The sequence below is a fragment of the Saccostrea cucullata genome, unplaced genomic scaffold, assembly GCF_032062105.1.
Source record: "Saccostrea cucullata isolate Sc308-1 unplaced genomic scaffold, CSIRO_AGI_Scuc_v1 ctg2085, whole genome shotgun sequence".
Lineage (NCBI taxonomy): Eukaryota > Metazoa > Mollusca > Bivalvia > Ostreida > Ostreidae > Saccostrea > Saccostrea cuccullata.
Genome location: NW_026918250.1, coordinates 495 through 72583, shown reverse-complemented (window position 1 = coordinate 72583; position 72089 = coordinate 495). Strand labels below are relative to the sequence as shown.

At 34.9% G+C, this 72089-nt stretch overlaps 6 protein-coding genes, 1 long non-coding RNA gene and 2 pseudogenes across 7 annotated transcripts; 7 read left to right on the top strand and 2 right to left on the bottom strand.

The window, feature by feature from the left end:
* The first annotated feature begins 12421 nt into the window (after positions 1 to 12421).
* On the top strand, positions 12422 to 13490 carry LOC134260464 (uncharacterized; annotated as a pseudogene).
* Positions 13491 to 13502: 12 nt separating this feature from the next.
* LOC134260391 (uncharacterized) lies at positions 13503 to 14465 on the bottom strand (annotated as a pseudogene).
* Positions 14466 to 26620: 12155 nt separating this feature from the next.
* Positions 26621 to 28459, top strand: LOC134260453 (uncharacterized). Its single transcript, XM_062743009.1, has one exon. It carries the CDS (start codon positions 26621 to 26623, stop codon positions 28457 to 28459), a length of 1839 nt encoding a protein of 612 aa, XP_062598993.1.
* A 5020-nt stretch (positions 28460 to 33479) lies between these two features.
* Positions 33480 to 33866, top strand: LOC134260447 (protein unc-13 homolog C-like). Its single transcript, XM_062743005.1, has one exon. It carries the CDS (start codon positions 33480 to 33482, stop codon positions 33864 to 33866), a length of 387 nt encoding a protein of 128 aa, XP_062598989.1.
* Positions 33867 to 36663: 2797 nt separating this feature from the next.
* On the top strand, positions 36664 to 37677 carry LOC134260435 (uncharacterized). The gene has a single exon (XM_062742995.1). The coding sequence runs from the start codon at positions 36664 to 36666 to the stop codon at positions 37675 to 37677; it is 1014 nt and encodes a 337-aa protein (XP_062598979.1).
* Positions 37678 to 47381: 9704 nt separating this feature from the next.
* On the top strand, positions 47382 to 49607 carry LOC134260382 (uncharacterized). The gene is made up of 3 exons (XR_009990536.1): positions 47382 to 47523; positions 49139 to 49245; positions 49407 to 49607. It is a non-coding gene; the product is annotated as an uncharacterized LOC134260382 (long non-coding RNA).
* Positions 49608 to 52500: 2893 nt separating this feature from the next.
* LOC134260373 (uncharacterized) lies at positions 52501 to 54630 on the top strand. The gene is made up of 3 exons (XM_062742947.1): positions 52501 to 52762; positions 53168 to 53239; positions 53361 to 54630. The coding sequence occupies exon 3, from the start codon at positions 53504 to 53506 to the stop codon at positions 54476 to 54478; it is 975 nt and encodes a 324-aa protein (XP_062598931.1). The 5' UTR covers positions 52501 to 52762; positions 53168 to 53239; positions 53361 to 53503; the 3' UTR covers positions 54479 to 54630.
* A 1328-nt stretch (positions 54631 to 55958) lies between these two features.
* On the bottom strand, positions 55959 to 59254 carry LOC134260414 (uncharacterized). The gene is made up of 6 exons (XM_062742981.1): positions 59092 to 59254; positions 58498 to 58637; positions 58096 to 58276; positions 57568 to 57787; positions 56386 to 56648; positions 55959 to 56069 (listed from the first exon to the last, which is right to left on the bottom strand). Exons 3-6 carry the CDS (start codon positions 58186 to 58188, stop codon positions 55959 to 55961), a joined length of 687 nt encoding a protein of 228 aa, XP_062598965.1. The 5' UTR covers positions 58189 to 58276; positions 58498 to 58637; positions 59092 to 59254.
* A 6557-nt stretch (positions 59255 to 65811) lies between these two features.
* LOC134260407 (uncharacterized) lies at positions 65812 to 66210 on the top strand. Its single transcript, XM_062742969.1, has one exon. It carries the CDS (start codon positions 65812 to 65814, stop codon positions 66208 to 66210), a length of 399 nt encoding a protein of 132 aa, XP_062598953.1.
* The last annotated feature ends 5879 nt before the right edge of the window (positions 66211 to 72089 follow it).

Sequence of the window (72089 nt, the reverse complement as noted above, 5' to 3'; positions counted from 1 at the left end):
TAAACATCTGCCTAACATCATTTTCGCTCCCTTGTAGATGTTGTCAGCCATCTTTGTTCTTGTTCACTCTTGTAAAATTGGAGAGTATGTTCGTGACCTAATTCTACTACACGCGCGTCGTGTCCGCGGTGTTTGATTTAGAAATCCGAGAGTTGCAGCTCGTGTTTAAATCAAATACGCCCTAAGTTATTCCCATTCTAATGCAATCCAAGCATTTTGTTTGTTGTTTACGTCTTATTTTGATGAATTTTGTTACATGAAATACGTCACAGAGCATTGTGTTTTTGTGTCGCTCTATTTTGACGTCACAATGAAAAAGCTTTCAGGCTCGTTAATGCTCGTTATACTGCTTCAAACATCAGTGCATTAGCCAATCAAAGAGTGTTTTACAAAACAATTGCATTAGAATTTGTTGTTTTTTTTTAGATACAATAGTTGAATTTATCAAAAAAAAAATTCAAATTAAGAATAAGCTTTTTGGATGTTTTAAACATGAGTGAGGGTCCGCCACTCAATTTTTTCGCTTACTCTGCATTTGCCGCAGATACACAGGTTTCCATAGTTTTTTCAAAATATTTTTTATCTATGGTTTTTTCTGGGCGGCAGAGGAGGCTCTAAGGCTTAGTTTCTATTGCATCAATATAAAAGTCGATGTGTGTATGTTTTATGCTGTTTATTTTTGTAAAGTCTTGTGATTTCAAATTGTCCAAAAGTTCTTTTTTTTAGTACAGTAAAACTCATTTAGTACGAACATTGATATTGCGAATACAGGGATATAGCGAAGTCATTTTGAATCCCCAGCTATGTTAACTTAATGAATTTCATATACGGTTATAACGAATTATGGATATAGCGAAGTGATTTCATAGGTCCCAGCGACTTCGTTATAACCAAGTTTTACTGTATCTACATCTGATTTACGCCACTTCTTGAATATATAATTGTACAGTACTCTTTAAGTTTTTCCTTCATTACTGTCAATATTTTAGTGAGAAGTAACGAAAGAGGCTTGGTTGAACATTTACTGGAACCTGCAATGTATCTTTATTTGTAAGGATTCTTATAAAGTTTCGGAATCCAATATATATACAGGTGACTCTCGATCTCTCGAAGTTCAAGGGACCGCAAGAAAAGTTCGAGAGATCGAGGGGTTCGAGAAATGGAAAGTAAATAAAATCCGGAATTTTCAGTTCCGATCGTCGAAGTTCTTCTTTTACAGATACCGGAAGTATATGTAAATAATGTCATTGCACGTTTTCAATCGTATTTTACAAGGTAATTTACTTGATATCAACAACAATGATTGTATTTCGAATAAATAAAACGAATTACTGAAGATTCAATATTTATTTGCTCCTATTTCATGATTACATGAAACCCGAATAGCAATTAAAGATTTGGCTATTCCGTGGCTTGATCGGGTCCTTCACAAGTATTTACCAAATTTTTCTTAATCGGTATTCTGTCCTGGAGAAAAGAATTTCTTGTGTTAAATTTCCCATACTGGGATTATGTAGACTCTATATAATCATAATGAAAGTTCATAGGCTATGGGAACTTACTGAAACGTACATCTACTGTATAAATTATTTTCAAAAAAGTATCGTCTCGGTTTCAATTCAAAAAAAGTTGTGAATTTGTTTCTAATTTACCCTGTGAATAATAGCCAATTAATTATAACAACACACGGACGACCCACAGGTGTAGTGTCATCTATGTAAACACCCAATTAACACCTCCTTGCCAGCCCATGGTCTTCACGGTTTCCAGGTAAGTTCAGACTGCATCAAGTTTACGCTTGATTGGCGTGTATACACGCGCAATCAAAACTTCGAGAGATAGAGAGTAAAATTCAATGAAATATGTGTAACGGGACCCAGGTTTTGGTTCGAGAGATAGAGAACTTCGAGAGATGGAAGTTCGAGAGATCAGGAGTAAATTTGTTTAGTTATATAGAGGAAAAAAACGGGACCAGAGGTTCACTTCGAGAGATAGAGAACTTCGAGAGATCGGAGTTCGAGCCATCGAGAGTCACCTGTATAAGGTAGTTCAAATTCATTTAGGCTCTGTGGAATAATAAAAGTATTCAAAACTGACAGGTGATTTTAAAGAATTTCTTCCTTAGAAAGAGAAGTATATGTATAAGTAGGATTGCCACTTGTAGAATTAAATCCAAGTTCTTCTAGAATGCAATTTATATAATGAGCCTTACAAACGAAGACAATGTTGTTATCTGCTTTGTCGGCAGGAACCAGTACGTACTGATCGTGTAATCTATCTAATTCTTTTTTCACTTCTGGTTTATTTAACACAAAAGGATAGATGGTTTTCATTTTGCCCCTCAATCTTTTATTAAGCGACTTTAACATGGATCTGATACATTTAATCCATTCTGACAAGGTGTCAATGTCTTCTTTTTCATATCTAGCCCATCCGTTGGCGTAATTTTCAACAGAATCCATAATATTTGTGAAATTCCGACGCCAGTTCAAGGATTGGGGTTCCCTATATTTAGGACCTTTTAAAATAAGCGATCTAAGGTCCTCATTACGAACTATTTTAACGTCACCTGTAATAACGTGTCCAGCAGGACATTTTTTTCATCAGAGGAAATTCAGGGAATTTTTTTTTATGCAAACGAATGACAATGTAATGTACTGATCTGTAGCTGTAACCGCGGTTAAGATCTAGTTTACCGAATTAACATGATTATAGATGCACACTTCCGTGTGTTTTTTTACTATGTTTACTGAAAAACGACTAGAAATAACGAAAATCTGTTACAAAATTACATAGTTTAAAGAAAAAAATACCTCATTTTCTAAAAACATCGAAAGATGTGCTACTTTTAGGACATGGAAAAACCCAAGCATGTATTTGACTTTGAAAAAATTGTTTATGCAGCAATTTGTCTAACAAAACTATTACATCATGGTTTTCTATCAATCTAACATTTGTTCTTTCCTGTGTTAAGTATATTTCTCTTATCTGATGGCATGAATAATGCCAGCGTCTATCAAGCCGTGTTGACGAAGAGCCATGCTTGTTTACGATGGTCGATAACTCTTAGACAGAAACAGTGTTATGACATCGGCAACCTGCCGTCATTTTTACCAGAAGTGCCCTGTTATACATCTAAATCCTTAAATAAAGGTCGGCCATTTAAAATAGTAATGTCAACTGGAAAGTTGGCGTTCATGACAAGAGGATAGATAACCAAGACAAGTTTTGATTAATTTTGATCACTTGAGTGATATATTCACTCAACAAGAGTAGAAAGCCACGACATTGCAAACGTTCCTGCCATCAATTGATGGCATGGCGAAAACCAAGAAAGACTACGCAATTTTGATTGCAAGGGTTGGCAAAAAAATTTTTGAGTCTGTCATTCCACGAAATATAAGCAAACCGCGTAATTTACACCTATGCTGGTCTATTTTTGCAATGAGCAATACTATCAAGATGTAGTTCATATCTTTACAACAAAACAGCAGAAGCTCTTCAAAAAGATGGGAAAGATGTAGACGAGGAAACAAAAATACATATAGGGGGGAAACCAGCTTACTAGAAAGAGATGTTCAGGGGCCAAGGCCATGCATGCCAATGACGAGAATCCCCTCGACAGATTTCAGCTTTCACAACAATATCATTGGAACATTTCCATATGTATTACCAAATAATGGTTTTTAATTTATTCTTGAATTCTACAAGCATGCAAGAAATTGCAACTCTTAAATCAATCAATCGGTTAACGTCCCCTATAGAACTACTCATAATTAAAGGAAATTGTCCAATAGAGGACTACAAGAGATTCTGCCATGACAGAGCTAAGTCTATCGTCATGTTGGACTCAGACGAGACTTTTACCCGTACATGTAAATAAGTGTTTGGGACCTTTTCTTTTTTAAGTTTTTTAAATGAATGAATCGTTTCAGATATTGAGATACACTCTATCATTTATGTGTAAATAAACATATACATTCGTCTAATATGTATTGTTTTATAACTCGCGTATTTCTTAAAACTGTAATTAACTAACTCCCTTACAATTAATAAGATTAAAAGGGGGACGTATCATAAAAAAGAGAAAAGGCGAATGTGACATAGTTTTCTATCGGCGCCGTTACTTGGGTGAAATAGTGACAAAGAGTAATTTGATACAGCACTGTACCTCATTGAAATTGATGATCGAACAAAATCGGAAACGTGAGAAAACTCGGCGTACTGTCAATTTCATGTAATTGCGCTTTGTCTTCAGTTCATTTTCCGGTATGGTCTGCCACACAATCTTTGAGTACGGACGTCCAAAAAAGAATTGCGAAAGTATGAAGAAAAGAGTAAAATAATTTCAATCTTTACCAAGGTAAAGAAAAAGATAATTAGTGGATTTTTTTCTGTATTTGTATAGAAATCATGACTTCATCGGCGTCGACCACTATCCTGGATCTAGAAGAACGTGAGTTCATAAGTGTTGTGCTCTGATCTGTAGAAATTCTGAAATTGATAAATCAAATGCAACATTTTTTTTTAAAGAAAGTAAACATCCATTATTTAGAGGAGAATTTCTACATATATGTTTAGTTTTGTTTTGTTGCCACTCAGTACCCTTCCCCTTTTATATTTAACTTTAGTTTATTTTTTAATTTGTTGATCTTGAAAAAATAATTTTACTCCTGAAGTTTTTTTTAAATGTGTTACGTTTTGCGTTGAAACTTTGTGACTCAACTATTTATAAGAATTAAGATGATTTGAGATTGTTGTTTTATTAACTTTAGTTCATTCGTGTTGTGCACTGATCTTTAGAAATTCTGAAAAAATGATAAATCAAATGCAATATTCCTTGTTTATGAATTTAACTTGAAAAAAAAAAGTAAAACAAATCCATCATTTAGAGGAGAATTTCTACAGATATATTGAGTTTTGTTTTGTTGCCACTCCGTTATACCCTCCCTCCCCCTAATATTTAACTTGATTTTCTTCTTGTTAATTTTCTTTTTTAATTTATCGAAGAAACACGAATAATGCACTCCCCCTTCCGAATTGGCGGCCATTTTGACAATGTTAAATCCCCGTAGAGTTTGAATTTGCCGCCGTGCGTATACACTGGTTGACCCCGAGGCTTTGGATGAACGGAAAAAAATCTATCGATCGGACTTGGGTTGGAGTCCAAGGTATTTATACATTTTGAGATATGAAGCGAAAAGTGCGGTCCTTGGTACCGTGGGACAGACTATAAATGAAAATTTACCAACTAAGCTTCATATATACTGCTAGCAAGAACATGACAGTACTGAACCTATAATACATGTATACAATTTCAAAAATCCATTTAAGCTTTCCAACAAATGTGGCTACAGTATTGCATAATGTTTTCTTGTGGATGTGAAGAGCATGTATCAGAATAAAGAACTCTTTTCTTGACTGATGAATTGCTTCCTCCATCTTTCTGCAAAATGCCTTTTACAGCGGAAACTGAAAGTTGCATAGCATAGAAATATGATTAAATGAACCAAGCCCTAACATCAGCGAGGTATTACATTCAAACACTTACAGTAGTGATTCAATATTGTTCAAGACTAACATTGGACTAACAAGGAACTTAAAAAAATATTTTATTCAAATCTGTAGCATACATAATGTAAAATACACATTGATCATTGTCATCTACTGTGACCACTTCTTCTTCAATAACTTTGCACTTGTCTGTAAATAAGGAAAAAATCAAATAAATGCACATCAATTTTCAATAGAAGGAAATCATCACTAAATTTTGCAATGACACAAAATACATTCTTGGGATTTAGAATATGAACATACCACTCTCTCTTTCTTCAATAAATCTCTAAAGCCTTTTGAAGAATGTGTCTTTAACCTTTCAGCTGCTAAATCATGTCTACCTGTACCTTATCTTCTTCTCATGGAACGAGAAAATTTCCTGGCTTTTGGAGTGCCTATGTGGGTCAGGTCCTTCTCATTATCAACTAGAAACTCAGCTTTATTACATGAAACGTCTCTGGGAGTCTCTGCCGTATTTTGAAGCTTGTTATAAAACTCTTTTAGGCGAACCTCATCTTGACAACTATAATCATGCATTTTATAACTTCATAAATGCTCAAGATTTTTGACCTCAATTTTGACATTCTTGATTTAGAAGGCAAAGGCAAAGGTTGGCTTCCCTTCAAGGAAGAGTAAGATTTTTGAAAGGGTTCACTGTTTCTGGTACATGTGATCTCTTCTTCAAGTGGAGGACAGAAGTGATTAATAACAGCGTCATCCTTTTCTTTTATTCTCCCGGAAGCTGCTCCCACTTCCACGGAATATGTCTAAAATTGCTCAAAAGTGCTTGTCTTTTTCTGAAATGGTATCTTTTCGATAAAGAAAAAGATTGATTTTAGTGAAAAATATACATCCATACTGAATCGTTTTAAACAAGTCTTCCTCTACATAAGTGTTACAGATCATTGTCAGAGTCTTTCTTTTCATAAGTGTAAGAGATCACTGTTTTAACTCATCTAAAACTGATTTTCGTCTATGTCATAGCACTCTGTAACTGGAGCTTAGGTAATATAACTTGAATTTACTCATTTCTGAAGGTTAGAAGTGGTTCTATATACTGCAGTGATAGTCTCATGCTGTCCTTCACAAAGCAAGAAAATTAAACAGATACCAATTGCACTCTTCGCCTTCTGAAATAGTCCTCCATGAAGTTAATCAATATTTTTGGCAGCACATTAGCATCCATGAGTGATTATCTCTGCATCATTTTACGATTTAGCTTGTGACGTCTTCTACAACACATGAAAAGTTTCTTTTTTAATATTGATGTATGATGATAGTGAAGTTAACATTTAATATAAATAATTAATCTAAATTTACTTGTCACCAAAAAAAACACTAAAATAAAAAAAATTGGTTCAATTTATGAGAAAAAATGATTCTGTCAAAATTGAGTCCTTCATATCCCCGAGTGTTCCCTGGCTTCCTTGTGTTGGGGACCTGATACACGTAGCAGCCACAGTCTCCGTGGCTGAAGAGTCCGTGAAAGCAGCAGCCGTTCTCTTTGGGGTGATATTGGGGAAAATGCTGGGTAGATATCTTTTTAGGGGCACCATCTGGTACTGAGTTCCCCCGTTTTAGAGTGGGAGCTGTTGACGTGCCCTCAGTAACTGTAGGTGTTGAGTATTTCGTCCTCTAAGTCTTGGAAGTCGAGGCTAGGAAAGAGTTGTGGTTGAGAGTTACTAAAAATTTAAACAATTTAAAAAAATTGTATTTATTTTTGTTACTACATGTATTTTATTCAGATGAATTATAGTTTTAAGGTTCTGCAATTTATATCACTAGTGAAGATAGTGTACATCCTGTACTGATTTTGTTTCATTACACTTCTCTTAAGAATACCTACATGATATATACATATATACTTTTATGCTTAATGATATACGCATATTTATTTATGATAAAAATGATTTTATATAGATAACTATTTCTATATTGCTTATAAAATTCAAGATTTTGATACACATACCTAGACTCAAAATTCTTCTCCTCAAGTTCATTTTGTAAGTCGTTCCAAAACATTTGGAATTCCGAAAAGTTCCTTGATGAATCTTTCTGTTTAGATTGTTGTTGTAACTAGGGGTCTGGAAACAATGTTAACCTATATAATGGATACCTTATAAATAAAATCAAAAACGGGGGGAAAATGTTGGGAAGTTGCTTCTCCTGATTGTTATTCGCTACGTTCAATTTCCTCCAGTTTCTCATCGCGCTCTTCTGATTCCTTCCGAATATTCTGATCGATATAAACTTTCCTGAAGTGGGACTAAACACATCGAAGATCGATAGTGCTTTCTTTTTCAGTGGCAAATTTAGATCACAACACACATCATAATAAAAATAAATTTGTCTATATATCAGAGCATTGTCTCCGTCGTCTCTGAGTGAAAAATATCTCATCCCCTTGCAAATTTATATTTTGAGTGACAGTGATCCGATATGCCCTTGTTAATTACCTAAAATACCAAAATTAATCTTTAATTACTAAATTAAATATTGTTGGTATACGTTTAAACAAAAATACCATAAAAATCTTTCAAAAGCAATCATTATGCCGCTTGTCTACACTCAAATTTACTCTAATTGTATTTAACTCTGATGTTTCGGAGGTCCGTGTTTGCTCTGCTCTTATTTTGTATATTTGTTTAATGGACGTTGAGATTGAATACTGTTCGTTATTTCCATATCCTTCATTTAAGGAAAACAACAAAATTGCAACAGATATATTTTATACTGACACTCATCAGTATTTGCATTTTGGATCTTCCCACCCGCAAAACATCAAAAGAGCAATACCTTACAACCTACCCCAAAGAATATGCACAATAGTAAGTGAGGAGGAAACCAGAAATCAACGTCTGGATGAATTGAAAATATATCTCACAGACCAACATTATCCTCTAAGCTTAATCAACGACGGAATTAGAAAAGTAAAGGAATTAGACATAGAAGAATTAAATAATCCAACTCCTAATGATGAGGAAAATATTCAAATATTATCACTGATCACAAGTAACAATCCTAAAAACCCAAATATTACACCTATCGTTCAAAATCTGAACGAAATTCTCAAAACGGATAAAGAAATGTCAAATGTTCTTTCAAAATTCAAATTTATAAACAGCAAAAGGCAGCCCAAAAACCTCAGAAGAATACTCTGTCCTTCCAATATAACGAAATCTATATATACATATATTATTTTAAGGATACATGTAGAGACATATAAAAGGAGCTAGTGACCATACCAGAGCAATATCCATTACCTTTTTTTCTTCTATAACATTTTTTGCTCCTTCCTCAAAAGCATCACATTATCTAACGCCAAAACACACGATTACGACGTCACTTTATCTACCAGTAAGAAAAAGTTATATCAATCAGTCATTTAAATCTTATATAATATTCAAGCCGTATTTTTTTTTTATTTTTGTGAAGTGTTTTGAAGTGAAAAAAAAATGCTTCAAAACAGTACATTATTTCATTTTACTGTGATGCGCAAAATTCTAAGCATGTATTGTGCAACACAATCTACAATCATTTCCCCCTTAAAACAAGATTACTTAACCTTTTATAAGTGGTCCCTTTAAATTGAGTATCATGATTAAAGAGACAAAATTTAAGATTACGAACTTTCTAAACATATTTATTACTTACATCACTGCGACCTGCCCTCTCCCCATAAGTGCACATTTTTTTGGATGAATTTTTGTTTATATTTGTACTCTTCTCGTAGTTTTCTCAACAGTTTTACAAGTTCAACGAATGAAGTGTGTTAAGAGTATTCATGTTTGGCATTGTGGTGAAGCCCAATGAGCATTGCTTCAGTTGGCGTGCTGTTCTTTTAAATATCAATGCACACCTTCTGAATGATTTCATTCCTTTTCATCAAATATTGAAAGGCTTGCCGCGTGTGGTTTCCGCCCAAAACCTCAATGTGGGGGAATCCATCTTCTTGCACTTCATCCAATGAATGAACGTGTCCAATCAGAACGGAAAACACTTGCGGGGTGTCAGTTGTTTTTCCAGTTCTTTGAAGTGGAATGGGTCTTTATCTCTTACTTTTCTAGAAATTTTCGAAATGCAGTACAGCAAACGGTCGTTGTTCCAATTATGAAAATAAACGTCAAGGTATTTGACTCTTCTTTTCATCTACAAGAAATTGAAGTTAAAGCATTTTTTGTTTACTGCATATTACTTTTCAATTTTTCATTAAAATATATAGAAATAAACATTAATTTTATAGCAATAATTGTGATTACTCTGAATGGCTCCAGACATAATTTAGCAGCCTCTGTCGGCACTCTAACGATGTCATAGATCGGTAGAGCTGCCGCTCTGTTATAAAAACGTCAATCAAATTGCAAATTGCAGGAACAAGCAGGTTTCTTCCTATAAAGTGGGATGATAATACAATTTTCCTAGACACCTCATTAGTTTTTTGGAAGAATTATGTAAAGTTTTAAATGTTTAAACAACATGAACAATACGAATTAAATTGAGAAAAAACACAAATATGCAAGAAAATTCTTGTTAGAAAATAATTTAAAATAATAATAATCCTTTTTACGTATTTTAAAATATGCTTTATGAATAGATCATACTTTCTCTAAAAGTTGATCAGGAAGATGTCAGTCGTCGGGAAAATCGACAATTGTTTTGGGAAATTTTGCCATTTTCAAAAAGTCATGTTTGTCTTTTTTATCTTACAATATATTGAATACTGACATTAAAACAAACTCTATTTATATAATTTAAAAGTTGACAAAATTTCCAAAAAGGTGCAGTATAGTTTATTTACCTTTATGCTATCATTAAACAGATTTGCAAACAAAATATGCATCTTGTTTAATACGTTTTTTGAGAGGCAGACACACAGGGACCGGTAACATACTGTATTTGATTTTACGTAATCACTATAAGTATACAAAAAGAGAAAAGAAAACAACGTCAACCCGAATTTAAACAGGGTCAAACTCGGAAATGATTCGTGTTTTCAATAAAATATCTTGCAGTTAGTGAAATAACGCCTGGGATCATTCAGCAATAATCACTCTTTAATAAAAATATCATTGGGGTCATTATACCCCCGCAAACGAAGTTTAGGGGGGTATATTGGAATCACCATGTCCGTCTGTCTGTCTGTCTGTAGACAAGACTTTGTCCGGACCATTTCTCAGAAACTGTTGGATGGATTTGTCTGAAAATTTATACACTTATTATTCAGCATATAAAGGTGTGCACCTGGGATTTTCATCATGATTGGATGATTTTTCCGCATTTTACAGGCATTTTTTCTTTTTTATTTTGTGATTTTGTTTGGCTCATAACTAGAAAACTATTTGACTTACAATCATCAAACTTGGACAATTTATGCATTTTGGGTAGACGATGTGTCCTGACCTATTTCAAGGTCACTGTGACCTTTAATTTAAGTGATTTATAAAAAAAACTAATTCTTAAAAATTTTTAATTTCATTATCCTAAAAAATGTAAAAGTATAGTTGTACCCTTATTAAAAATTGCTAAATTAAGTAAAAACTTAGTTTTTAACATATACTTTACAGCAAATTCTGTAAAAAATGTTAATGATTTGAGAGGAATTCAGTCTGTCCCATGGGCATAATTATCACTTATGCCAATGGGACAAACTGAATTCCTCTCAAAGCATAAACATTTGTTACAGATTGCTGTAAAGTATATGATGAAAAAATAATTTTTTACTTGATTTAACATTTTTAAATAAAGATACAACTATATTTTTACATTTATAAGCATCATGAAATTTAAAATTTCAAAGACTTAGTTTTTTATAAAAAAAATTCACTTAAATTTAAGGTCACAGAGACCTTGAAATAGGCCGCGACACACCTTCTACCTAAGATGTATAATTTTGCCAAGTTTGAAATCTCTAGGTCTAATAGTTTTCTAGTTATGAGCCGGACAGGATTTTTCCATATTTGGCCATAGCATCTTTATTAAAGGTCACAGCGACCTACTTTTCGTGCATGACACACCGTCTACCCAAGAAGTATCAACTGTCAAAGTTTGATAATCCTAGGTCTAATAGTATTCAAAATGAATTAATTTAGAGGAACAAAGATCATTCATTGCTAATTATCATATTAACAAGCAATGAGATATACAAATGCAAAGGGCACACACTAATAATACCATGAAACAATTAATGAAAAACCAGTATAGAATGCACAAGAAAAAATTCAGTTTCACCATCTATAACCAATGTATTTAAAAATAGTTGCTTAATAACAAATAGATATCCATATATAACTCATTTTATAAAGTATAAGTAAAATCGCATTTCATCATATTTATACCTTTCCTATACTTTTAACTTTTTATATTAATTAAACATACCACAGTCTGCTGGCCAAGCTTTACTGTCCCATCCTCCAGCATAGTGTACTTTACGACTAAAAAAGCATTCATCTTCCTCAACATCTTTATGTGCTTTTCGTGGATGATGACCTGCTTAAGTGTCTGATAGTTACTGTCACTAGACACCATCCACGTTGTGCCGTAGGACTGCTCACCATTAGCACATCTTCTGGTTACCACTTCTTCCAAAACAAACATAGTCATGGGTTTGGGACCCTACAAAACAAAACTAATTATTAATTCCAGCAAATAACCAGATTCCACCAAACTATAAAATTATTTATGTTCTGTATACATATTAATCCCAGATACCTGTAAAAAAAAAATGAACAAAAACAGTATTCTCTTATATTTAGGTTTACAAACATCAGAATGAAAAACTCCAGTAAAAGGAAGAAATTAAAAAAAGAAAAAAAAATATTTTTCCTGGATATATTATCGACTTTCCTACATTAATTTTTAATTAATAAAAAAGCGTGGGGCTGGTCAAATCCGTCCTTGGATAAAAAGTATAGTCAACCACACATATTTGGTAGCAGCGTCAAGTGGAAACAATGGGCAAATGAAGGTTGACAAATGGAAATCTATTAGCAGCCATCTTATCAATGTCTTTGAACATGATTCTGAGGTCTTTCCACGGTGTTAACATGGCCAGCTAAATGAACCTAGAGACTGGATGCAGCAAGGTCATTATCCAATTAAATCTATTTTCTTTTATTTTATAACTGTAACACATTCCAAAAATTTCGCATTTTTTTTTCCATTCTAGGCTCTAGATGCCACAAGATGGTAAAAGATGTTGTGGAGAGCCCCTATCTACTTAGAGATCTTCCAAAACTGTCACCTGTTTACCAGACATATGGACTTGAAGTTTTTCACTCTGTGGTGTATCATTTCGCACCAAAGAGTACACACTTCTTTTACATGCCAATGCTTGCAAGGTTTGTAGCCTTTCTTTTTTAACACATTCATAGTTCTATAGATTAAAGTAAAAAAAAAAGTCTTTAGAAATTTTATATTATTCATTTTCAACAGGTTGTGTATTGCTGCATTTCATTACAATGAAAACGGAACTAGACGTCAGTAAATAACAAGAGAGGGTGAACTACAGTGGAGTGTATCCTACCCAAAGACAAAGAAAGGGCAGGAATGTGTAGTAAAACCTCGCAGAGTGCCTGCAACCTTTGGTAAATAATTTAAAAGAAGTGACTAACAAATGCTGTAGCATAATTTCACATATATAAATATCTATTGAATCTATAATGAAATAATAAAACAATCACTAAGTCTTTCATGTATTTGGTTTCCTTATAAGATTTTCATTCTTATACTTGTCTTCTTTTGATTCCACAGAATATGTCGGAAAATTGCTGGAAAAGATTTTTGTTAGAAGAAGAATCTATCCTTCCTTAAAATTTGCCTAAGATGATTTTGTGTTTGGTCATAAAGCTGAAGAACCACGTCCACTGACTCATGAGTATGAAGACTTTGACAAAAATGAACTGATTAACAGAAGAACATCTAGATACAACAGATAAAGGATGGTGGGAATGTGAAAGTTTTAAATGTGTTGTGTTTCAAAATGGAAATGTGTTGTGTTTCAAAAAAGATTGATAGGTGGACATCATATCATTATTTTCATAAACGTGGATATTTGAAACCAGCATACGACTCAGATGGAAATGTCTGTCTTATTTTGGATACCACACAAGCAGGGATACTTTTTCGTCTTTTTTTTCCCTAGGATATGCCAGATCCAACGAGTGAAATCTTCTGTAGGCGAAGTATATATATAATCTTTAATATAAAATTAACCATGAAGAAAATACTATATCATAATTTACTTGACATATTTCAAGGAAAAAATCAAAAACTTTTATAAGAAAAGTTATATGTATACATTATCTTACTCATGTACTGGCTCGTTGTCATCATGGGGGCCCATCAGTGTCTACAAACTCATACATGGAGACTTCCAGGACGTCAACCTTGAGGCAATTTCCCTGAAACCCATCATGTTCTGTGCTACACTTTAACTCCTTTCCTTCTTCTTTTTTCCAAAATGGGTGCAATTTCATGGCAGCATAAACATCCTTCATTTGTTTCCATTACTTGGCACCTTTCACAGACACACCTTGTAATGTAAATCAAATTATATATTTACTGTTCATATATGAAATATATATATTACACATGTAATAATGCTGATAGTGAATGGGTGAACAAAAGTTTCATTTCTGAAATATAAACTTAAACTAGTTAAATATTTGTTTTATTTTCATACCATGCTAAATTCTCTCTGCGGGGTCCAATTACAGCTAGTGCATTATCCTCCTCCAAATCACCTCCCTCTGAATCTTCAGATTCACTTCTATTGCTGCTTTGAGTTTGATTTAGTAAGGGCTCAAAATTATAGGGTCTTATTTCTTCAGGAGCAAGAGAAAATCTATCTGACGAGGCTTCTTTCATTGTTTTGTTTAAGATAAAGCGAGAATTTGCAGGAAGCTCACCTCTGACGTAAAAATCGCCCACGTGACTCTTATCTCATTAATTGTCGGCATTTTTCGGAGAACTGCATCGGTTGGTATTTAAAGATTACTACAACCAGCTGTGCTTTGTTATCTGATGCTTGTTTAACAGATTCAGTGTGAGAATCTGACTCAGGAATGCTATGGACATTGAATGCAGACAAAATATTTTTTTATGTCCTGTGTCCTTTGAGTCAAAATATCAATAATGTTTTATAGAATTGTTTATTTTCCTCTTAAATGAAACTCTTTATTTGCACATGACAGCAGATTGTCATTGATGAGGCAAAATAAGAATGCATTTCATTTTCGACTTCTAAATACCAAGTGTTTGTACCATTTACATTTTGACTTATCCCCAAAATACCGAGTTCACTCAGGTGACCGTTTACTATCTGTTTTTGTGTGATGTGTATTAATATTTAAACATTTTCATTTATCTTCTTGTCTGAACCACTGAACTAATTCAACCAGTTAAGGCACAAAGCATCTATTGATGAAGAGAAATAAGAATTGTGAATTTTATTAGTTTTTAGCTCCTGGGTACGAGGGACTTGACAAAAACCACTGAAATTAATCAAATCTTTTCATTTTTACTCAAAGATGTTCAACATCCCTGTTTAATAAAATGGAACTAGTGCTTGACCAGTGGAAGTGTCCATATCGGTAAAGTTGCCTTAATGTTAAGTAAAATTATTATTTGCAAAGAAATTGACGAAAATTAAATAAACGATTAACAAATGTCATAATTATCCAAATAAATAAATCTTAGTGATACTTATTCGATTCCGTAGAAGCCTAATGTCAGTAATTTTAAGAATTCCATTCCTCTGTCCCCCTACTTAAAGTCGAGTCACGCAGGGGCTAGCGAAGGCCGGCCCCTCGGGTAGTGGACCAGCTGCATGACGAGCGTATCATGTAATGTGTATATGTCTGCAGTAGGACTGATCAAACACGATTCTTACTTAAGACCGATTTTACTGAACATAACGACTTTATTCTCGTATAAGTATTGTTTTCTTTATCCATAAATAGTATATCGTGACTTTTTTTGTGAAAAATTTTCATTTATTTTACTTAAGAAAAGTATTAATATAAATTAGTTTTCTATAAGAAAGATTATTTTACTGTTGGATTATTTTTTATTTAGTACCCGATTGACTGTGGCTGTTATGGAAATGTATTTTTTTTTACCATTAGTACAACGACATTTAATCAATAAATTTAATCAATAAATTCAATTTAATCAATAAATTAATAAACACATATTTACATGATTATGCAGTACGCATTTGACACAGTGGGCCATAGATGGTCCAACCAAAAATGTATAGGTAAAGCAAATTTCTGTGCAATTCATTCAAAATGCTACTCCTCCTACAAATTTGGTCTGATTTCAATACAACTTTGAACACAAGTAGACTACACTAAGATACATAATTCTGTGTATCGGTTTTTTTGATTTCATTGAACGGTGTTGCCGTTGTTACTAAAAATAGAAATTTCTGTGAAATTCTTTCAAAACGCTGCTCCTCCTACAGATTTGGTCTGATTTCAATATAACTTAGCACACAAGTAGACTACACTAAGATACACAATTCTATGTATTGGTTTTTGATTTCGATGAAAGGTGTTGCTGTGGTGATTAAAAATAGAAATTTCTGTTCAATACTTTCAAAATGCTGCTCCAAATTCAGGTGTAGTCTTATTTTAATATAATGTGGCATGCAAGTAGACTACACTTAGAACAAAGGAGACTTATAATCAAGGTTCATTATTCAATTTATTGATGTTGTAAAGTTTCAAATTGCAACTGCTTAAGTAATTTTCTCTTCCTTTGTTATAAGTACAAACTAATTGATTGTATACTGTTTTACGTCCCGCTCCAGAATTTTTCACTGATATGGAGACGTCACCATTGCCGGTGAAGGGCTGCAAAGTTAGGCCTATGCTCGGCACTCAGGGCCTTTGAGCAGGTAGGGATCTTTATCGTGCCACACCTGCTGTGACACGGCGCAACTAGGTTAAGGCCTACCCAAGGTAGATCAGTGTATGCAGAGCCTCGGGAATTCGATTATGACGTCACGATGAAATTATACAAATGAATCTCGGCGAATAAATAATAATGTTCTTTTTCATATACTCTTACATACTTTGATTTCTCATGATAATTGTAAATATTAATCAATGTGTAACTTATCTTGTCATTACAACACTATTAGAATGTAAAATTAAAGCCAACTTGATCTCGCTGTACTAACAGATATGACGTCATAGGCTAGTTTGACACGTAGTTTCTCTGTACTTGAGACGCAGATATAGCTATTATCTGAACTGAAAATATGAAAATTAAATCTAAGTAAGCATGATCTGACTATAATTGATTTATATTTTTGAATGCATTTATCAATAGTTCACAGTCTTATTGAATTGATAACTATTAGGTCTTTTATAAAGCCGCAGTCATGCACTTTTTTACAGAAACGTACTACAATCACATGTACAACCCCTCCAAAATCTCAAAAGTTCAACGATATACGCTTGATTATAAATTATGATATTTTATACACATGTAGCTATTGTCCCTACTATTTTGAAAAGTGCTGGGAGCAAGTTGTGCGCTATTGAGTTTTTCCGTAGTTTTACATTTCCTCAATGCGTATAGTGTATATGCACATAGTTTATCAAAAGCTAGCTAAATTTTATATATTTCTTGGGCATGGAGAAGTTGCTCCCAGCACTTTTCGGGTTAAGAAATTTGTTTTAAAGAAAACACGATCAATTTCATGCTGAAAAATTATCCGTATATCGTTGAACTTTTACGATCTTTATATCCGTACATTTTTTTTCTAATTTTAAACATGTCACGTGACAAACAGCTGATGTACGTTAAGTCGCGTTGTCCGAACTCGGTTGAGACCCCATACATACATATGCATAAGTATAGTTTCCATTAAATTAAAACTCATGCTAATAAAAAAAATATTAACATTATATTGATTTTTTGAGGATGTTTTAAGGCTTCTTTCTTATGGGCGGCCTTAACCTAGCTGCGGGGGCCTCGGTTTATACGGTCTCATCCGAAGAACCGCCCCATTTAGTCGCCTTTTACGACAAGCAAGGGGGTACTGAGGACCTATTCTAACCCGGATCCCCACGGGGTTATAGCTTCAGTCTCGACAGAGACTTCTGGTTTAATATTTGTTTTCAGTCTGTTGTAGGTCCTTCCAAAAAAATTCATATCAGTATAAAACTTCACTTGACAATGGAAAAATACATTCTTTACATTGATCTCTGTAATAATAAATTTAAATAAAGATTTTCTTCTGTACCAGAGCATTTCAAAATAGGAATGCAATGTACCCCTTCCGAAGCGGTTGGTCTCGCAAGTAAACTGGTCAGTCTAAGCTGGTTCGCTGATTTTATTTTATTTTGTCGAGTACTATTTAGGTTTATGTTTAAGATCATATGATGTATCTGCAGCGACACATTGTTTTTTTTGAAATTTAGACGCTTTATAACAAGAAAGGCACCTACAAGAACGAAACATTTTCGTACTTTTTTCATACAATATTTAAAGCAGACGATCTAACCACTGCGCCACACAGCTAAGTAAGGAGTCAATCCTTACGTCGCGGGTTTGAATCCCACTGCGGGACGTGGAGACCGGTCCTTCGGATGAGACTGTATAAACCGAGGCCCCGTGTCGCAGTAGGTGCTGACACGAAAAAAGATCCCTCACTGCTCGAAGGCCCGCAGTGCCAATCATAGGACAAAATTTGTAGCCTTCCACTGGCAAGTGATGGCGTCTCTATATGAGTGAGAAATTCTCGAGAGGGACGTTAAACAACATAAAATCAATCATACAATATATAATGACATCCGAGAGCTATACAACTCCGACCCAGACCAATGAAGATATCAATTTTTGGAATGATGTTAAGACATTTTTCAACAGCATCAAGGTCAGACAGGGGACAAATGGATTAAGATGGAGTCACTTGTCGGCAAGAGCAAACCAAGTTCCTCAACAGTCAAGGTCAGGTTTCTAAAAGCTCAAAAAGATAGAAAATCTGGAATGGCGCAATACAAATCATTACTCATTATTTAGATGTAGTTACACAATGCCAATTTTTTAAATGAAAAAAAATATTTTAGATGCTGCCAACTTAATCCTTTTTGTTAAATAAACAGAATTGAAATGTAGATTAATGTATCACATCAATTTAAAAGAATGGATGACAGTGTTGTGTTCTGTATTCATTAAAAAAATATTGATGAAATACATGTTAAATTTGGTTCCCTAAACAACCTAGCTATAGAGCCCCCCAACCCAAGGGCCATGAATTTCACAATTTTGGTAGAGGACTGATTGACAATAGTTTTTCTGCTTCATGTCCAGGAGTATAGAAGATAAAGAAGAAGATTTTAAAGATTGCCCAAATTTAGTGGTTTTGGCCTCAACCCGAGGGGGGGGGGGGGTGGGCAGGAACCATGAAATTTACAATTTTGGTTCCCGTTCACCTTTTTATGCTATGTGCCAATTTTTGGTTGTAATTGTAATAGTAAGAGAACATCAATTTCAGTGTTGAATTTAGCGATACGAAGCCATTAAATGTCGCAACCTCCAAGTTGCAAACTTCGTTGTTCTTTTTCAAAATTTTATCAGAATTGTTTCGCAACAATTTACACTGGCGGTCCCTTTCGTTGACTCATTTGCGATTTCTTATTGCTATTAGTTTTATATCTATTTTCTATCTAGCTACTTATTTATGCTCCTAAATCTTTTTACTGATGTTGCTGTCGTCTTTCTCAATTGTGTTCCTGAGATCTGCTTCGACGCTTTCTACAAAGGCTTAATAGCTTCATCTATTGTCGAGGAGTTCATTGTATAGTACATTCCTCTGGTATGGGCAGGTCAGGAAGAGGGGTTAGGTTGCAACCTCTAACTGGTCGCTAAAGCCTGGCAAAGCTGGCCGGATTTTGTTGCAGAAGATGTTAAGGAACCTGAATATTTCTTTATTGAAGACCATGGTCACAGGGGCCATGTGACCTGTCTTGTGCACGGAGATCTGGATAAACATTGGAAAAGAAAACATTTTACAGAACTTAATTACCAATTGTAAAAATATTTGTGTTCTGATTTATAGAAATATAAGTCATTCTGTAGACATTTGTTTTAAGTCTGTTTCTCTGACAGCTCCTGCTCTCTGTAATCTAGCTGTCCCATTTTCAACAACTTTTAATGGAAAATTTTTTCGCTCATGTATTTTTTTTGCAATTTTGTAATTTTCTGAGTATCACCCTCTTTGTTTGCTGTTTAAAAGTTTTGGCGCTATTTTCCTCGACATATTTTCATGCTCTTAATGTCATTTTTAGCTCTACTGGTCAGAAACCAGAAGAGCTTATGCGATAGTAATGCGTCCGTCGTCCGTCCGTCTGTCTGTAAACAATTGTGAAATTGTTTCAAAATGCTACTCCTCCTTCAGTTTTGGTCTGATTTCAGTATAACTTGGCATATAAGTAGACTTTACTAAGATACATAATTCTGTGTATCGGTTTTTGATTTCGATGAACGGTGTTACCGTGGTTACTAAAAATAGAAATTTCTGTGAAATTCTTTCAAAATGCTACTCCTCCTACAGTTTTTGTCTGATTTCAGTATAACTTGGAACACAAGTAGACTACACTAAGATACATAATTCTGTTTATCGGTTTTTGATTTCGATGAACGGTGTTACCGTGGTTACTAAAAATAGAAATTTCTGTGAAATTCTTTCAAAATGCTACTTCCCTTACAGTTTTGGTCTGATTTCAGCATAACTTGGAACACAGGTAGACTACACTAAGATACATGATTCTGTATATCGTTTTTTGATTTCGATGAACGGTGTTACCGTGGTTACTAAAAATAAAAAATTTCTTTTAAATTCTTTCAAATATTACTCCTCCTATAGTTTTAATCTGATTTCAGCATAACTTGGCACACAAGTAGACTACACTAAGATACATGATTCTGTATATCGGTTTTTGATTTCGATGAACGGTGTTGCCATGGTTACTAAAAATAGAAATTGTTAAATTATATCAAAATGTTACTCCAAATACAGTTTTAGTCTGATTATAATATAATATGGCATGCAAGTAGACTAGACTAAGAACATAGAGAGACTTAATCAAGGATCATTATTATACCCCACGCAACTAGTTGCGGGAGGTATAATGTTTTTGACTGGTCCGTCAGTCAGTCCTCTTTTTTTTCAGCGCAACTCCTCATAAACCGCTGCACAGAATTTCGTAAAACTTTGCAGGTATTAAGGACCCAATGCGTAGATGTGCATATTACCAGGAAATTCCGATTCCTTTATTTTTTCGGGAATTTCCGCACTTTTTAACTTAGGCATTTGGCCATACCTTGAATATAGAGATGAACAGTTTGTCAGCACAACTCCTCATAAACTGCTGTACAGAATTTCATCAAACTTTGCAGGTATTAAGGACACAATGTGTAGATGTGCATATCACCAGGAAATTCCGATTCCGTTATTTTTCCGGGAATTTCCGCACTAACTTAGGCATTTGGCCATACCTTGAATATAGAGATGAACAATTTGTCAGCGCAACTCCTCATAAACCGCTGCACAGAATTTCGTAAAACTTTGCAGGTATTAAGGACCCAATGCGTAGATGTGCATATTACCAAGAAATTCCGATTCCTTTATTTTTTCCGGGAATTTCCGCACTTTTTAACTTAGGCATTTGGCCATACCTTGAATATAGAGATGAACAGTTTGTCAGCACAACTCCTCATAAACTGCTGCACAAAATTTCATCAAACTTTGCAGGTATTAAGGACACAATGTGTAGATGTGAATATTACCAGGAAATTCCGATTCCGTTATTTTTCCGGGAATTTCCGCACTTTTAACTTAGGCATTTGGCCATACCTTGAATATGGAGATAAACAGTTTGTCAGCACAACTCCTCATAAACCGCTGCACAGAATTTTGTAAAACTTTGCAGGTATTTAGAACACGATGCTTAGATGTGCATATTACCAGGAAATTCTGATTCCATTATTTTTTCCGGGAATTTCCGCACTTTTAACTTAGGCATTTGGCCATACCTTGAATATAGAGATGAACAATTTGTCAGCGCAACTCCTCATAAACGGCTGCACAGAATTTCGTTAAACTTTCCAGATATTTAGGACACAATGTGTACATGTGCACATTACCAGGAAATTCCAATTCCTTTATTTTTCCGGGAATTTCCACACTTTTCAACTTAGACTTTTTTGCCATATTTTGAATATAGAGATGAACAGTTTGTTAGCACCACTCCTCTTAAACTGTTGTACATAGTTTCGTCAACCTATGCTGATATATAAGACCATATTCCATTATTTTATCCCAAAGAGTTTTGCCTATTATTCAAGAAAATTTCTCCCCCCTCCCCCTCACTTCAAATTAATGTGTGGATTTGTATATTGTCAAGAAATTTTGATTCCATAATATATCTAGAAACTTCATTCCACATTTAAATGTCCTCATATGCAAGACATTTTGATGTGAAGATTTTTTGCAATTATTGCCCTTTTTGATCTATGCTATGTATTTAAAGTGCACTGTGCCTTTCATTAAATGTGTTTCACCGTCAAGTTATGGGGGAGCGTGGAGTATGTGTGCTAGCTCACTTTTTCTTTCATTCTGTTTATTGCTGTTGAAAAGTTTCAATTCCCAACTGCTTTTAAGTACTTTCCTCTTCCTTTGCTATAATTACAAACCAGTAGAGCTTCAGTCTCGACGGAGAATTCTGGTTTGAATATAAATAAAGGATATGTTCCTAAATTTGAAAAGTGCTCCTGCTTTCTTTAAAGGTACTTGGACACAGATTTGAAGTTAATATTTTCTCATTTTTTCTGTATAATATCACGAATTATATATTTTAATAGCATTTCACACAATGATTAATTAAAAATCTTATTTCATTTAATAGTTATTAAAACTACAAATTTCTTGGCGGGTTTGATTGACACATCCTTGCACTTTCACAAATTTTAACCTTATTCTTAATCCTAAGGAAAAGTGGCAATTTTGATGTGTATTAATGAGAAATATTGAAACTTTTATCAAAAAAAATAATTTTATTCAGAGAAGAAATGATAGAAAGCAAAACACCTTCACAAGTATCGTTATTCCGAACTTAGAGATGCGTACAGAGTTTATTAAATCGAGCACACTCGTGTTAAGTACACAGTTTTTGTAAACAGGGCTAGAGTTATGTTATTGTTTATATTTAGAATTCACCGGGTGCGTTTAATCGTCACAGTCTGCTTATCACAACTGCACGGACTAACAATATATTGTGTGTTTGTTTTGCCTTTGAACATGTCTACTCTGAATTTTCTGGATTATAGTATTAATATTTTCCATTTATACAAAACAAGATTGCCACTTTTCCTAAGGATTAAAAATAAAATTAAATTTGTAAAGGTGCAAGGATATGTCAATCAAACCCGCCGAAAAATTTGAAATTACAATATCTTTTAAATGAAATAAGATTTTTGATTAATTTTTGTGTGAAATGCCATTAAAATACATAAGTCGTAATATTATAGAGAAAATAATAACTTCAAATCTGTGTCCAAGTACCTTTAAATCGAGAGCATTACTTCATAGGTTCACAAAATATTTTGTAAAAGTCAAACATATTTCGACATCAGCCTATTTAGTTGAAACTATAACTATCAAAACGCGAATTTTATTCAAAGCAGCAGCGCTTTCCAGAAAGTACAAAGTATCCAGAAACAACTAATAGATTGAATTTTTAATTTCAACTTAGGTATGCGATTTTGAAATTGACCTACATTCCCTGCCATTCCAGAAAATCGTCACCTGAGCAGAAATCTCAAATTAGCTTTTCTGATCACATTTTGCCCGGAGTCCGTCTGTCTGTCTATAAACGTTTTACATTTTCGACCTCTTCTCAAGAACCGATGGGCCAATTTCAACCAAACTTGCCACAAAGTATCCTTGGGTGAAGGGAATTCAAGTTTGGTCAAAAGAAGGGTCATGTCCCCATTCAAGGGGAGATAATTGGGAATTTATGAAAATTTGGTGGCATATTTAAAAAAAATCTTCTCGAGAACCACTGTGCCAGGAAAGACGAAACGTTTTGGAAAACATCCTCAGGTAATGTCAATTCAAGTTTGTTCAAATCATGACCCCGGGGGGTAGGGCAGGGCCAAAATGCCCGACTAAAGTTTTACATAGAATTATGTAGCAAAATTCTTTAAAAATCTTCTTTCAAAGAACAACCAAGCCATAATTCACAATATTTATACGGAAGCATGCTCAGGTAGTGTAGATTCAAGTTTGATGGAATCATGAAACCCCGGGTTAGGGAGGGGCAAAAATTGCCGATTAAAGATTTACATAGAAATATATAGGAAAGTTCTTTAAAAATCTTCTCAAGAATGACAAGACCATAATTTTTCATATTTATATGGAAGCATGCAAAGGTAGTGTTTGATTCAAGTTTGTTTAAATCATGACCCCTGGGGGTAGGCGGGGCCCAAATGGCAGACCAAAGTTCAAAATAGAAATATATAAGAAAATTCTCTAAAAATCTTCTAAAAAATTACAAAGCCATAATTCATTATATTGATATAGAAGCATGTTCAGGTAGTAAAAATTCAAATTTGTTCAAATCAAGACCCCCAGGGGTAGGGCGGGGCCAAAAGGGCCGACCTAAGTTTTTAAAGATGTATATAGGAAACATCTTTAAAATCATTTTCTAAAAAATAGCAAATCCATAATTGGTCATGGGACTACTTTTTGATATGAACTTAGGCCTAAGAAAAATATGTTTTTTTTTCCTGTAACCCGACCTACCCATTCAAATTACCCCCGGGTGGATTTTTACCGGCCGCCAGGAGGCGGTCGGTTATATGATATGGAAGTTTTAAGTCGTGCGTTTCTGCGGAGTTAACAATTTAAATAAAAATATTCAACATTCATCATATTCATATTGCTGGCGAGTCAATATCAAGCAAAGAATGTATCAAGGTTTAGAAATAGCACAATAATCGTAAAATTAAATTTTATAAATAATGGGGTAAATATATCATCCAATCCTGATTGACAAACTCTGATATAACTGAAATGCGGAGAAACTTTGTACGAGTGTTAGGCATAGTCTAAAACAAAGACCGCGTTGTAAATCAACAATTTTACTTTCTCTTTTTAAAACAGGATCTGCTCTATTAATTTGAAATGAAGTGTCTATTTAAACATTTCCTATAGATGTTTTTTTTTTTAAATATGATGAAATATTGATATCTTAAATTAAAAGCAAAGAATATTACGACATGTTCATCCAGGAGACTAGGATAGAGCACGTTTCACAATGTGCCAAACACTTTCCCGCCACATTTCAACACCAAAGCAAAGAGATTGAAAGAGAAGTAATGTAGTGGTGGATCTTGTAGAGAGCGAGGAGCCCCACATGTTATATATTTGTTCCGTTTTTATTGAATTAAATCTACAGCTCAGTTTAAATTTTAGTTTTGTACGATTTATGTAAAAGCTGCTTAAGGTATTCAATGTATAACGACCATATTTTGTACCTAATAAATGAACGGTCCAATATTTTTAATCATTGTAGTAATTTGAAGATATTATCAAATGAAAATGCTCCACCAAAGGAATTTACAAAATTTTGATTATTGTCCAATTAATATCACTTTGAATTTTACATTGAAGTCTATGGGCAGTGCATGTTTTTATAAGATATTGTAAAAAGCAATTTGAATTTCAAAGAAATCTCTTGGTGAAAATATGCATAAACTCCCTCTTTATTAAAATATAAAATAAAATCAATTATTTACCGCAGAAATTTTGTGGAATCAACAAATTTCTTCTTTTCATCAAGGGCAGATAGCTCTTCAAAAACTGTAAATGTGCAAAATGACCGTCTCCTTACATGTTATCAGTCTTGTGAATTTGGTTTATTTCACTTTTATTTACGTGTTGTTAGCAAGCTCATTAGTGAAGGTTGTTACATGTATCTTGCAAAGATAGATCTACAGTCTGCAGTTAGATCAGTCCCCATCCACCCTTCTAACTATTTGGCTATTTGCATACCATAGGGCATCATTTGCTGATATCGGGGAGACAATGTTGGCATAATACCCCACTGATTGGGAATCCCACCATGCTGTGGATATGGCATCGCAAATGGTATGCCACTGTATGGTGGGTACTGTCCCATCTGCGATACGGGAGGCATCATAGTCGGGTAAACAGATTGATAATGCACTCATGGGCATACTTGTGGGAGTTTGTGTTTAATTGTGTTTAATTATGTTTAATTCCACCTACCCCAGGATACATCGAATTCTTCAAGCTTGGGTTGTTAGAATTGTACGAATCCTTGAAAGGAGGTGGTAGGGTTTAATTACTTAGTTTTAATTTTACACCCTCTGCTGCCCACTTATCCTCAATTTGTTTGTTTTTTTAGTCAATTAATGACTGCACATTGCCCATAAAGCCACCGGTTGTAGTTGTATTGCCAGATGATACTGGCGACTTACTGATTGGTGCATAAAAACGACGACATCCTAACATCCAGACATGTCTTAAACTTATTAGAACCCTATAGAAGTCTATCTCCATCTTCAACTATAGGTATGGTTTGGCATACCTCTTATTGCATAAAAAGGCGTTTATTGATATAATCACCAAAACAAGGGAATTTACAATTACAATTGCACAATGTGCGCCAACTAGAAATTAACCTGACTGCAACATCTACAAGAATTCTCAGTGTCACTCTTAACCTCAGGGTTTGAACACACACCATATCCCCATCCTGCTGGACAGAACCTATACTTTGTCCCGCAGCAAGATTGATGTCAAACAATATAATCATGCTTTTTACCTATTGCAACATGCAGGTATTCACAGATCTTTACTGCACCTAAGAAGTAAACGCATGCCTGCCGGTGCCCCAAGATAAACCCGCATGTTAATCTGCGCGGTTGAATTACACCCCCAGGGAACCCCAGTTGATCATATCTTGTTCACTTTTCTTAGCAATCAATGCAGATTTGGCACCCAGATCGGCACTACGCTAACATGCCTAGCAGGAGGCTCTCCAAAACGCAAAAACAGAAAAAATATAAAATAAGACGAGCGAACAACAGAAAAGCTCGCAATATCAGGCGTATTAAACGCCTGTCAGAGAACACTAATAACAATGTTCTCAATCTCTCAGATTATACTCTGTCTGAAGCTGAAACATCTTTACTTAGCAAAGGTCTCAAATTTATTCCCACACCAGGGACGCAAAATATAAGACAGAATTTGATCTGTAGCTTCAATGAACTAGCCAGGAAAATGAGATGCAAGATACTCTTTCATACAAATGAGGATGATAAACAATTGCATCCCTTATATATCAATACGAATTATAATCCCGGCAACACAACGTGCACAGCTTTAGAAAATTATCTCTATGCAACCAAAATGGAGCTATGTAAAATCCACTTTCACAAATTCAGAGATAATTTAACAAAAAAAGAGCGGAATGCGCTGACCAGTCTCCGAAACGAGACAAACATTGTAATAAAAAAGGCAGACAAATCTACTACTGTTGTAGTTCAGAACCGCACAAATTATGCAGCGGAGGGACTAAGACAATTAAATGACGGCATTCATTACGCCGCAATTCACAAAGACAGAACACATGAAATACACGATCTGATCAACAAGATTGTATGTGAAATGCAAATCAATTCTGAAATCGACAGTATTACCCACAGATTTCTGTCGCAGTCCCTTACATTCCGCCCTGGCAGGTTATACTTACTACCTAAAATACATAAAATCTGCATTTCTGACATTGAAAACTTCAAAGGGACCGAGGCCCTGCAGCGTGGAATGAGTATACCGGGGAGGCCAATTATCTCTCAATGCGCCTCCCCTACAATGCCTATAGGGCACTTCATAGACTACTTCCTTGTGCCATTAGTACAAAAACAACACACATATGTCAGAGATACCAAACACTTTATCAGCAAAGTTGAATCCCTGCATTTGAAACCCGAAACCCGGCTAGTTACCTATGATGTAACTTCCATGTATACTAACATGACAGCCACGGAACTTCTCCAATCTGCAGCAAAAGCACTCACAAAATTGAAACAAACTGATGTTACAATACCGATCCCAGATATCAGTAACCTAATCAAATTGTTACAAATTCTGTTAGAGAACAATGAATTTGAATTTAATGGTCACCTGTATAAACAAATATTAGGAGCCAGCATGGGGGCGGTCCCGTACCCTGAGATATGTGACCTGCGCCTTTTTGATATCCTTGAAAATATTATCAAAAAATACAATCATAAAAACAAAATTCTGGCTCACTTTAGATACAGAGATGACGGTTTGATGGCACTGGACGCCACAGAAAGTGAAATACTGCAGTTTTTTGAACTTGCAAATCAGGAGCACAAATACCTGAAATTTACATACAATATTCACTTAAACGAGACTGTGTTTCTGGACACAAAAGTCTACAAAGGACAGAGATTTAAACAGTCCGGAGTCTTAGACTTTGAAACTTTCATCAAACCTACAGAAACATTTATGTATCTGCATCGCAGCAGTGCACATCCCAATGCTACCTTCAGAGGATTTATTAAGGGGGAAATTATCCGTCATAAGAGGAACACCTCTGACCCACACAAAACCAAACAATTAATTTCACAGTTCAAGGAACGACTTATATCAAGGGGGTACTCGGAATCTGAAATAGACAGTATTGTTTCAGAAACGCAAACAATTAATAGACAGGAATTGCTAAAAAAAATAGCAAGACTAAATCTAACAGACCGCCCTCTGTGCTTGTTACCAAGTACAATCCTGCAGTCAGAAAACGGGGGAAAATATTACGCAAACATTGGAAATTAATTCAAAAGGATAAACAGTGTTCTGAGTTATTTCCTATGCCTCCTATCATTGGATACAAGCGAAATAGAAACTTAAATGAGCTCTTAAACTCGAACAGATAGCATATCAATTAACTAATCAGACAATCCGTGATAGCGAAAAGCATGCAAAGCAGATATCAGGGAACAGGTGGCTGTCAATTACCCAACACTCCAAACAAACAACCAATGCGCTTTCTCATGCCACGTGCATTAACTCTTCCAGCGCGACTATGTGACGGTCGCCCCGCCCGATTCTAACGAATCTCAACTGCAGCTCTATCTAAGAGCCGTTTAGTACAACATGTACCACAAAACAAGACGAGCAAACAATTTAAGCTCGCACCACAGAGAATATTAATTCTCTTTGATATTGTCTTATTCATTGACATATCCAAAACATAAAGCTTTTTATTCACAAAGCCTAATTAGTGGAACAGTAACAGAATACATGTCCACTACAAATATTATTGCATGAAACACCACCATGCCAGAGATATACAACTAAAATATAATAACTTAATTTGGGTTGGACCTCTGATGAGTGGCAGACCCTGGAAAATTCCTAAAATGTGCCCAAAACACCGATTCAGGTGTCAGGTCCTTTCCCGTCGGCACACGTGGTGCCGGGTGGCAACTTTATCTTACACGATATCAGGGCTTTGCTGAGCTGCATGAATTGGTGAACGCAGTTGATCAGTGCAATTGCAAAAATCTCAGTTCAACAAGTTTTGCACACAACGTTTTCTGAAAACGCACGTGTACAAAAATTCGAAGTCTCAAAAATATACACGAATGCACACAACGTTTAGTGAAACGCCTGTGAACAAAAAATATGTATACTTGCAAATAAATTAGCACACAACGTTTAATTTAAACGCACGTGTACTATTCACTTAATTTTATTTACAAAATTTCACGACAAATAAACATGGCCAAATTTGTAGGGACCTCGTGCTACAACGCTATGTAAGCGCCCGAGCACGACGAGTTTCCGCTAAAATATCACAAAATGACCTTGAATAATTTAACAGATTTTGGTAAACACTGAATTTACCGGAAAGCAAAAAATGTCGTGCAAGTGTAGTATGCAGTCATACTGACGTTAAATTAACGCCGATACAACTAATTCATCTACACAAAATTTTCAAATTTGCAAAACATGTAGTCAGTGGAGTAGGATTATCCTACCAGCGACGCCAATAGTCGTGGAACCGAGTTGGTTAAGACAATAAACTCATATATAGCAATGTAAATGAGGCTGGCGCCTTACCTTAATCAGGTTTTAGAAATGATATTTTAAAAAAGAAACAAGTACAAAGATTATTTCAACCTTAGAGAAATCATATTACCTTTAATTAATCTAGAATAAGATCGAAATGCTCACTAGCATGATATTGAATTAGAAGTGATAAAATAAATCTATTACAAAAAGGTTAAAAGAAAATTAATTTCATGGTGATGGTTGTGGGTCCAATTGTTTTCTTGGAGGGAGAGGGAAGTTATTGTTATTATCCGACTCTGCAAATTTGGGGAGGGTTTGCATCCACTCCCTCACATCCACCCCCACCACCTATAGATCTGCATAGTGACTCTTTTACTGAAGACTGGATGTGTGCAAAATATGTAACTTATAAATGTATTGATATCTTCAGTTTAAAATAAAAATATAACTTTGGCTATATGCTAATCATTTTTGAATTTAAAAAAACCCAATAGCTTCATGATGCTTTTATTTGCATTTACCTGTTTACTGAAATACATTTGAGATTTTATAATTTTCCTATGAATTACTGACCTCTTTCTCTTTTTTGGTGAAACAAGTACAGGCATGTCATTTTCATTGTCATTGTCGGACGTATTTACATCCTCTCCCTGGGTAGTAATAAATTATACATATAGTTAATCAAAATTGGTCTGTATTTAATATACCACAACAGGATATTACAATATAGTATTTAAAATTTTATTTTCATTTTTGTATTTTGAATTATATAAAGTGTTAACCTCAAGTAATGTCACTGATGGACGCACAAAAATGGCCTTTCTTGCAATAATTTGCTTAAGGAAATTGGCATCTAGCTCACCACCCCCACTGACATGGGGCTTGACAAGGCCTGTTCCAACACACATCAGGAATTCTAATCTAAAAGAAGTTAATGAATACCAAACTAGAAACAAATCTTTTCTAAAGCGCAAACATTATTATCAAAAGTTGAATTGACTGTTAGTTTTGTTCTGAATTTACCGCGTAGGTTTTGTGTTGAATTTACTGGTCAGGTGGCAGAAAATACAAAATTTACAGCAAACATTTACAGTATTCTGCCATCCGGTAAATAAAAATCTTACAACGTGACATACATGTAGCATTTAAGCATAGGTAGTTGTGGATAGCCACCCCCGTGGATAGCCACCCCCACCCCACCCGCACCCCTAATCTCTGTTGAGATTCTGCTGGGCTAGATATTTGGACTGACGCCCAGCAGAATCTCAACAGAGATTAGGGAGGGGTGGGGTTCCTGTCCACAAGTACCTGTGTACTTGAGATTAATTACAAACCCTATGTACCAAACACGACATAGCACAAGAAATTCATTACAAATGCGGTATATTTAATTTTTACTCATTTGTGTGACTTACTTAATAGACTTATCCAGTTTAAAGGCTGAGTAAATGCTGTCCAAAACCTCTTCCTCATCCCAATCTTTCTGAAATACCATTGCCGAAATGACATGGCCTCTCTTGTGAAGCTCCTCCTTCATTTGTCCCCTCGGAAGTTGCGTTGACTTGGGCCCCGGCAAGAGAGTCACCTCTTTCATAAAGATGGTAGTTGTCTTCTTTCTATAGTATAATTTACATGTAATATAAATGAAGAAAATGTAGTTGAACAGGGCAGGAAAAATTGTCAACTTTTATTCCTGCTAAAATTTTAAGTGGCTATAGAAACCTCTCCCCTCCCAACACAGTAAATATTTGCATCAATGTTTGTTTTTTGGCTCAGAATAATATTGAAATGATGTTGATGATAAGATTAAAGACAATAGGGTCATGAAATGGGATAATTTGTAATATTAAAGATTTCCATCCCGAATGGGACCAAATTCTCTACCCTTGAATGTCTGTCAAGTAGTAGTACCTAATACTTTGATATTATATTTTTTGAAAACCTTTAATAATGGAAAAAGTTGTCCGTGAGAAAGTTTTTAAAAATTTCATTATTAAGCAGTATTTAATTTATAAGGATTGCATCGAAGTATATGGTGAAAAGCGTTTTTTTTTTCTTTTCAAAATAAACATAAATCTTTCGGTGGAAAGATGCATCGATTGACAATTGAAAATAATTTTTTTTCTGGCTAATTTTTTTTTAATTATTTTAAAAAGGGGGGAGATAACTCTTACCAAAGTTCAAGGTCATACATTAGGACACATCCCACTATACATAATAATGGTAATAAATTGGAAGTATGTCTAAATATTTACATTTCCAATGTCTTTGTCTGAGATAAAATTACCAAATGTAAATGTAATTGATTTCCTCATGAATGTTTTGGCGCGGTTCCAAAAAAACACGTGCAAGGCGGGACAACACCTAGAGAGAAGCAGGCTCAAGGAGCCCTTGGATTGGCGGAATCAAAGCATGTAAATATAAGGAATAACTGTTAGATTTTTTGAATTCATGAAGATGATCAATGGATTGGCTTGCGTGATAATTTTATGCATAAACATTTATGCAAATTATCAAACAAGCCAATCCATTGATCACCTCATGCGCTGCATTTCATTTCCGGAAATATGCATGGCATTTCCGACATTTTTAGTCCCCTACCGGTGAAACCGGAGGGGACTATAGGTTTCCTCTTCGTCCGTCCGTCTGTCTGTCTGTCTGTCCCCGTCAGTCTGTCCCACTTGGTTTTCCGCACTTTTTTTCTAAACGCTTGCAGATATTGATTTGAATTTTGGTACGTGATTGTATCTTATTGAGTTACAGATCAAGTTTGAATTTTGTTTCGCTTCATTGATTTTTGACATTTTGAATATTTTTCATTTCCATTTGGTTTTCCCTTGTTTTTTCTAAACGCTTGCAGATATTGAGCTGAATTTTGGTACGTGAGTGTATCTTAATGAGTTACAGATCAAGTTTGAATTTCGTCTTGCTTCATTGATTTTTACAGAGTTATGGCATTTTGAATATTTTTCATAATCGCTTAATTAAGATCGGGTTCAAACTGCGCTAATTTCCGATTGTCGACAAAAATATGATGCGAGGAAAAGACGATGGATAAATGAGTTGAATTTTCGTCTTGATGTTTATTATTTTATTAGATTTAAAGCATTTACAACTTGAAAATCTTTCAGTTTAACCTTGGACATGACTTTTGCACATTAAAAAATGAAATCCTGAAGATAAAGGGGAACCCGGTAGGGGACATGTATTGCTTATGCAATACTCTCAGAATGCTTGTTTTATTTCATTTCCGACATTTTTTGTTTTCATTTCCGACATAATTTCTTTTTCATTTCCGGAATTTACCTGTGCGACAATTCAATGTTTTCTAAGTAAAAATCAATGGAATTTTGAAAGTATTTATACCAAAATATTGATAATAATAATAAAATCATATATACATAATATATGCATACATATATGTAGCACCAAGTCAACTTAAAAGAGGTCAATGAATATAAATAATTTTCACCATATTTATTGTGCACTAAATTAAATGTCAGTGACAGCACCATACTTATGTCCAAGTCACCGATAGATTAAATAACGCAATTAGAATTAAATGATTTATTCCTTTAAAATTTTCAGAAGTAAAGTTATCAAATCTATAGGTACTACATATTATGAAGAAGAATTTATTTCAAAATCACTGGACACTAACGATAAAAACACTTCAAAAGCACTCAATGATCTTTCTGAATTGAAATCAGCATTAGAAAATTCCATGAAGCAGAACGCTAGACTCACAAATGATATCCTTGACCTTCAATGCAGATCAATGCGAGAAAATTTACTATTCTACGGAGTAGATGAGGCACCAAAAGGGGAGCAAGAAAACTGTGAAGATATTGTTAAGAGAATATGCTCTGCCAATTTAGAACTAGAGGACGACATTCTAATAGAAAGGGCACACAGAATCGGCAGAAGAAACAACGTAAAACCACGCCCGATTGTAGCAAAATTCAACAGATTCCCCCAGCGTGAACTCATCCGCAAAAATGCCTTCAAACTTAAAGGAACACATCTGTCGATCGGTGAACAATTCCCGAAAGAAATCCAGGAACGGAGGAAGGGCCTGTACCCCATTTATAAGAAGGCCAAGGAAGATGAAAAAAGGCATCCCTTGTTAAAGACAAACTTTACATCGATGGAGAGTTATACATAGATGCTGGATCTGAAACACCGGAGTACGAGTATCCTAAATCAGAGGGGGGTGCAAGAGGATTCAGAAGAGGTGGCAGAGGTGGTAGGGGAAAATAGTGGGGTCAGGAGAGCCAAGATGTATTACGAATCATAGGATGGAATTTACACGGAGGTTTTGACAATAAATGGAAAGATAACAATTTGAGAAATTTTTTGTGTACGTATGACATAATTTGCCTATCTGAATGCTGGATTGAAAAGGATTATATAATCGACGATCCGAATTTCAAAGCGTTCATTTTTCCTAGGAAAACTAGAACTATTCATGGTGGGGGGACTATTATACTTATAAGAAATGAATATATATATACATTACTTTTGTTGAAGCTGTTTATGATACAATTATATGGCTTAAAATAGATAAAGATTTTTGTAATCACGATAATGATATATACATTGCTTTTACATATTTCCCCCCTTACAATTCTGTATTTTTCAAAGAGAATGAAATTAATTTATTTGAGGAATTAGAAAAACTATTAAGCTTTTATAATGTAGTGGAGTTGTATATTTTAATTAGAGTTATCTCTCTTGGATCTTGGATGGGGTGCGCGGTTGTCATTGACAACCGGTGCTACCGTCTGGGATCCGGGCGTTTCCGTTCCGCGTCCCTCATCACTTGGTTCTTTTTAATTATCAGATCTAGACGTTTTTAGGAGTTTGTCTCCAATTTATTTATTTACCGGCATATTTATAGTATTACCGTAATATTCCCATTGCTGATTAGCTGAATCTATCTTATAGGTAAATATCTTCACTACATTTCCCTTACGTTTCATTGTTGACTTGAATTATTTTGTTATTTGTTGATTAATCAAATATCACCTATTAAATAAATCAGTCATTTATCATATCTGAATAATTGTTTTAGTTCTTTATTAGTTATGATCTAGTATCTCGTGATAATCCGGGATAATTTTAAGTGGACTATACAGACCACTGTTACAGAAATTTTGGGGGCTTCGTCCGCGGGATACTAAGATCATGTCGTTGTTTTGTGAATTCCTTTTTCCGATTTCAGATTGAATGTCTTTTTAGAAAATTGGTGTGTTATTTAGATTGTATGCAATGGCTTCACGTTTATTTTCTAGCCTTACGGCTCTTAGTACAAGTTTGCGAAATTTGTTTTCGCCTACAAATATTGTAGAGAATAATTTGACACAAAATACAAACAACAATGATGTTGTGACGGAAAACGTAAGTGAAAGAAAGGTTTTACCTTGTAGCTGTTACTCCGAGGCTGCGAACAATCAAGATCAGTTTCACGACGCTGTTGAATTTCAGAATCAAATTCACACAAATAACAACAGACATAGAGGTTTGTCCTCATATGAAACTCAAAATCACCATCGACTTCAGTCACCAAGAAACAATATTTGTCAAAAACAGTCCGAGACAGAATTTTGTCCAGATTTTCATTTCAATGGTTCACATGAAACTCCACACAGTGAGAATTTTCTCTCAGAAAATCCATATGAAAATGAACAATCACATGTTTTTCAAACATTCACACAACAGCAAGTAAATAATCCTGACAAAAACACGAAAAACAATGCAAGGTTTCCTTCTAGTCAACGTGGTTTGTTCCACACTGATCCGACAACTTTTAGTCACGTGATCAATAGGGTTTTCCCAAGGAATGCAGAAGCTTCCGGTGTAGCATCAATTCATACACCAATACATTCAACCCCGTGTTTTGAACACAAAATACAACGCCCAGAAATTCCCTCTCAAAATTCACCAAATGTTGTTAGAAAAGAAAAAGAACCTGATAAGTTCGACGGGAAAAATGTAGAGTGGCCCGACTATTTAACACATTTTGAACAGGTCGCTTTGTGGAATCAATGGTCAGATGACGAGAAGGCCATACAGTTAGCCATGTCGCTCCGGGGCACCGCGCAGCGAATACTTAGTGAATTAGCACCGGAACAATTATCAAATTTTTCGTGTCTTAAATTTTCTCTGGCACAGAGGTTTTGTACCTCTGAACGAGAAACCGCACATAGATGCGAATTTAGGGCTCGAAAAAGACTCAGCGGAGAATCCGTTTCAGATTATGGGTATGCGCTTAATCGTTTGGCAAATCGTGCGTTTCCTAACATACCGATGTCAAGTCGCGAAAATTTAGTCATTGACCAATATATCAGTGGTCTCGGTCACATAGAACTAAAGAAATATGTGCAGTTTGCACACCCCTCGACTTTAGATAAAGCCATTTCCTTGGCAGTAGAGTTTGAGGCGTTTGACGGAGCGCATAACAAGACATTACTCAAACCGCGTAATTTTGAACAAGATTTTTTCTTGAATCAATCTAACGTCCGAGCCGTACAAAAAGAAGTCATACAGAAAACTCCAAACTCTTATGCGTCAGATGAATTAGTTTTATCTGAAATCACAAAAACCATGAAAGAACTTCAGTCTGCGGTCAACGAATTAAAAAGTGCTAACGAATCCAGTTCAAAACTCAAAAATACCGTGAATTCAACCATCAGGTGTTATACCTGCGGCAAATCTGGACACATTAGTCGAAAATGTCCAGAAAGACCTCACAATTTCCCTCAGCAAAATGACAAAGCTAACTCATCGCATCAGTTTCCTAAGAACAACCCAAACGACACCGGACTGTCCTTGCGACCGGAAGTTCAGTCCCAGAAGCATTAACTAAGTCTCCGATACGGTCACACGGAAGCATTAGGCTATCGTCCGTGACAGGTGCTTGTTGGTTTGCAAATGTATCAATAAAATCATTTTGTATGCATATGTTGATTGATACTGGGTCTGCTGTTTCTTTAATATCAAAAGAAGTTTTAGATAATTTTGATCTATGTGATCAATTTTTACAAAGGGTGTCAACTGAGTTAAAAACAGCTGATGGAGAACCGTTACAGGTCTATGGTCAAACTGAAATTACATTTATTTTGGGTGGTAGAGAATTCAGTATACCTGTAATAGTGGCAGAGCTAGGTGACCTTTCAGGAATTTTAGGTTTAGACTTTTTGTCAGAAAATGAGGTTATATTTGACCTTAAAAAGGGTGTATTGAATTTTCCTGAATTTAAAGTCCAGTTAGAGAGTGAGGATAATTTATCCTGTGCACGAGTATCTCTCGATGACGATACAGTCATATCAGGTTCTACAGAGACTTTTGTAAAGTGTAATTTAGGAAACTCACGTTTTAGATGTTTAGAGGGTATAGTGGAACCTCATTTTGATAAGGGTCTAGATCAGAATATCTTGATTCCTAAGTCACTGGTAAATGTCAAAGAGGGAAACATTCTATTTTCAGTTCTAAATCCTAACCCAGAACCCGTGCAAATAAAGAAAAACACGCAAGTTGCGACAATCCAAAGCATTATGAATGCTACTGATTTGGTTAATAAGAACAAAAATTTTACGCATACTGACGTTGACGTTACAGAAACTAAATGCTTGCCAGATCATCTAAAAATAATGATGGAAAACGTTTCGTGTAACATTACAGAAACCGAGAAAAGTGAGTTGTCTTCGGTTTTGAGCCGATATGAAGACATATTTGTGGGTTTAGATGGTAAACTAGGGCGTACAAACAAGGTTGAACACACTATAAATACGGGAGAAAGTAAACCTATAAAATTACCCCCCAGACGATTACCACTAGCCCAAAAAGAAATCGCAGAAAAGGAAATTAAAAATATGTTAGACCAAGATATAATCGAGACTAGCAGTTCTCCATGGGCCTCTCCAATTGTTTTAGTTCAAAAGAAAGATGGTAGCACGCGTTTCTGCGTCGACTAACGTAAACTAAACCATATAACAGTAAAAGATGCCTACCCCTTTCCTCGTATAGACGAATCTGTAGACGCGTTGTCAGGGTCTAAGTACTTCTGTACACTAGACATGGCAAGTGGGTATTGGCAAGTGGCCATGAATGAAAATGATAGGCATAAAACTGCATTCGTAACACATAAAGGGTTATACCAATTTAAGGTTATGCCTTTTGGCCTTACAAATAGCCCTGCCACATTCGAAAGATTGATGGAAACTGTGTTAACCGGATTACAGTGGGAACGTTGTTCAGTTTACTTAGACGATGTCATTGTCTTTGGGACAACTTTTACAGAAACTTTATCTAATTTGACCAAAGTATTTGACAGATTTAGCGACGCGAATCTAAAATTAAAACCTAAGAAATGCATTTTATTTTGTGAAGTTTCATTCTTAGGACACGTTGTGTCAAAAGACGGCGTTAAATGCGACCCTAATAAGATCCGCGCAGTACAAGATTGGAAGACCCCAGACAATGTTACTGAAATAAAAAGTTTCCTAGGACTTGCTTCCTATTATCGGAAATTTATACCTGACTTTTCGACAGTGGCATATCCACTTACTCGACTGACTCAAAAGAACGTTCCGTTTGAATGGGATAATTCCTGCGAAAATGCGTTCCAAACACTTAAGAAACTTTTAGTTTCTTCGCCAATATTGTCGTATCCAACTAGTAATGACACTTTTGTACTCGATACTGACGCTTCCAATGATGGAATTGGCGCCGTATTATCTCAGATTCAGAACGGTGAAGAAAAAGTCATTGCTTACGGTAGTAAAACGTTATCTAAAACCCAACGCAGATACTGCACAACTTACCGCGAGTTGTTGGCCGTAGTAATATTTGTGAAACAATTTAAACACTACCTATGGGGTAGAAAGTTTTTACTAAGAACGGATCATTCGTCATTAAAATGGCTCCGTAATTTTAAAGAACCCGAAGGTATGATAGCCAGATGGATTTCTGTGCTCGACACATACGACTTCGATATACAACATCGTAAAGGTTCTTTACATGTAAATGCGGACGCTATGTCCAGAAAACCCAGACGCAGATGTAATCGAGAAAACTGCGAGTGCACCGAAGCTAGGGTTCATGTTGTGCGATCTTCAAATTCAAATAAAAATCAAAACGGTGTTACGACTAACTGGTTAGACCAATGGTCTGATGATCATGTTTCAAAACTCCAACTTGAAGATCCTTCTTTAAAAACAATGATCGAAATCATACAAAACCAAGTAGATACGTTAGAACCCGTTTATAGGACCAATCCTGAAATTCGACAATTATGGAATTTGAAAGATACTCTTGTATCAAAAGATGGTATTTTATATCGTCAATGGTTCAGTATTCCGGAAAATATCCATATATTATTATTAGTGGTACCCAAGTCCATAAAAAAAGAGATTATGTATCAATTACACAATCAACGTGTAGCGGGACATTTGGGTCGCGACAAAACTTTAGCTTCTATACGCGCTAGATTTTACTGGCCTGGTATGTCATCTGATGTAGAGAGATGGTGTCAAAATTGCACTGTGTGTGCACGGCGTAAACCAGGACCAGGTCCAGGCAAATCCCCGATGCAGCATTGCCCCGCATACCGACCATTACAATGCATTGCCATTGATATAATGGGCCCTTTACCCATGACAGAAAAACATAATGAGTATATAATGGTCATAGGCGATTATTTTACCAAATGGAAAGAAGCTTTTGCTCTACAAGACCATACTACACAGACAGTTGCAGATGTCCTAATAAACGAATTTATATGTCGCTATGGTACCCCATACCGTATTCACACTGATCAAGGCAGAGAATTTGAGTCTCAATTGTTTTCTGAATTATGTGAAAAATTTGACATATATAAAACCCGAACTACTCCTTACCGGCCTCAATCAGATGACATGGTGGAACGATTTAATCGTACCTTACAGCAAATGCTTTCCTTATTTGTCAATAAACACAGAAATGACTGGGATGACCATCTGCCCTATGTTATGATGGCCTATCGTGCCTCTCTTCATGAAAGTACAAAATGTTCTCCAAATTTATTAATGTTAGGACGTGAAATAGACTTCCCTATTGACATAATTGCTGGTAACCCACCAAATCATGAAGAATCATGCATTAATGAATACATTGAATTTGTAAAAGAAGCTATGTCTTCTGCATTTCAGCATGCTGGAGAAAGTCTTGAAGGTAGTTTTAAGCGTCAGAAAAAATATCATGATCAGAATATAAAACACAGAACTTTCAATGAAGGTGACCTAGTTTGGAGGTGGTATCCTCCTTGGGCAAAGCAAAAATTAGGGTTAGGATGGCGTGGTCCATATAAAGTCAAAAGGAAAATCAGTAATGTCACATATCAAATACAGTGTTGTAATACAGATGTTTTAGTTGTGGTTCATGTTGACCACCTTAAACCCTATTAGTCGGAAGAGTCAGATTTATCAAATTATGAGTTTTACAATACCTTTGAGGTACAGACCGAGTATGACTCGAGTAGTGAATCACAAGAAATTATGACAAACGAACAAGAATCCTACAGGGAATGTTCCCAACACACAAGACATGGTCGTAGAATTAAACCTCCCACTCGTTTTTCACCATAAATTACAGTGTACATAACTAGGCACTTGCATGTGAATTGCATTAAATTTTCAGTTGATTATTGTTATACTAACATATCATTTTATCATGGCATATTCATTTCTCATCTTCACCCTCATTATTTGTTATGTGATAATACAGAGATGGAAAATTGAGTCTTTGAGACTAATCACTTGAAGAAATTGTAACTTAAAGTTAAGATATATGAATTCATACACTCACCCCTTGAGGTCGTTTTTGTAAACAAGGGTACATGTATAAATAGTAGCAAGTATACTCATGTACATGATATTGTATTCATGCATGGAGTAATTCAAGTTATTGTTTCGAAGTACAGTAGGTCATAGTACCTGAGTCATGACTGATATATTTCAGTGAAGCATAGTGATCAGATTATTGCAATCTGTGTGCTTATACATACATAATATTTGCTATATTTGTTTGAACATAGGTTTGCTATTTTACAGTTATTGTATACTAAATAGCTTGATGCCTACATAATTATACAGTTATTGTATACTGACTAGTTACAGTTATTGTAATTGTATACATACTATTTAGTTACCTACAAATAGGAAATGATTGATGAGAAGAGACAAGATATATTCTCGACATTGAGTAAAATATATGACCTGTTGTCATTGTGACATTTTAGAAAGGTCTGAGTGTATGCCATTCATAGATTTTTCCTTTGGGGTTATACATTTTGTTCACAGAAAATTTTTTTAAAGAAAATATACAATACACTTTATTAGTGTTAACATATACTTAACATGGTAAGCGACATGTTTGCTATTTCCTCAAACTATGTGTTTATTTATTTACAGTTTCATTTGGATCATCCTTACAACATTTTCATCATCATCATCATTATCATCATCGTTTGATCCCATCCTTATCATCATTTTCATCACCACCACTATATAGTCATGTCAATTATGGACACTGATGTCCTTGACCTTTTGGTACACGATGAGGATCTTGCGGAACTTCTGGAATCTTCATCCTGCCCCTTTGAGTTCCATTCCGGAATGAATTGTCCTGTAGTGTCCTGTGGCTTTACCTCCTTTACCACCAGGAAGAGTTATGCCAGGCACTGGGAGACGAAGCACAAGCCCCATCATGTTATTTTCCATTGTTCCATCCCAGGATGTAAATCTACTTGCAAGAGAAAGACAGATATGCGTTTCCACCTCCGCAGTATTCATCACTTGTCCCAGCTGCCTCTTGAAAATCATCTCCAGCTGTGTCGACATGAACTCAAACCAAATAGTAATTACATCGATCCGGGTAGTCTGAAATTTGTTTCTCGTCTCCCAGTTGCTCCGACCACCAGCACCCTGGCATCTGCTCCGCCACAGGCACCTGCGACCTCATCTGCTTCTTCCGCAAGTTCTTCTACCATCAGTTCATCCTGTCTGCCATCCGCCACATCAGCATCCGCTATCATTTCATCAGTTCAGCCATCCATCTTTGCTCCATTGCCTCCTTCATACGATGTTACACCATCCGTTGTGTCGTCTGAGACCTTGCCATCCACTTTGCCTTTCAAGTTCGGTTCATCTGAAATTCCTTCGTGTCCGCCAGTTGCTCAGCCAGACGTTCCTCCTGTACACACTACAGCCGCGACCGCGAGCCAGACCGAGGATTACGCATTCCTTTCCTTACATTCCGTCCCTGTGGAGAAAACAGATCTTGAACAGTTTGTATTCAATATTGATGTTGAAATTGATCGTTTAATTAAATTAAAAGAAATAGCCAATGCAAGATTGAATGAGAGGAGTGAGCTTTTGCGTGAGAGAGAGTTGAGACGAGAGTTAGAGAGAGAGAACAGGAGACTGAGGAGTGAGATCGACAGTTTGAAAAGGGGTGAGAGTGAGCGCGAGAATGCATATTTTTCTAGAGATGAGCGTTTGGAGATGGTTGAGAGTGCGAACGGCAGTTTGAATTGTTATAGGAGAAATAGTACCAGCTTGTCTAACCGTCTTGGTAAAAAAAGTTGTTCTAGAGCCTTACAGGATTTTTGAAGAATAAATGTTGGTTTTTGTTTTTATATATGTATGTCACCTCAACTTATCTTACCATATGTCATTCATCATCATCTTCATGTTTTCATTATTCCATTTTCATGTCCATCTTCATATTTTTCTTCCTGTGTTGTCCTGGAATTATATATATATACATGTACAGTGATCTATCGGAGAATCCATTATATATTCTCACTGCATTATCATTTCATATTTATATTTCATAATTACCTTGATGTTGTGCCGGCGACTTTCATTCTCGTACCACGTTTTCTGTGCCTTAATTCCGCCAGTGTGTCAGTGACTTTATTTCCGGTGATTCCTATTTAGACAGTCGTATCGTGTCTATATGTGCATGGACAGTTTGCACGAGGTTGTGTCGAGAACTATAGTTATAGTTTTAATAAATTATTTATTTGTCATTTGAATTTGTGCTTAAAATTTAAAGACAATGTTGTGATAAGTATTATTTTTTATTGTATGTATACCTGAATATATATGTACAGATAAATAGTATACAAGTATGTGTATTATTATGTGACAATGTGTTGATAGTTGATACGGAGATATGACATATGTGCATATTGTTATAGAGTTTAACCTTATGTGATATAATTTATTACATAGATATCTGTTGTTTTGTAATATAATGTTGTTGTGGATTAACTTAAATTGTTGATTGTTTTACTATTTGAGCGAGTATCTGAGTATATATGCAGTATGTATATGTATAATTACATATGTACTCTTCATATTTTTGAGAGAGAGACTTGAGTGATGTATTTATTTGCATATTTGTTGTTTTAATATATTGATGATATAGTCATGCGTACTTTATATCTTGAGACATGTCTTCGACATAAGGTCTTAAGGTGGGGGGAATGTAGTGGAGTTGTATATTTTAATTAGAGTTATCTCTCTTGGATCTTGGATGGGGTGCGCGGTTGTCATTGACAACCGGTGCTACCGTCTGGGATCCGGGCGTTTCCGTTCCGCGTCCCTCATCACTTGGTTCTTTTTAAGGTTTCGTCAAAGGTCAACATGTCTAAAAATTTATTTTTACAATTGCTCCAAAATTATGTGTGGTATGAAGTCAAAAAGTTTACATTTTGTAAATATATTACTAGTTAATACATAGAAAGTATCACATGATAACAACTATTTTTATAAAGATATTTTTTTGAGAAAAATTGTATCAGAAAATGTGCATATTTTAAAAAAATGCACCTGCTTTATTCTGTCCTTTTTGTGAAAACCATCATTGTAGATATAATTTATGTTTATCATTGAAGGGCAAGTTGGACATGAATGGTCTCTGAAAGCCTGTTATTGAAAGCATGACATGTATAAAGACAAGACCCCTATAGAATCCGCCATTTGCAGTGTACTTTCACTTTCAGGTCTTAACATTTGGACAAAATAAACATGGAAAACAACTTTCCAGAGGCTATCCAAGTCCAACTTGCCCTTCATTGATAAACATATTTTGTTTCTGCAATGATGGTTTTCACTAAAAGCATAGAATTAATTAGGTGTATTTTTTTGAAATTATATGCATTTTTAAGAAGAATTTTTCTCAATTAATATTATTCCAAGTATTATTTTTATCAACTGATACTTTCTATCTGTTAACCAATAAATAATTTATAAACTGTTAAAGTTTTAACTTTATACCTTACATACTTTTGAGGCTATTGTAAAAATAAAATTTTGGACATGATGGCCTTTGACGAAACCTTAATTATCAGATCTAGACGTTTTTAGGAGTTTGTCTCCAATTTATTTATTTACCGGCATATTTATAGTATTACCGTAATATTCCCATTGCTGATTAGCTGAATCTATCTTATAGGTAAATATCTTCACTACATTTCCCTTACGTTTCATTGTTGACTTGAATTATTTTGTTATTTGTTGATTAATCAAATATCACCTATTAAATAAATCAAAGTCATTTATCATATCTGAATAATTGTTTTAGTTCTTTATTAGTTATGATCTAGTATCTCGTGATAATCCGGGATAATTTTAAGTGGACTATACAGACCACTGTTACAATATGTTGGTTGGTGATGTTTTTATATTTGGTGACTTTAACAGTAGAACAAAATCTTTGCCTGATTTTATCTTGAATGATGAGTTACATGCATCGGTGAACAACACATTACAATAAAGAACTGACGATCAGCTGACTGCGAGGGTCAACCCAGATCTAGGTCACAATGAATACGGAAACCGGTTACTGTCATTGTGTAAAGCCACAGGTGTGCGTATTGTGAACGGTCGGCATAGTGGTGGACATTCCAACGACTTTACTTTTAATGGTGCTCATGGTCTTAGTACAATTAATTATTTATTGACCAGAACTGACATGTTTGATTCTATTAGTAAATTTATTGTCTGTAACTACTAATTTTTCAGACCATGCACCTTTACATATCGAATTGAGATGCTCTTTGTCTATGGAATCTTCTGAAAACACTAATTCGCATGTTTATAAAACCCGTAGTATTTACAAATGGGATCCAACAAATAGTGACGCATGCAAAGACTTTTTCAATTCATTAGACAACATGTATAGTCATGTGGAATTTAATGGGATTTCTACACAAAATGATCTAGACAATTGTATTGCAAAAATTACTGATATGTTGAATGCTGATGTAGGTAGTTTTTTTTTCGTGTAAATACTGATCATTACCATAGAACTTCTGGCAAAAGATTAAAACACTCCACTTTCTTAAGTTCAGATGATAAGCCCTGGTTTGATAAAAACTTAAAAGATCTTTATAGAGATTATATTGTAGCTTTACGTACATTCAATAACTGTAAAAATATACAAAATCACTCGGATTTGATTAATAAAAAACGCATTTACAAGAAAGAAGAAACAAAGCTTAAAGATTGTACAAACAAGCAGAAGGAAATAGGTTAAACATATTGAAGAAAAATAATCCCAAACAATTTTTTGCCAAATTTAATAGAAGAACAAAATCAACTCCAAAAGTATCAATAGAAACTTTTTATGAGCACTTCAAAGATATTTATCCTATTTATCCTTGTCTTTCACTTGTGCCAGTCCAATATATGATACGATATACAATACAATATACGTCACCATTGCCGGTGAAGGGCTGCAAATGTAGGCCTATGCTCGGCACTAAGGGCCTTTGAGCAAGGAGGGATCTTTATCGTTCCACACCTGCTGTGACACGGGGCCTCGGTTTATACGGTCTCATCCGAAGGACCGCCCCATTTAGTCACCTTTTACGACAAGTAAGGGGGTACTGAGGACCTATTCTAACCCGGATCCCCACGGGGTCCAGTCCAATATAAACACGATCCCTAAATTTTAACTCTGTCTACGGACGTGTAAAGTTTTCCTCTATTGTTTAATTTTGTGCATATTAGACAAACAAAAGAAATAAAAATACTTAAATTTCAAATGTTCAACTTCATAATAACACATCGGAGCTTAAAAACAATTCTAACACTTGAATTAAACAAGAAGGTTCCAAATAAAAATTAAATGCCATGTAAAAATTATGACACTTTCCCCATCATTTCAGCTCAAGTATGCAGTAACTTGAGGTAATATTATATTATGACGTCACATCTAGGTAGTTCAGAGAAGTTACTGCAGTCTGAACAATTTGATATTTAACGGACAGTCTTATCCTAGCTGGGTCCCTTTCCAAGACCTAATATACCACGTACATTTGTCTAAATTACTAGTATTAATTCAACTGTTCAATGGGTCGCCCACGTGGCGCAGTGGTTAGAGCGTCTGCTCTAGAGTCGCGAAGTAAGGAGTCAATCCTTACGTCGCGGGTTCGAATCCCACTGCGGGACGTGGAGACCGGTCCTTCGGATGAGACCGTATAAACCGAGGCCCCGTGTCGCAGTAGGTGCTGGCACGAAAAAGATCCCTCACTGCTCAAAGGCCCTGAGTGCCGAGCATAGGACAGAATTTGTAGCCCTCCACCGGCAAGTGGTGGCGTCTCCATATCAGTGAAAAATTCTCGAGAGGGACGTTAAACAATATACAATCAATCAATCAACTGTTCAATGGACGTTCAGTGAAAATCTGGACAAGTATTAATGCTACATATAAAAGCATAATTAATGATACTGACATGTCACAATAAGCAATAAGACATATACATATCTCATATAAAATAAATGCTAGTAGTTAAGATATAAAAATTTCAAAGCAAACAGTAACAATTTAAAATTAATTAAAGTTCACAGATTAAAGTTAATAAAAATGAATTACACTTAAAGAACCAGTGTCTCACTGTCCTGGAATAAGGTCCTCGCGCTCCAGGAGTTCCGATATATTTTTCTTCAACGCGCGGTTCTCGCTTTCCAATTCGCGGAGGGACGATCCTGGTTTTTGAAGTTTCTCTAAGCGCTCCTTGTCCACCAAACGCACACGGGCGATTCTATCAATCTGGCTACCAAGGTTAACGATATACATTTGAAGTGAGTCCTCAGTGGAAGGTATGGGAGGGGTATAAAAATCATCATCACAACATGAAGAGTCTGGTAGATCTGGACTGAGGTTTCTATAAATAATCGGCAACGGATATTCTCTTGAAGTCAAGAACTAAGAAGTGCCACTATGTTGCAGGTTGCATCGAAGAAAGAAGGGATTCCACCAATCGAGCAAGAAGACGGATCCATCAAAGAACAAGACAGCAGTGCCAACGACGAAGACGAATGTGCAAACGAAGAAGATGGTTCCAACGACGAAGAGGACGGTCCACGACGAAGACGACTGTGCATACGAAGAAGATGGTTCAGTAACCGGAGGAGGAATCACCACAGTCCCGGGAGCAACACTCGCCATCGAGGGGAATCCAAGTTCTGCGGTGGAGGAAGAAACGCCGGCTGTCTGGGAAGTCTGGGCACGTCGGAAGGTAGGTAAATTTCAACAGCCAAGGGTCGATATAATTCAGTCTAAATCCAGTCCAAGGAAAAAAAGACAGCAATAACTCCTCAACAGGTGATGGTGCCTCACGTGAATCTCTGGAGACCAGTACTGAGACCACAACCTGAGAACTAGAGCAGACAACTTTAAACACTTCCTCACTTGTTTCCTCAAGCTTAAATGTACTGAATGCTGTTGATCTGGATCCTATTGATGTAGATTATAATCATACTAAAGAGGTATATATACATGCTTTAGCACTGTTGATATGTACATGTAATATACAGCCTACTCCGGATATATTGAAATTCAAGGGACCATGCAAATTATTACCGTCTTCCTTGGAAGACGGTATTGTATAGTTGAAGTTTTTTACAGTCTTCGGACTATGCACTTCCTCTCTTTTGTGATTGGTAGAAAATGCATGATGAGAAAATTTTCAATTATTTCATTGGTTGAAATGCTGTTCAAGGCAAGGGAGATAACTTTTTGATGATCTAATTTTCGTACGACTTAACAATTTTGCAAGATTTTCAATCTTAAAAAAAAATGACAAAACGAACAACAAAATCAGCAGTAATTAATTCCTAATAACATGATTTTTTGTATAGCAAAAAATAAAAAGATCTCTTTAACTTCATTATAAATAAAATTTGATTTTTATTGCTTACAGGCTTTACAATTTGTTATTATTCTTTTCCCCTTTCTTGTTTAAAGAAGGAAATGGAATCAGCCGAGGTTTGCCGAAAGCTCTCGGCGAGTCAAAGTTTACGGAGATGACCGAGCGACAACCGTGGTAGGGCTAATGCCAGTAAAAAGCTAATGTAGAAATACAAAATCAAGAAATTCAAAAGAATTATACGGCCTGATAGGTGTAGATCAGTTTACAGTTTAAGATTGTTGCTAAAGACGGGAAGCTTTTTAAAAAAGCTCTACTTGTTTCAATATATCCGTAATTCAATATAAGCGAAATCCTGAAGCCGCCATTTTTACAAGTTCAATCCCGATCTAAAATAAAGAAGAACAAACCCGAACAAATTAACTTTGTTAACTTTGTTCTCGTTTATCTATAACAGTGAACATATAAGATAGAATATTAGTCCTTGAGAGTTTAAATATTTTTTTTTATTTCTGATACATTGAAAAGACAATCTTCGACCTCATTATTATTTAAATGCGTCTTGGAGAAAATTCACTGGAAAAAAAAACGGTTGAGTACTGCTGTACGCTGCTTGTATTTCATTGCAAGTGTACTCGGGTTAATCCCTTAGTTATTTCGAATTTTAAGGCATATCAATAGCCATTAACAGCACGCATTTAATTTCAAAGTTTATATGTTTTTTTTTCTAGATCTGTGGGGGTTACTAAATAATATAATATTACGTTAAACTGTTTAGTCTCGATATGTCCGTATTATATACATGGACGCAAAGAATTTAACAGTGAAGAATTTTATTTCGTAAGAACATGCACTAAAAACACACAAGGTGAAAACTTAATTATTTACACCTTTGTATATCACCTGGTCAATCAGGCATAATTACTGCCACCAACCGTAATGACAGCCGCCAGGGAGTACTTCAATATAACCGTTTTGTAAACAACTCATTATCACTTGTGGGGACCGATCAGTGACTTCAATATAAGCGAAATTTCAATATATCCGATTTCAATATAACCGTTATTTTAATGCAAAGAATATGAGAGACAAAAACTGGGGATTTATTTCTATTTCAAAATAAACGGAATTTCAAAATAAGCGAGTTCAATATAAGTGGAGTAAGCTGTAGTATTATGATATAACTGGTGCAGTTTGGAATTTTTAAAATGATATAGAATAGCTTTTATTTTTAGATTGCAGATTTCTCTCATGCCTATTATGTGCCTGAGTATGGTTATAATTCAGACTTGGTTCAACCTGAGACTTGCACACACACCCCGCCCCATTCAGAATGTTATAGGTAAGATTAAAAGAGTGAAATAATGTGCTGCGATAAATATTTAATTGAAGATTTCAAACAACTTTTTTAATTCGAATAGAATGTTCCATTCCACTTGAAGATAATTTTCTATTTTTATACGAATATTATTTGCTTTACTTATTTTTCTTCGCATTTATTAGTTACTATCAGACACTGGACCATTCACAACAGGGAACAATTCTTGGATTTCTGAATATGCTTTCTTCTGAGCTGCATAGAATTACATATGGGCAGCCATCAAGCAGTTCAGCCAACCCATCCAGCAGTATAAACTTAAATGGAAAGGATTTTTCAGTAGAACAACATGGAATCAATCAGACAATCCACAATCAACAGAAGAAAATGAGGTATGCATGATTAGATGTTTTTTTTTTAATACTGTGGAAACATTACTGTTCATGGGTGATTAATGTTTGAGGATTTTGTGGATCACCCTTGCTGAAAAATGTACTATCCCACGCACATAAAGAAATAAGTTGTGATACTTTGCTTTTCTAAGAACACTGACCACCCACAAATTAAAATGATTCCATATTTAAAGGTTAAATCTAAGTATTATCTGATAACAAGTATCAATAAATGTTTTTAAAGCCAGTGAAAGCTCAAACAAGATGTTTTTTTTGAAACACTGATGCCCCCATATTGCAGCTTTAGATATGATGAAGGTTGAAGTTTCTCAAATGTGAATCAGACTCTAAATATAAAGATAAAAAATATTGGTATCAAAAAGTGGAAGGGCTTTTCACAAGGAATACACGTGTGAAATTTGATGGCTCTGACTCATACTAACTGTTCAAATGTTATTGACAAGGTTATTGACAAGGTTAGTTTCTTTTACAAAGTGTGTCAGACTCTAGGATCAAGGTAAACATTTGTGCCAATAGAAAGGTCTTGTCACAATGAATACACATGTGAAGTATGAAAGCTGTAGCACAAACTGTCCAAAAGTTAAAGCCAAGTTTAAAAGTATTGTATTTTTTGTTATAGTAGGTCAAACTCCAAGGACATACATATTTCATTATGATAAATAAAGTAAAGAAAATCAATCAACAATCATTTTTAAAAAAGGAACGCTGAAAATACATTATAATAAGGCCGGAATTTAAAATATCTTTGTTTCCCCTAACCCGACCTTAAATTCTCAAGTTGGGTTTTATTTTATTTTATTTTTCTGACAGAAGCTTTGAAAAGCATAAATTCTAAATTTTAATGGAACACACACACATCCCACCATATCGAACATTTATTGTTTTGGTGCTGTCGCCATTCATGGTGATCAGGAGGTCGTGAGTTCGTACCTCGGCCGCGACTGACCTAGTCGTTAAAATTGGTAGCAACTGTTCTTTCGCCATGCGCTCGGCACTTTGAAGTGAAAGTTGCGGGTCCTTCGGATGAGACCTTCAAAACCGAGGCCCTGTGTCAGCGGCCGGCGTTGGCCTGATAAAGTTCCCTCACTGCTCAATGGCCCTGAGTGCCGAGTAAAGGTCATTTTAAGCCCTTCACCGATATACGGTGACGTCTCCATATGAGTGAAAAATTCTCGAGAGGGACGTCAAACAACATACAAGCAATCAATCAATCTTCCAGAACTGTGAATTTCAAGGCCCCTGGGTCTGGGATGCCAAAATGGGGGGGGGGGGGCTCTACTTATATACTGAAAATGAATTGTTTGAAATATGCTCCTTGGAAGTATTAAAACATTTTTTACAAGCGAGTGTGCCTTTTCAAAAATTGTGCAATTTGTAGACCTAGGGTCAGGGGTTCATGTGTGGTAGGAGCACTCCTCATTATCGTTGAATATTACTGATTAGATGACATACATTTTTGTCTTTACCCTGCTTATGGGTATTAAGTAAACAAACCAAAAATTGCTACGTGTATAGTTATGGTAAGCATTGGTGCCTCTTTCAAAATCGTGGGGGATCCGGGCTAGAATAGGTCCTCAGTACCCCTTGCTTGTCGTAAAAGGCGACTAAATTGGGCGATCGTCCGGATGAGACCGTATAAACCGAGGCCCCGTGTCACAGCAGGTGTGGCACGATAAAGATCCCTCCATGCTCGAGGCCCTGAGTACCGAGCATAGGCTTAAATTTGCAGCCCTTCACCGGCAATGGTGACGTCTCCATATCAGTGAAATATTCTGGAGAGGGACGTTAAACAGTATATAATCAATCAAAATCATGAATGCAATTGGATCTAGCTTAAAGCAATATGAGCTGCATGTTTGACATCGGAAAAAAATATTGCAAATTTGTAGTTAGCTATTTCAACGACAGGAAAATAGAACATTTATAAACTTCTGTTGTTCATATGTGCTAAGAAAGAACTTATAACACTTTGATTGAAGCAAAATTGAATTATTGTCGTCCTGTACAATAATGATTTCTTATATAATACTGCATATTAGGTTGAACAGAAATATTTCTTCTGAAACATTTTAAAACTTTATTTTGGTTTTATTGATCATAAGGGTTTAGATTACATACAGATTTATAATAATAACACATTTTAATAGCAAAATAAAATTCTCAAAAATGCAGCTCATATTGCTTTAGAACATGAACCAAAATCTATCATTTGAAAGTTGTTGCATAATGCTCATGTGACCTATAGGGCTCATGGGCTTCTTGTTTTTTAAATCTGAGTGAATCTTCCTCTTGGTTTTTGTTAGACAGGTCATTACATCCAATTCCTTCGACTTGTGTTTTGGAGATGTTATATTCTGAATATTTTCCATTGCCCCCGTAATGTTCCTTTTCCCTACACCTTGTACTTTTATCCTCATCTTGTACATTTCAGAACAAAGCTTATAGGATAACAGGACTAGGTGCAAAAGAGCCACGCCCTAACACCAAAATCCTAGCTGATCCTCGGGTCATAAGTTCATAATTTTGGAAGAGGCAATCTTATTCAACATTACTATGTTTTTGGTTAGCTTATTTAATGCCCACAAGCAGAGAAGATTTCAAAGAAGGATATAGAAATAACGAACAGTATTCAATCTCAACGTCCATTAAACAAATATACAAAATAAGAGCAGAGCAAACACGGACCTCCGAAACATCAGAGGTGGGATCAGGTGCCATGGAGGAGTGAGCATCCCCTGCAGACCGGTCACACCCGCCGTGTGCTCGTTGTCATAATCAGGAAATAACGGAAAAAAATCCGTGGTCAATTAAGTGTATAAATGATGGACTAACAATAATGTTAGCCTGTTTAAATTCCCGCGCGTAGGTGGCACTCGTGTACTATCAGTTATACATTCGGAACTCTTCGTAATATTGTCTAACTGTAAACTTGCCGCAGTATTGTTGCGTCCCTCTGTGCACAAACTTTGGGGGGCATAGGTTTCCCACGGAATCTACTCTTCGGGAAAAGTGGAGGGTAGCTATAAAAAGGGTTTATCAAAGGACGAAGCGGCTTTGGGAGCCGGGGAAATATGATGTTGTGTGTTCGTCTCACTTCCGAGACGAAGACTTCACATCCACGTTATTAGGTAAGCACCAATGGCAATACATCGCTGATTTATGTTGTTTTCTTGTTGATTTTATGTTGTTTTTTTTGGTTGACTTTGCCCCTGATCTGTATTTGTTAAATAAATAATTTAATGGGTTAGAATTACAGGCATTATAAATGTTAAATGTCAGAAGTAAAGCGGTTATATTCTCATTGATTGACAGAGGGTTACTTTTTGTTTACAAAAACGTATTACTCTACTAGTCTAAGGATATTTTTATATAGTTCCCTGTTTATTTCTGTCAGCAGTATGTCTGTTTTAATGATCAAAATATTAATATAAACTGTAATGGCTCCATTTCCTGGTTTATTTATTTAAAAAAAATAATTTTCTTTTTGTACTTTATTTGTTTTTTTATTTTTGCATTGCATTTTATGTTTCTAGTTATTTGCTGTTTTTAAACCATTCAACTCAAGACATCTTCATCTTCCCGAGTTTTGTGGTGGTACAATGCAGGTGAAAAGCAGTATTTGTTTACGTTCAGTGTTCTCGCAACTTATGGCTTTAATGTGATTTGAAACTTTAAAAAAAATTAAAAATTAGCCACAAATGTTCATTAAATTTTTTTATTTGATAGGAGCAAGGCGTGTGCTGCATAAAGGAGCCATACCAAGTATTTTCCCATTTAGGCCGAAAGAACAGGCGAGAAGAACAAAGATATGCAGGGAGCGTGACAGATCAGTAGTTGATATAAACAATGTTAATGTTGTGTCATGTGAAATGAAACTGGAGGAAGATGTTGTAAAGTCAGATGAAAATAATCAACCAGATGAATTAATTTGTCCAGTACTGGGAAAATTTTCAATTGAGCAATTAAAACAAGAACCAAAGAAAGTGAAATATTACACATCATTTAATGACTATGAACACTTTATGTTTTTCTATTACTCCTTGGGACCAGCTGTTGATCACTTAAGCTACAAGAGTAGCTTATTATCATCAAAGGATGAACTTTTTCTTACATTAATAAAATTACGCCAAGGCAAAGAGGATAGGGAACTCAGCTTTTATTTCAGTGTTTCAGAGACAACCGTTTCTAAAATTATTGTGACTTGGATTACCTTTCTGTATTTTCAGTTGAGAGAAATTAACATTTGGCCATCTCGTGAAATTGTTAGTGAACATATGCCTTTAGATTTCAGAAGGAAATTTCCTCTGACAAGAGTAATTTTGGACGCTACGGAGATTCCCATTCAGAAACCATCACATGTGGACAGTCAATGCGCAACATGGTCTTCGTATAAACACAGAAATACTCTAAAAACAATGGTGGGGTGCACACCAAGAGGAACTGTGTCATTTATCAGCGATTCCTATGGTGGGTCTGTGAGTGACAGGCAGATCATCGAGAGATCAGATTTGATCAAACCTGAGCTCAGGCATTTCAAAAAGAAAGACAGTATCATGGCGGACCGTGGTATCATGATTCAAGACCTATTTGCAACACGGGATGTTTTTGTCAATATCCCAACTATGTTAAAGGGAAAGAGTCAACTGGAACCAGAAGAAGTGGTACATGACCGTCGTGTAGCATCCAAAAGAATCCATATAGAGCGTGTTATTGGACTTGCCAAGACATTCAAAATATTGCGCAATTCATTACCTTCAAGCAAAGTTATCCTTGGGTCTAGAATCAATTACGTTTGTTTTTCTATAGTTAATTTCCGTCCTTGTATTGTAAATCAAAATTCTTAAGATTCAGAATGTAGGAATTATGGTAATATTTATTGACATTATAGCTATGTCTGATTTACTGTCATTGGAATACACAACTGACAATGTAGAATGTGAAGTGTATGCGAGTGTTAATTGTATAATTAAATTCTATCTTGAAGATGAGCTGTAAAATTCTGATTATTAAAGCTATAAATTAATCAGTTTATATGCAATAAATTTGATCAATATTTTCATATACATGTATTTACATTCGCTGTGTTTTTTCTACTAAGCCAACTGTGTAATTGATTTGAAAACTTTTCGTGTATACTCACCGGTAGAAATATAAACGGAGAAATGTGCGTTAACGTGACGTCACAATGAGGCTCCGGCGACGTTAGTTAAAGTGCAAGGATATAGGACAGCGAGAAATTCAAATATTTAGCATATTTTAGTTGCTTCCAAACATGTAAAATGTAAATATAAGGAATGTTTTTCAGTTTAGTGTGAATTATTGGTGTGTGAATCACACAGAATTGTCACGTAGGCATATTTCATGAAGCGCTAGTGCGCTTCATGAAACCTATATGCCTACGAGACAAGTCTGTGTGACCACACACCAATAACTCACACAAAACTGAAAAACATTCCTTAATTGAAAATTCATTGAATCCAATGTCAGCCATCATTAAAAAAATTTTTGTTTGATGCACTCTGACCCTCAGTTTTTGAGGTGTTAATTTTTTTTTTTAAAAAGATTTTGGCTTAATTTTTTTTTAAATTGTAAATTTTTATTTAATTCTGAATAAATTATTGAGTTAGTAAAATTATTTGACTGGTTGGTTGAAGTACATCAAACAAATAATTTTTTAATTGTGATACATATACATGTACCAGTATTTTAAAACAAAGTTACTCATGAATTTCAGTTAAAAGAAGTTGTGTACATAGAAAATAAAGATCTACATTTGCAACACTGGTAGAAAATAAAACATAAGGATGTTTGATTGTTTCATATACATCTTTAATTGCTCATAATCGCTACAATTTAGTTGCCAAGAATGGTCGATAGTATTTTTCATAGAAAAGGGAGAGTTTAGGGACTAGTGAATATTTGCAGTATTCTTCATCAAGATGAATAGTTTGTACAAATAAGTCTTTGAAAGTATAAACAACAAAATAACATTTTGTTCTGTTTGAAAGGTACATTTGTCCTTGGATTTGGTTGTAATAATGACTGCTTTCCGTTAACACAATATTCCTGTCTCTATCATAACGCAGAAAAGGAAATAATTTCCCTGGAGAAATAAGTGCTTCTCTACCTGCATAAGGACATTTAATCTCTATTAAAGTTTCCTTATCAACTACACCATCTGGAGATGCACCCAGAAATGGCAAATCAGTACGAATGAATAGGCCACAACTTTTACACTTCAAATCAAATTTCTTTTCAAACACTTTCAAAGCTTTCGATTCATACTGCTTTCCATGAAGCATTGCTTTTGTACTAAATGTAGAGTTAAATAATGATGAGCACAGTCAGTAGATATTTCCGTTCCTTAAACCATTCTGAACTCTGACTCTGCTGCCTTGTTGATGACTCTATTTTCTTGGCTTTTTCATCTGTAATCTGAAAAAGCAATTATTTTAGTTATTAAAACCTTTAATAAAAAGAATATTCCTCAAGAATTGTAAAGTAATTGTATTTTTATGCAACCTATAGTTAATTATCTATCTGATTTTAAGTTATTAATTGTATATACATGTATCAAGAACATGTATTATCCTATTTTTTTTACAATTTCATTTATTCCCTTAACCATCAGTGACATTGCAGATAACCATGAATTGTTACAGTTATGCACTACAGAATAACATTGTTTTATACACAATGCATTTAAAAATGTTAGTAATGAAGATGATAAGCACTAGTACTTAGCACTTACAGTCACAGAATTGTCAATCCAGTGTTCCAAGAGAGGATTCTGTAAGTAATCATGATCCTTTGATGCAGCCTGCATATAAGCCTTGGAATAGTTGTAACGTAAAGCTATATCCATTGAGGACGACGAGCAGTAGTTTATCATGACACTTCTAACATAGTCGTTGTAGGAGGCCATGTTTCTATACTTTGCAGGTCTTGGGTCCTCCAACATACTTTCTGTAAACTTTCGCTTAGAGGGTAAGGACTCGGCTTTCATTGGAGATCCTTGCAAAATGAAATATTACAATTCATTTATTGTAAGCACTATTAGTAAATACAACAGGCTACCTATATATAAATCTTAGATGCCTCCTTTTAGAAATCAAATATACCGAATTGATTTTAACCAAATTGAGTCTTATATTTACACCTTAAAAATCATGGATAATGCCATTAATAATAATAACACCTATATTTGAAAAATGCATTAAAATCAAAATAAAGTGATGCCTGGTCACATGTAGCTAATCTGCTTTGAATAAATGAATGATAAAGTATATGTATGTATTCAAGTTTCTATGAAATGGCCCACAATATCCAATATTTCAAATGATATTTATAAGAAGAAGGTACAGTTTCAATACAAATTAAGCCCTAAATTTTTCTAAAATATGAAAGTGATATAAAAAATAAAAATTCATTCTTTCCGAATCATAGGAATTCTCTGCAGTAAGAATACACAAATCGTTTTTCTCATATGACCTCCTAAATGCTAATTGTGACGTCATTAACTTGTGCATTTTCCTGTATTTTCTTAAAAAGTTGCAGAAGACATCAATTTTCAGTGGATTTTCTTTCAGAAAACATACTCTGCCACCGTCGCCCGGAAAGATTTTTAGATATGTGATTTTTCAAAGCAGTTTACATAATATATCCAAAAATTGAAGCGGGCGACGGTGGCAGACACTATTTTCTAGAGGAAAATAAGCACAGAAATGAGTCATTCTGAGGCTTTTCTGCATTAAACTTAGAAATGTACCAAATTAATGACGTCATATTTCCAGAAAGGCCCTCCTTTATGCCATATTCTTTAATGATTTATCATATTCATCTTCTCAACTATTGTTAAAGCCAATTTCATAACTTTTTAAGAACATTAAATTTTTAGGGCACAATAAAGCTCAAACTGTACCCCCTTCTTTACCACTATAATAGTTCTTGGGTTTGTGAAATGTCTGCAAGTTGTCAGTGCAACTCTTTTCCACCTCTATCTCCCCCGTGTTCACAAAATCTACCAGCATAAGCAGTACGGCTGCAATGTGTTTACATGTTCCATGTGGTCCTTTGCCGGCTGGGCATTCACAATGCGAATTGACCGGCTCTCCAGTTGATCTGGTTAACTTTATCTTGTAGTTGTAAGTTACCTAGTAAATTCAGAAATAAAAGAGTTAATTTTTTAAATATGATATCTATATATGCCTTGACCTTTCTTAATCTTTATAAATATTCTTCATCAAATAGAAATTGTCTGTCTTACAGTTTATTTAAGAAAAAGCTCTGAATTTAAGGGCGGGCAGACATATGGGGAAGAAAAAGCCACAGACACAAACAATATATCCCATGATCTATGACTTTGGTGACATACAGATCCTACTAATATAATTTGGTTAAAAAAAATCTGAAAAAAACATATTTATAAACACAAAATATTACAAAATACAACTTTTAATACCTTGTTTTTCATTGCAGCCCCAACAATTCCACTGAAAAATATGTGATCTCTAATCTGAAGAGAACTGCAAGCAAATATTCTCGTTTCCATCATTTTCTCTCCTTTAGTGAGAGCCTTAATGTCATTGGATATAGCTTGGTCTCCAGCAAGTCTGTATATAAAATAGCCTGTCACTTGCTCTCTAGGAATGAAAAAAAATATTAAGTAAAAATCACACATATTACTTCATAATAAAATTTTACTTGGGGGGAATAAACATCATACGATAAGCTAGACAGAGTATTTACACATATACCATTGAACACAGCTAGAATTAAAGAAAAAGTTGTCCCCGGTACACACACAAAAATTTTATTTTATATGTTATTTAATGTGTCTGGTTGACAGTGGTTGTTGAATTACCTTGTAATTTTGGGAAAATGTCATCTGTGCATTTTGCGCTTAACTGCTGGAATCCTTGGGAAGGCCAGTTGGGTTGTAGAGGGTCAGGCATAATGATGGGCTCATTCTCAAAGTTTCTATTTCTGTCATAAGCCTTGAGTCTGAAAATAATATTTTCTTTTTTTTAATTATTTAAAAATAAGGAAACAAAGTTTTATCATCCATTAATAATGTAATTTACTGTGCAAAATTGCTTATATTATCGATCTATCTGATTGCCACAATCGGGACTAAAGACGTGCCTGATGAGCTGATCGAGTTTTGAACTTTTATACATTTAACAGTTATAAAACTGTTGATCTGTGTTCATATTTCTCATTACACGTGCCTATTATCATTTAAACAATGTGGTATACCTGTATTCAATTCTATGCAATGCAATATGAAAACGTATTTCATTCCAGGTCAGAGACAATGGCGATCACCGATCATACAACATAACATAGCAGCCGCGCTCGTCGGTGAGCGTCAACTCATTTGTTTACTTATTTTTTTTAGGTCATCTATGTTTATTGAGACAATTTGTTGTATTAGTGAAGCTTTATAATAACTTACCTTTCAACTAAGTCGGTCTGTCTTCTTTTAGTTGACGCAGCGCGTTTAACCAATTCTGTTTTTAATTTCTGCACAGTCCACACCTCGTATTTGTCCGCCATGTTTACTTTGTGTATACCCGATAAAACCGCAGCGCCACCTATGTACGGCGCATACTATTGGTATGAAAAACGTCAGTCAGCATTTCATTCAATGATAAATTGTATTTGCTGACAAGGTCATTGTATCGACCATAGAATTTACGGAATGATGACTTTAAACGAGAATGTTGGTATTCTTGTTTCATCAACTTGCTTGTCAATAATATACCTCGTTTAAGAAATTGTTCATACGTAGAGCATGCTCTTGCGTATCGAATCAACTGAGATATAAATACTCCGTATGCAGGTGATGAAGGTATATTGCTGCATAAGTAAGGGAAGTTGACGATAGAAAAGTTAAAGTCATCACGTTTATCATATAGCTTGAGGCGTCTCCATATGAGTGAAAAATTCTCGAGAGGGACGTTAAACAGCATACAATCAATCAATCAATCATATAGCTTGGTTGTTAGATTACCATTAGTGTCTTTTTCAAGTAAAATATCAAAGTATGAAGCAGAAGTGTCGGACTCTGTGGTATCTTTTATCTCAAGCTCACCAGGATATATCGTGTCGACGTAGGAATGGAAATTATCATTATTAATTGACAATACGTCGTCGATATACTTAAATGTGGAGTTGAAGTAGTAATCATGCATTTTCACTATACTGTATATTTAGCCCAACCGTAGCACTAGAACCCCTGACCCCGGGGTCATGAATTTATAATTTTGGTAGAGGACTTAATGCTGATATAAAGCAAGTTTGACTGGATCAGCTCCCCCTGTAGTAAAGATTGAATACACTTCACCAGCTCGTTTAATTCACCAACCTCGTCATATGATAAAAATGAACTTTGTGAAAGGATCGAAGTAAAAATTAAACATCAGATTAGTTAAAAGGGTTGTTCACAGTAGCATTACACTAAAGTGCTATGTAACAATGTCCCATTTTAATAATCAATTATGTAATCAATATGCATGTTCTAAATCAAATCAATATGCAAAATATATTAACATGAGCTCAGGAATTTTTCTACAGGATTACTTTGCACATTGACAAGACTTCAGGCATACATTAAAGCATGTGCATTTCAAACAAGAGCAAGGTTCTGTACAGGTTTCATGCGAGTCACTGGTTCAGTGGTTGATGGTTCTGTTCTTTCAATACCGTAATTCCTTTGAATTTAAAAGTCTTTAAAACAATTTATTAAATATATTTAGATCATTTTAATTTTAACAGTTTACATTATTATAACAGTTGCCAATTTTTTTTTAATTTTCAGTCTGTCGGATGGGACAGTTAATGATGCCCAGTCAAGGATAACAACCCCCTTGGCACAGAAAAGACCGTTTATCTGGAGTTCGAAAACGAGTGGGCTCATTTGGGGCCACCAGAGAAACCAAACACTTTCAGAAAACCGGTCAATAAACAAACTTGTCCGTCGAAATATGGCTGAAATATTTCCGACTCGGCGTTCAACAATGTAAAATAAATCAATCTAATGCAATGGGTGGGGCTTCTTTTTCCAGTATTGACTTAAATTCCTCATAATTACATTTGTGATGCTCCTTTTGTATACATAGCACACAGCATAACGACCATCACTAACACAGCAGCCAATCTCCTTCCAACAAGAGGCCCACGGGCCTTATAGGTCACCTGAGCATTATGCAACAACTTTCCAGTTACAGTGTATTGAATTTGATTCAATAACATGTTTTAAGCCAGATGCTATATGGCATTCACAATTTTGAAAGAGCACCATTGATCATCATAACAATAAACTTAGCAGTCGCTTAGCTTGGTTACTGAATACCCATATGCAGGGTAGGGGAACAAAAATGCACTCCAACTAATCAGTAATATTCATCAATAATCAGTAATGCCCCTAACACTTTGACATAAACCCCTGACCCTAAGTTGCACAATTTTTTTAAAAGGCACCCTTAAAATTGCCTATCAAAAAGTAAATAAATGTTTTATAAATACAAAGGACCAGATTTCAAATAATTAATTCATTTCCTGTATATAAGTAGAGCCCCCCCCCCCCCCACTCCTGACCCTGGGGCCTTAATATTCACAATTCTGCAAGATTAGGGCCCTTGCTCATCATAACTATATAGGTAGTTCATCTGCTTCATACCCAGAGACAGAGAAGAACATTTTCAAAGATTTTATGTACTTTCACTATATAATCAATAGAGCCATAAAATTCACAATTTCTGTAGAGGCACTCTTGCTCATCATAACTATGCACTTAGGCAGTTTATATAATACCTAGCAGCAGAGAAGAAGATTTTCAAGGAATTCACATATTTTCACTATATAATCAATAGAGACCCCCCCCCCACACCAGAACCCTTGACCCTGGGGCCATAAAATTCAAAATTTTGGTAGAGGCACTCTTGCTCATCATAACTATGCACTTAGTTAGTTTATTTAATACCCAGGAGCAGAGAAAAAGATTTTCAAAGAATTCATGTAATTTCACTATATAATCAATAGGGCCCCGCCCTAACACCAGAACCCATGACCATGGGGCAATAACATTCACAATTTTGGTAGAGGCACTCTCGCTCATCATAACTATGCACTTAGTTTATTTAAAACCTAGGAGCAGAGAAGAAGATTTTCAAAGAATTCATGTAATTCAATGAGCCCCCCCAACACCAGAACCCTTGACCCTGGGGCCATAATATTCACAATTTTGGTAGAGGCACTCTTGCTCATCATAACTATGCACTTAGTTAGTTTATTTAATACCCAGGGGCAGAGAAAAAGATTTTCAAAGAAATCATGTATTTTTACTATATAATCAATAGAGCCCCACTCTTACACCAGAACCCCTGACCCTGGGGCCATAAAATTCACAATTTTGGTAGAGGCACTCCTACTCATCATAACCATGCACTTAGTTAGTTTATTTAATACCCAGGGGCAGAGAAGAAGATTTTCAAAGAAATAATGCATTTTCACTATATACTTATTTAGCCCCGCCCTAGCACTAGGACCCCTAACCCCAGGGCCATGAATTTCACAATTTTGGTAGAGGACTCAATGCTGATTACAACCATGCAAACAGTTTGACTGCTTGATGTCCAGGAGTAAAGAAGAAGATTTTTAAAGATTGCATTTATTTTAGTGGTTTTGGCCCCACCCCTCAGGCCCCATGGGGGCAGGGATCATGAAATTCACAATTTTTGTTCCCCTTCACCCATAGATGCTTTGTACCAAATTTGGTTGAAATTGGTTCAGTGGTTGCAGAGAAGAAGCTGAAAATGTTCAAATGTTAACGCACGACGAACGACGACGGACGAAAACAGATAGCAATAGGTCACCTGAGTTTACTCAGGTGACCTAATGAAAGAGCGATGATGGTGGGATCCCCCCCCCCCAGTGCAGGACTTACTCAACATCCTTGATGTTGATCCCCATTCCAAATGCCACAGTTGAGATGATGAGTTTTAATTTCCCATTAATGGAGATCAATCTATCCATTATTCTCTATTTGGATTCCTCTTCAACATAACTTTGTACTTGGTTACTTTATTAAATGCCCCGGAGCAGATAAGATCGGTGGCTTACCCATCGGTTTCATGCTCCATCCGTTGACAGCATCCAATTCCATTTGAATTTTTTCCTGAAGTTGGTAAAAATCCCACATTGCCACCTTCTATGGGGGTGTCAGATCCATCAAATGTATCATCACTTTTATCCCCCGACTGGAATAATAATCATCTTCTGTGCTATCGAGGTTAGTGGCAATTACTTTTAACTTTCTGTAAATTCCAGTAAGTCATTTATTGCTTCTATATAATTTTATTCAGTCTTCTGTTGATTCTCGTCTATTTGTCATCTCACGAGAGATTTCACATTAAGTGTGGACTTCCGGATGTGAAGTCCCAGTGTAAGGAATATCGGATAAACATATGAAATATCTTTTAAGGAGGAAGTTAATCATAGTTCTTTCCAAAAAATCAAAAGGATATGTAGAGGTCATTACAGATATTGATCCATCAGAGATGGAAAAAAAGCCGCGTGTAGGAAAAAGAGTAATCATTTCCCAAGCATCGAAAATAAAATGTTAAACTTGGAACAGACTTGTAAAATTTCAGTGAACAAGAGGACGAAAAAAGCTACCACTAATGGCAACTGCTATTTTCTCCCTTTCTGATTTTCAAAGCCTTATACTTACCTTCTCAATGTCTTTTCATCTAATCGCTTGCTTCGTAACATCATTGAAAATACATAAAAATAAGATTCTGGACTGATATATTTAATTCTTTTTAAGCACATGACAATTTTTTCAAATGTTACATGTACTACAATTGAGGAAATTGGCATATGCTTAAAAAGAAATATATCAGTCCAAAATCTTGTACTACGAATCAGAATTTGAGATAGAATATTCTTAATTGTTTCCTATTAATTTAATGAGTCGTTAAAAATCCTACCAGTTCACTCTCTAACCAGAAACGTGCCCATGTCCTCTACCGATCTTCCACAATAAATAAATAAATCTTTTGTTTCTCCACATTAAAAAAAAGCTATGGATTGTGTTGCAAGTGATTTGAATCATGATCACAATGAAATATATATTTATTGATTTACTCAAGTACCAGAAATTTGTGATTAACAAAAATATATTTTCTTGAACATTCTGTCCAATGGCAATATTGCACAGTGACCTACAAGGGGCCAAGATCAAGAAAAAGGATATAAAAATACAAATAAAATTGAAGCCTTTTCAACCGTCAACAGTAAAATCTTTACATATACATACTCCCGATCTAACTCTTAAAAAAGTAATCCGTCATTTTCAAATTCATACATTAAATGTACTAATTGTCATTAAGGTAAGTCTCTCCTGAAATTTGTTATATCAAGGATTTTTTGAGAAGTATATTTTGGATAAGTACTCAAAAAGTATAACCCAAAATTGCAAAGAAAATACAGGGTCAGTTTGCATCCTACTGATCTACGGTACATTTAATTTGACCTTTTAGCACTTAAATGTAATCTCTTTGATTATTCACTTTAACTCTAATTATATTTGATCAAATGTCATGGCAATAAATATATTCTTGTTTTCGTAAAATAGTTTGAATAATATTTATCATTAAACAAATCTTGCAAATCACTGCGCGTAAATTATTGTGTGACCTTTTTGCACTAAAAAATAACATTTTGGGGATATTAAAAACTTCATAGGCAATAAAAATTTTTCTTATATCAAACTTTTTACGACTTTAGTGCTGATCAGTCAAAAGTGTCGAGTAGTTTAAAATGATGAAAGAAAAAGGTATGGTCAATGATGTTAATTTTGAAATATTTGTCACAATATGTGATTTTCAGGCCAAAAAAAAATGTAAATTTGATCTTGACTTCTTTAATATGTTTTCATTGTTTGGAAAAAGTTTGTTGAGGGAAGGTGTAAAACTTTGTCTTAAAATATAAATTGAGACCTATATTAAATATTTTTAACAATATAAAAACGGTAAATATTCTCCGAGTAAAACTATGTGAGGCTAAATTTCCATTACATTAAATTTTATGAATGTGCAGATTTGCAGAATTTTCTGCTAAATATCCTTCCATCAAAAGAAATAGTCCCTCATAAATCTTGCTTCTTTATAGATTTTTGAGCAGTTTTTGAACTTGAAAGATGTATTGGCTGTCATGTTGATATCACAATTTAACCATCTTAGAATGAATGAAAAAGAATGCTGTATTTTTCCCATGCATTTTGATACTGGCCAAACAATTCTCGCTAATCCTGCTTCCTCCGTATCATCCAAAAGGGTCTTTAGCCTTTGGGGACAAATTGTTTCTTTAAAAAGCGATGCAGACTTGGCGAAAACAATGTGGATCTGTTTATTTCTAAAACAAAAACATCAAGTATTAGTAGATCATGTGCTTACTTTACTACTGGTACATGTTCCAGGGTAACTTGTTCAATTAGTTGAACTGTTGATCTAGTCATTGTCAAACATTTTTATTTTTTTATGAACTTTTTAAGAGTAAATATGTATTTTTTTCTGTTTACTTTGTTACTTTTACAAGAAAAAGTTGTCTTCAGAATAAACTTGATCAAATTTTATATTTATTTTGTTCCATAAATGATAAATTCTATTAAAAATGGAATTTTGTACTTAAAATTTGAATTTCCAAATCAGTCGATCATTGATCGATTAAGCTTCTCCAATTTTTCGATTTTGTAGGAGTTTGTAATCATTTAATCATATAATAAAACATTAACTGTCGTTTTGCAGTCAATACGATGATATAGCAACTTTCGAAGTACAATATTCACTTCGCCCTTTGGACTCAGTGAATATTGTACTACTCAGGTGTCTAAATCATCATAACAGCAATATTTGAGTAATATTTTTTGTATAAAGGTAGCAAAGGATAGTTTCGAATGAAGTACCGGTCAAAAAGTAGAAAAAATAGAGAAACCTGAGGTTTGACATCCTCACAATGTCAAGGGTTTGTGATTTCTCGAACTCCACACAAACCCTTGACCTAAGTCGCTTTTTAAAAGTCGGGTTCACGCTCAACAATACGTAAAAATCTTAAAAATAGACTGTCCAATGAAATAACTCCTTTCAAAGCGTAGTTTGGACTGAGTACAAAGATGGCGGATGTCGAAAAGAAAATATGTGAAAAATTCAATTTGAATAATCTTACCGAAAACCAAAAGCTTGCAATATCCAGTTTGAGAGAAAATCGTGATATATTTATTGGAACGAAGACAGGGAGTGGCAAATTATTGACTTATCAATGTGTTCCAATTGTGTACGGCGAAAATTCTGTAACTGTAATAATCGCCCCCTTGATCAGCATCATGAAGGAGCAAGTTGAAAGTCTCTCCAGCTTGGGATATAGGGCAGTGTATATAGAAGGGTCAACTGACGTAGAGAGAGTGGCAAGCGGTTACTATAATTTGTTTTTGGAAGCCCTGAGGTCCTGGTTGGAGAAACAAAGTGGAGGGATGCACTTAAGAACCCAGAGTTCAAGAAAAGACATCGCTTGATTGTGGTAGATGAAGCTTATACCATCATTCATTGGTAAGATAAAAAAAACTACAAATTTTTGGAATGATTAATTTACACTCACAATGTACATTTTATCCGTCAATGCTACCCCCCCCCCCTCAAAAAACAATTAATAAAGGATTGTTGAACATAATGAAATGAATTATTATTTTGTTATGAAACACTGTTAAAGTTTACTGTTATTATGATTAGGCAAAAATGACTTTTGTTTCCTGTCACCCGACCTACCCTTCATTTTACCCTCCAGCCCAATAAGTTTGTTGTTTTCTTTTCACATTTTTAATTTTTGAGGGCTATTTTCCTAAAATACTTAAGTTGACCGACAATATTTTCAGTATTAATTATACATCATAACTTTACACTACAGGATACCTAATAAATCTAATATAAACTTTTTAACATACTTTTTTCTTGTTATTACATGCTATGTGTTCTGCATGCATTGAGTTTTGAAAATAAAATGTACGTTTTCTCAATATGAAATTTTTTCCCTACGTATCTACCCTATTTTTTTGGTCAAGGGACAGGAAAACAGAGTATATTTTCGTTCGGTCTTAGTATGAAACACTGTTAAGTAACATACATGTATTTCTTTGCACTTTCTTTTGCGATAGTTGGTGCCGGATGATGGAAAAAATTAAGGCCCTTATTCACTTACACCCCCTCCCCCCAGATTATTTATGTGAACTATTAAAAATAATAATTTAAAAAAACATATGGTCATTGTCTATTGACCAAAGCAGCTATATATGCATTTTTTTTTGTTGTTTTCAGGGGAGAAGGGAAAAAATCAACAGGAAGCTGCATTCTGCGAGTGGATTAGTCACATAGGTGAACTACGTTCTCTCTGTTTAAAGGTTCCTTGTTTGGCATTGACTGCTACAGCATGTCCAAGTCAAAGAAGAAAAATAATGTCAAAATTGTGCTTCGGAAAAAAGGCTTGTGTGATATCTGACACCCCTGATAGAAAAAATATTAAAATCAGTGTTACTTAGGTATTATTGGGAAATAATTTCACTGGGACATTGTGTGCAGCAACGGACACTCTGATGTATGTATTTTTAGATTTTTGCTAAGTTTGTACTTAAGGATTCGTATATAACTGTAAATAAATAATTGTTAAGTTTAAACTGTGTGATTGATCTTTGCTGGTATTAAGGGTTATTCTGACCCATAATAATACAAGCAATCAATCTATTCCATATCAGCTGATTAAGGTCTTCAATCCCTAATAAGAAGAAATTCAATGAAATTGACTAGGAGACTTATTGTTCACATAACAATAAGAGGTCTTTCCACCTTTTTGAATTTCAATTTCATTTAATATTTATCTATTTAAAATTAAATTTCATAAAAAAGAAACCAGGAATGGCTTAGAAGGAGAAAAAAAAAATGATTTTTTTTTTTAGGTGAACTTGACCTTTGACCTTCAAGTTATATTCAAGGTCAAAGGTCAAGGGTCACATTGTAATTAACCCCATGTCTCTATGACTTATAGTTTTAAAGTTATAAGGTTTAATAGTAAGCACAAAAGCATTTAAGGGCAGTAACTCATTCAAGGAGTCACCAGATCCTTTTGCACTTGAACATAAATGTTTTGCCTAAAGTCATATAAGACATTACAGAAGGTTTCATGTCTTTGCGGTTTACAGTTTTGGAGCAATAGCAATAAAAATTCTTTTCGTACAAGGGGCAATAATTTTTTATAGGGTCAATATTCAGGGACAAGAATGAAATCTAAGACACAGTTTTAAAAGTACATATTAATGATGCATAGACATTAAGCATATGTTGACAGACAAAAGAGATATAAAAAGAGCTAAATTTCTCAGTTTTGGAATGACCTTGACCTTTGACCTTTACATGAATTTTAAGCTCAAAGGTCAATGAATCTTATGCAGTTGGGCTCATGTTTCTATACCTTCTTGTTTTGAAAATATTTAATTATTTCTAAAATTCAGAGACTTTCAAGGGCAATAACTCTTTGAAGGAGTCACCAAATACTTTCACAATGAATAGATTCCAGAACCCTCTCAATTAGTCGAAGACTTTAGTGAAGGTTTCATATTTGTACCGTTTACGGTTTCGAAGTAGTAGCGATAACAAGGTTTACCGCACAAAGGGCGATAACTTTTAATAGGGTCAATCTTACGGAATACGAATTGAATCATTTAAAAAGTTATAAGAGTACATATTAATGATGCTCAGACAGTTTGTATATGTTTAGAAACAAAAAAGATATAAAAAGAGCTTAATTTCTCAATTTTGGAATGACCTTGACCTTTGACCTTTACATGAATTTTAAGCTCAAAGCTCAATGAATCTTATGCAGTTGGTCCCATCTCTCTATCACTTCTCGTTTTGAAATTTTTTAATTATTTCTAAAATTCAAAGAGTTTCAGGGGCAATAACTCATTGAAGGAGTCACCGGATACTTTAGCAATGAATAGATTCCAGAGTCCTCTCAATGAGTCGAAGACTTTAGTGAAGGTTTCATATTTCTACGGTTTACGGTTTCAAAGGAGTAGCGATAACAAGCATTTCTTGCGAAAGGGGCAATAACTTTTAATAGGGTCATTCTTACGGAATACGAATTAAATCTTTAAAATAGTTTTAAGAGTACATATTAATGATGCTAAGATAGTTTGTATATGTTAAGAGACAAAAAAGATATAAAAAGAGCTTAATTTCTCAATTTTGGAATGACCTTGACCTTTGACCTTTACATGAATTTTAAGCTCAAAGCTCCATAAATCTTATGCAGTTGGTCCCATGTCTCTATCACTTCTTGTTTTGAAAATTTTTAATTATTTCTAAAATTCAAAAAGTTTCGGGGGCAATAACTCATTGAAGGAGTCACCGAATACTTTCGCAATGAATAGATTCCAGAATCCTCTCAATTAGTCGAAGACTTTAGTGAAGGTTTCTTATTTCTACGGTTTACGGTTTTGAAGGAGTAGCGATAACAAGCATTTCTTGCGAAAGGGGCAATAACTTCGAAAGCGGACATAGTTCATACGCGTTGGGTCAAATTTGTTCATAACTTTTAATGACCTTTACGATGAACAAAAAGTCTTTTCGATAAATGTCGAAACAAAAAATCAGCGGAAGAAGAATAATAATAATAACTAGATACGATCTCGTTGCGAGCAACGAGTGGGTCTTCCGTCCGATTCTTGATAAGATGAGATAAGATTTTGATTGAGATTTTCATTCTAAAATAATGATTTTCCAAAATCTGTAAAAAGACATTGAACATTAAAGACTTTCAAAAAATCAACTGTTGGCCCCTCACGGCCCCAAACATTAGGGACCAGCCCTTTTTCCTTCAAATCATCTTAAAGCTCTCATGATTTTGATGACTTTTTGTTCAACAACTATTCAGAGATTTTTTTTTCGTTTTTGAGTTATTCACATCAGAAATAGTTAGGGGCCAGCCCTTCAACTCCTTAATAGGGACGTTTAGCGAAAAATAAAAGATTGCATATTGTTTAGAACATGATTTGGAACATCATTTGTTCAATATTACTTATCAATATATTTCTCATTTTCAAGATATAAAGCGTCGAAGATTTAGCATTCTAGCCCCTTTTGGCCACTAATTACGTACCATATGACATGAAAATCATGATAAATAGTTGTAAATGGTTGAGGTAAACATCTTTGCTTAGTAATGTTTTACAAAATATTAACAACTAAAGAGTTATCGATTGAAGACTTTAAGCCCCTTTTGGTCCTAATTTAAGCGCCCAGCCCCTTTTTGTGATTTCATCTGAAAGCTCTTAGCATTTTGAACACTTTTTGTTCAATAACTTTTCAGAGATTCTTTTTCGTTTTCGAGTTATTTGAAAAAGAAATATTTAGGGGCCAACCCTTCAACTCCCTAATAGGGACTTTTAGCGAAAAATGAAAAGTTGCACTTGTCAAAATATTTCTCACTTTCGAGATATAAAGCATCAAAGATTTAGCATTCAGGCCCCTTGTGGCCCCTTATCATGTAATAAACGACATTAAAATTATAATATACAGTGGAAGATTGTTGAGATAAACATTTTTGCTTCAGTAATGTATAACAAAATATTGAGTGTTAAAGAGTTATCGAAAAAAGACTTTAAGCCCCTTTTGGTCCCTAATTTGAGTGCCCAGCCCCTTTTACCTGATTTCATCTAAAGCCCTTACTATTTTGAACACTTTTTCTTCAATAACTTTTCAGAGATTCTTTTTCGATTTCCAGTTATTTGAAAAAGAAATATTTAGGGGCCAACCCTTCACTCCCTAATAGGGACTTTTAGCGAAAAATGAAAGGTTGCATATTGTTTAGAACATGATTTTGAACATCTTTTGTCCAATATTACTTGTCAAAATATTTCTCACTTTCGAGATATAAAGCATAAAAGATTTAGCATTCTGGCCCCTTTTGGCCCCTAATCATGTATTATACGACATTAAAATCATAATATACAGTGGTAGATTGTTGAGATAAACATTTTTGCTTCAGTAATGTATAACAAAATATTGACTGTTAAAGAGTTATCGAAAAAAGACTTTTAGCCCCTCTTGGCCCCCCCCATTTGACTGCCCAGCCCCTTTTTCTTGATTTTGACTTAAAGCTCTTGTGATTTTGAAGACGTTTTGTTCAATAACTATTCAGAGATTCTTTTTCGTTTTCGGGTTAATTGCAAAAGAGACATTTAGGGGCCAACCCTCCAACTCCCTAATGGGGACTTTTAGCGAAAAATGAAAGGTTGCGTAATGTTCAGAACATGATTTTGAACATCTTTTGTTCAATATTACTTGTCAAAATATTTCTCACTTTCGAGATATAAAGCGTCAAACATTAAGCATTCTGACCCCTTTTGATCCCTAATCATGTATCATACGACATTTAAACCATAATATATAGTTTTAAAATGTTGAAACAAACATTTTTGCTTCAGTAATGTATAACAAAATATTGACTGTTAAAGAGTTATGGAAAAAGACTTTTAGCCCCTTTTGGCCCCTAATGTGATGAGTCAGCACTTTTTTTCTTGATACCATTTTAAAGATCTTGTCATTCTGCACAAATATTGCGCAGTATGTTTTAACAAAATAATTCCACTTTAAAAGATATGATGCAAAATGTCTCAAAAAATCAGTCATGAATCATGTCCTAAATTTTGACCCCTACCCAACTTCCATACTAGTCACTGCCGGAAAATATCCTGACCCAGGTGCAACATGGCAACATGTCCTCTATCATCCCTGAAAATTTCAGCTTTCTAGCTTGAGTCGTTTTTGAGTTCCATCACAGACAAGGGGGTCCTCTAAATTTCGATCAAAGGGCGATAACTTCCGACCGGAAGTGAATTTCAAAAAAATGGAAAAAAACGTATAAGGTTTAGATAAAGATACATCTTCTCTGAAAATTTCAAGTAAATCGGTAGAGCCATCTCTGAGAAATCTTCTGCACAAAAATTGTAAGAAGAAAAGGCAAGAATAATAATAAAAGTGAAAAAGAAACAATAGAATAATAGAAGGGTCTTCCGCTGAAGACGGAAGACCCTAACTAGGAGACTTATTGTTCAAAGAACAATAAGAGGTCTTTCCACCTTTTAAATTTCAATTTCATTTATAATTTATCTCTAAAATTAAATTTCATAAAAAAAGAAACCAGGAATGGCTTAAAAGAAGAAAAAAATGAAAATTTAGAATTTTTCAGGTGACCTTGACCTTTGACCTTCAAATCATATTCAAGGTCAAAGGTCAAGGGTCACATTATAATTAATCTTATGTCTCTATGACTTATAGTTTTAAAGTTATAAGGTTTAATAGTAAGCACAAAAGCATTAAAGGGCAGCAACTCATTCAAGGAGTC

Coding starts and splice junctions, on each gene's coding strand:
- LOC134260453 (XM_062743009.1), top strand. CDS start 26,621: ATGCCTAGCAGGAGGCTCTCCAAAACGCAAAAACAGAAAAAATATAAA.
- LOC134260447 (XM_062743005.1), top strand. CDS start 33,480: ATGCGAGAAAATTTACTATTCTACGGAGTAGATGAGGCACCAAAAGGG.
- LOC134260435 (XM_062742995.1), top strand. CDS start 36,664: ATGTTGATTGATACTGGGTCTGCTGTTTCTTTAATATCAAAAGAAGTT.
- LOC134260373 (XM_062742947.1), top strand. CDS start 53,504: ATGAAACTGGAGGAAGATGTTGTAAAGTCAGATGAAAATAATCAACCA.
- LOC134260414 (XM_062742981.1), bottom strand. CDS start 58,188: ATGATGGAAACGAGAATATTTGCTTGCAGTTCTCTTCAGATTAGAGAT. Junction 56,649..57,567: donor ACCCAAGAACTATTATAGTG/GTAAAGAAGGGG, acceptor TCATTTTGCAAG/GATCTCCAATGAAAGCCGAG. Junction 56,070..56,385: donor GGATTGACAATTCTGTGACT/GTAAGTGCTAAG, acceptor TTGCTTTTTCAG/ATTACAGATGAAAAAGCCAA.
- LOC134260407 (XM_062742969.1), top strand. CDS start 65,812: ATGGCGGATGTCGAAAAGAAAATATGTGAAAAATTCAATTTGAATAAT.